The sequence below is a fragment of the Anomaloglossus baeobatrachus genome, chromosome 12 (assembly GCF_048569485.1).
Source record: "Anomaloglossus baeobatrachus isolate aAnoBae1 chromosome 12, aAnoBae1.hap1, whole genome shotgun sequence".
Lineage (NCBI taxonomy): Eukaryota > Metazoa > Chordata > Amphibia > Anura > Aromobatidae > Anomaloglossus > Anomaloglossus baeobatrachus.
In genome coordinates this window covers 133743834-133815922 of record NC_134364.1, presented here as the reverse complement: position 1 = coordinate 133815922, position 72089 = coordinate 133743834, and positions in this window count along the sequence as shown.

Below are 72089 nucleotides of genomic sequence, written 5' to 3'. Positions count from 1 at the left end.
ATTTATGGGCCATGTGATGCTCCTCTGGGAATTTAAGTATATATAGAGTCTAAGCAGGAGGTCTGATTATGAAATGTCTGTGACAAGAGGTTGCAGCAATTTTCCAAAGAGGGGGTGGGGTTATGCAGATTTTCCTTGAAGGGGTGGAGCTATGCAGATCATCCCTTCTAATTCTCATATGGAAATCGCAATTTACCCGCAATAATACCTAGAAATGGAAGAGTAAGCTGACAACAGAGGTCGCCCTAAGCTTAATGTTCTGATAGCAGAAGACTATATAAACCCAACAGGTGTAAAGCATTCAATGTAAGGAATGTCTGGATACTGCCCACGTGTGCTGTACGTGCCCTTCCATAGACATTTCCTTAAGGGATGTTTGGATATTGCCCTTCCATATACATTACCTTAGGAAATGTCTGGATACTGCCATGTGCCACCCGTGCGCCCTTCCATGTACATTACCTTACTTTTGCATTTCTCTCATAAAATATCCCCTTAAGGGCCCAGTTGGTAAACCCTAACTAATCTATGGTGTCAACAGACGTTCTACGTCTACAGTGTGGACTGCAAAAAAATAAAATAAAAAACAGCCAGACAACCCATTGCCACATGGAATTAACAGGTTTTTCAATACATTTGTGGAAAAAAACGGCTGTAAATTGTGAAGTAGACGCCCATCATTCTTCAATTAATTATTACTTTTATTATAAGAATGACAGGATAGAAGTTGGCTTAACATTAACTTCCACAAAGATAGAAAAACACCCTTACAAATTTCTCATTACATTTTCTAAACTGCTCAGGTGCCACCTGTTACGAACCGGTGCCGCCATAGCCGCAAGCAGCCTGTTGCGGTTCCTGTTGCGCCCAGGTGCCGGCTGCCGTTCATGGCCGTGCCTCGGGTCGTCCAGTTGGCTGCTCCTTCCACCACGTCTAAGTGTGGAGAGGCGGCTAGTGCGCATGCGTGCGCCGATTTACCCCCAGCCAGAGTTTAAGCCCCGGTGTTTTGCCTAGTGAGCATGCTCAGCCTGATTGTGTTATGTCTGAGACTAAATCCTCAGTTCAGGCTACTGAGCATGCTCCCACAATTAACCCTAACAGCCTCTTTGCACAGGTACTTGGACTTCGTGCTGTGTCTAAGTGCTGGGATGTGCCTACTGAGCATGCTCAAAACTGATAGTCTGCTTTCTGAGCCTGTTGCTCAGGCTACTGGGCATGCTCAGGCACTTGATGCACCAGAGGCTAGGTCCGGTAAGGACCTCACTGAGCATGTCCGTGAGGTGGCAGGCCCTGATAGGGCAGAGGGTGTCAGGTGTCCTGATGACGTGGAAACTCCGGACTGGCTCGCAGAGGCCCGCCCCTATGATCTGGCACCTCAGTATTGGTCATCAGACGATGACTGGTGAAGTGTTTGGGGCGTGGCTGCCATGAGGTCATCAATGACGTGGCGGTTCCGGATAGGTCGCATGTGACGTCACTGATGACATGGCACTCTGCTATTGGACCTTGGTGGTTCCACCCTGGGTTTGGGGCGGACCCAGGTTATAAAAGGGGCTGGAGACAACATGGAGGTGCGCAGTCTTCACTTTTGCTCAGTCAGAGCACACCTCCATGTTAGAGCCTCATTGCGGCATAAGCCTATGTTGGGAAGCGGTAGGTAGGGTTAGGCGAACGGTGCCTGTCACGCCAAGATTCGTGGCTCGGCACATCAGGGTCAGGCGCCGTGCTTCCCTCCTGCCGTTCCAGTCTTGCTATAGCAGCCCAGTGGCGTTAACTGGGCTGCGGCTGCTGTGCTTCCTTTCCGATTGTGCTCCCTACGCACACGGACAACGCACCTGCTGCGCCATCTGTCCGATTGTGCCCCCTACGCACACGGACAACGCACCTGCTGCGCCACCTGTCCAATTGTGCCCTCTACGCACACGGACAACGCACCTGCTGCGCCACCTGTCCGGTTGTGCCCCCTACGCGCACGGACAGCGTACCCCAGGACCCCTGTGGAGTTAACAGGGTGTTCCTTATCCTCCTCGGCTTCCCGGTCAACACTACTGGTGTACCCATCTGGCCTGACGTGTCCTACACACACGTGGCCAGGCGACAGGTGGCCAGAAACGCTAATCGGAGGACCGCTCGGCCTGACGTGTCCTACACACGTGGCCAACAGGGCGCTTTCGTGGCGGTCTTCCGGTCAACGCTACCTGGTTACCACCCGGCCTGACGTGTTTCCTGCACACGTGGTTGGTGTAGCGCTAGGTGCACCAAAACGCTAATCGGGTTGTCGTCCGGTCTGACATGTCCCAACACACGTGACCGGTTCCCAGAGTTCCTGGGTTATCTCAGAGCCATCCGGCTCTATATCTCCGCCTAACCCTCAGGTGCCAGCAGCTCTTTTGTCATCTGGAGCACGGTGGGCCCCGACTGGCGATTAGGATATATACCCCCTGGTCCTAATCTGCCGGTCCCCCCGTAACACCACCAGCACCACCTTCCACGAGCACATCACTTGTCGGCCTTTACGCTAAGACCAAGTGTAGTAGAATGATACATTATACACACCGGGATTGATGTGTTTGTTAGTACATTGGGAGGCTCATATAGTCATCCAGTGGAAACCATGGCCCACCAAGATCAAAGCCATTAGGCTGGTGAAGATTGAAGCCCAAAAAGCAAAAAGCCCCAGAATTGGTGACTCTGGGGGCCATAACTCACTAGGTGTTGGAAAATACTTTAGTTTTGGCACAAAGTACTTGACTTAATTTTCTGTTCTTTAAACACATGCCCTTTTCGGGTCCCTTAGAGATAAAATGGGCCCTTAGGTTCTCATCAACATCTTCCTTTCTGGAACCTTCTCGATATTTGCTTGGCTCCAAAGCTGAAATCTATCTCCAACTCACAACTGCAGCTCAACATCATCTAAGATTCTTAAGATGGCAAAAAACTTTCCATCTCTGGAAAGCCCCATCCTAATTATCTAGTTAAGATCTTTAACAATCAAATACAAACCAGTAACACACCACCACCACGACAAACAACAAGACCCAACAACAAACGCATGTGAATGGCTTCTGACATGGGGTCTCATAGCACATGTTCTAACTTATGGAGTGTATGAATCTAACCTAAGTAGATTTATGGGCCATGTGATGCTCCTCTGGGAATTTAAGTATATATAGAGTCTAAGCAGGAGGTCTGATTATGAAATGTCTGTGACAAGAGGTTGCAGCAATTTTCCAAAGAGGGGGTGGGGTTATGCAGATTTTCCTTGAAGGGGTGGAGCTATGCAGATCATCCCTTCTAATTCTCATATGGAAATCGCAATTTACCCGCAATAATACCTAGAAATGGAAGAGTAAGCTGACAACAGAGGTCGCCCTAAGCTTAATGTTCTGATAGCAGAAGACTATATAAACCCAACAGGTGTAAAGCATTCAATGTAAGGAATGTCTGGATACTGCCCACGTGTGCTGTACGTGCCCTTCCATAGACATTTCCTTAAGGGATGTTTGGATATTGCCCTTCCATATACATTACCTTAGGAAATGTCTGGATACTGCCATGTGCCACCCGTGCGCCCTTCCATGTACATTACCTTACTTTTGCATTTCTCTCATAAAATATCCCCTTTAAGGGCCCAGTTGGTAAACCCTAACTAATCTATGGTGTCAACAGACGTTCTACGTCTACAGTGTGGACTGCAAAAAAATAAAATAAAAAACAGCCAGACAACCCCATTGCCACATGGAATTAACAGGTTTTTCAATACATTTGTGGAAAAAAACGGCTGTAAATTGTGAAGTAGACGCCCATCATTCTTCAATTAATTATTACTTTTATTATAAGAATGACAGGATAGAAGTTGGCTTAACATTAACTTCCACAAAGATAGAAAAACACCCTTACAAATTTCTCATTACATTTTCTAAACTGCTCAGGTGCCACCTGTTACGAACCGGTGCCGCCATAGCCGCAAGCAGCCTGTTGCGGTTCCTGTTGCGCCCAGGTGCCGGCTGCCGTTCATGGCCGTGCCTCGGGTCGTCCAGTTGGCTGCTCCTTCCACCACGTCTAAGTGTGGAGAGGCGGCTAGTGCGCATGCGTGCGCCGATTTACCCCAGCCAGAGTTTAAGCCCGGTGTTTTGCCTAGTGAGCATGCTCAGCCTGATTGTGTTATGTCTGAGACTAAATCCTCAGTTCAGGCTACTGAGCATGCTCCCACAATTAACCCTAACAGCCTCTTTGCACAGGTACTTGGACTTCGTGCTGTGTCTAAGTGCTGGGATGTGCCTACTGAGCATGCTCAAACTGATAGTCTGCTTTCTGAGCCTGTTGCTCAGGCTACTGGGCATGCTCAGGCACTTGATGCACCAGAGGCTAGGTCCGGTAAGGACCTCACTGAGCATGTCCGTGAGGTGGCAGGCCCTGATAGGGCAGAGGGTGTCAGGTGTCCTGATGACGTGGAAACTCCGGACTGGCTCGCAGAGGCCCGCCCCTATGATCTGGCACCTCAGTATTGGTCATCAGACGATGACTGGTGAAGTGTTTGGGGCGTGGCTGCCATGAGGTCATCAATGACGTGGCGGTTCCGGATAGGTCGCATGTGACGTCACTGATGACATGGCACTCTGCTATTGGACCTTGGTGGTTCCACCCTGGGTTTGGGGCGGACCCAGGTTATAAAAGGGGCTGGAGACAACATGGAGGTGCGCAGTCTTCACTTTTGCTCAGTCAGAGCACACCTCCATGTTAGAGCCTCATTGCGGCATAAGCCTATGTTGGGAAGCGGTAGGTAGGGTTAGGCGAACGGTGCCTGTCACGCCAAGATTCGTGGCTCGGCACATCAGGGTCAGGCGCCGTGCTTCCCTCCTGCCGTTCCAGTCTTGCTATAGCAGCCCAGTGGCGTTAACTGGGCTGCGGCTGCTGTGCTTCCTTTCCGATTGTGCTCCCTACGCACACGGACAACGCACCTGCTGCGCCATCTGTCCGATTGTGCCCCCTACGCACACGGACAACGCACCTGCTGCGCCACCTGTCCAATTGTGCCCTCTACGCACACGGACAACGCACCTGCTGCGCCACCTGTCCGGTTGTGCCCCCTACGCGCACGGACAGCGTACCCCAGGACCCCTGTGGAGTTAACAGGGTGTTCCTTATCCTCCTCGGCTTCCCGGTCAACACTACTGGTGTACCCATCTGGCCTGACGTGTCCTACACACACGTGGCCAGGCGACAGGTGGCCAGAAACGCTAATCGGAGGACCGCTCGGCCTGACGTGTCCTACACACGTGGCCAACAGGGCGCTTTCGTGGCGGTCTTCCGGTCAACGCTACCTGGTTACCACCCGGCCTGACGTGTTTCCTGCACACGTGGTTGGTGTAGCGCTAGGTGCACCAAAACGCTAATCGGGTTGTCGTCCGGTCTGACATGTCCCAACACACGTGACCGGTTCCCAGAGTTCCTGGGTTATCTCAGAGCCATCCGGCTCTATATCTCCGCCTAACCCTCAGGTGCCAGCAGCTCTTTTGTCATCTGGAGCACGGTGGGCCCCGACTGGCGATTAGGATATATACCCCCTGGTCCTAATCTGCCGGTCCCCCCGTAACACCACCAGCACCACCTTCCACGAGCACATCACTTGTCGGCCTTTACGCTAAGACCAAGTGTAGTAGAATGATACATTATACACACCGGGATTGATGTGTTTGTTAGTACGTTGGGAGGCTCATATAGTCATCCAGTGGAAACCATGGCCCACCAAGATCAAAGCCATTAGGCTGGTGAAGATTGAAGCCCAAAAAGCAAAAAGCCCCAGAATTGGTGACTCTGGGGGCCATAACTCACTAGGTGTTGGAAAATACTTTAGTTTTGGCACAAAGTACTTGACTTAATTTTCTGTTCTTTAAACACATGCCCTTTTCGGGTCCCTTAGAGATAAAATGGGCCCTTAGGTTCTCATCAACATCTTCCTTTCTGGAACCTTCTCGATATTTGCTTGGCTCCAAAGCTGAAATCTATCTCCAACTCACAACTGCAGCTCAACATCATCTAAGATTCTTAAGATGGCAAAAAACTTTCCATCTCTGGAAAGCCCCATCCTAATTATCTAGTTAAGATCTTTAACAATCAAATACAAACCAGTAACACACCACCACCACGACAAACAACAAGACCCAACAACAAACGCATGTGAATGGCTTCTGACATGGGGTCTCATAGCACATGTTCTAACTTATGGAGTGTATGAATCTAACCTAAGTAGATTTATGGGCCATGTGATGCTCCTCTGGGAATTTAAGTATATATAGAGTCTAAGCAGGAGGTCTGATTATGAAATGTCTGTGACAAGAGGTTGCAGCAATTTTCCAAAGAGGGGGTGGGGTTATGCAGATTTTCCTTGAAGGGGTGGAGCTATGCAGATCATCCCTTCTAATTCTCATATGGAAATCGCAATTTACCCGCAATAATACCTAGAAATGGAAGAGTAAGCTGACAACAGAGGTCGCCCTAAGCTTAATGTTCTGATAGCAGAAGACTATATAAACCCAACAGGTGTAAAGCATTCAATGTAAGGAATGTCTGGATACTGCCCACGTGTGCTGTACGTGCCCTTCCATAGACATTTCCTTAAGGGATGTTTGGATATTGCCCTTCCATATACATTACCTTAGGAAATGTCTGGATACTGCCATGTGCCACCCGTGCGCCCTTCCATGTACATTACCTTACTTTTGCATTTCTCTCATAAAATATCCCCTTTAAGGGCCCAGTTGGTAAACCCTAACTAATCTATGGTGTCAACAGACGTTCTACGTCTACAGTGTGGACTGCAAAAAAATAAAATAAAAAACAGCCAGACAACCCCATTGCCACATGGAATTAACAGGTTTTTCAATACATTTGTGGAAAAAAACGGCTGTAAATTGTGAAGTAGACGCCCATCATTCTTCAATTAATTATTACTTTTATTATAAGAATGACAGGATAGAAGTTGGCTTAACATTAACTTCCACAAAGATAGAAAAACACCCTTACAAATTTCTCATTACATTTTCTAAACTGCTCAGGTGCCACCTGTTACGAACCGGTGCCGCCATAGCCGCAAGCAGCCTGTTGCGGTTCCTGTTGCGCCCAGGTGCCGGCTGCCGTTCATGGCCGTGCCTCGGGTCGTCCAGTTGGCTGCTCCTTCCACCACGTCTAAGTGTGGAGAGGCGGCTAGTGCGCATGCGTGCGCCGATTTACCCCAGCCAGAGTTTAAGCCCGGTGTTTTGCCTAGTGAGCATGCTCAGCCTGATTGTGTTATGTCTGAGACTAAATCCTCAGTTCAGGCTACTGAGCATGCTCCCACAATTAACCCTAACAGCCTCTTTGCACAGGTACTTGGACTTCGTGCTGTGTCTAAGTGCTGGGATGTGCCTACTGAGCATGCTCAAACTGATAGTCTGCTTTCTGAGCCTGTTGCTCAGGCTACTGGGCATGCTCAGGCACTTGATGCACCAGAGGCTAGGTCCGGTAAGGACCTCACTGAGCATGTCCGTGAGGTGGCAGGCCCTGATAGGGCAGAGGGTGTCAGGTGTCCTGATGACGTGGAAACTCCGGACTGGCTCGCAGAGGCCCGCCCCTATGATCTGGCACCTCAGTATTGGTCATCAGACGATGACTGGTGAAGTGTTTGGGGCGTGGCTGCCATGAGGTCATCAATGACGTGGCGGTTCCGGATAGGTCGCATGTGACGTCACTGATGACATGGCACTCTGCTATTGGACCTTGGTGGTTCCACCCTGGGTTTGGGGCGGACCCAGGTTATAAAAGGGGCTGGAGACAACATGGAGGTGCGCAGTCTTCACTTTTGCTCAGTCAGAGCACACCTCCATGTTAGAGCCTCATTGCGGCATAAGCCTATGTTGGGAAGCGGTAGGTAGGGTTAGGCGAACGGTGCCTGTCACGCCAAGATTCGTGGCTCGGCACATCAGGGTCAGGCGCCGTGCTTCCCTCCTGCCGTTCCAGTCTTGCTATAGCAGCCCAGTGGCGTTAACTGGGCTGCGGCTGCTGTGCTTCCTTTCCGATTGTGCTCCCTACGCACACGGACAACGCACCTGCTGCGCCATCTGTCCGATTGTGCCCCCTACGCACACGGACAACGCACCTGCTGCGCCACCTGTCCAATTGTGCCCTCTACGCACACGGACAACGCACCTGCTGCGCCACCTGTCCGGTTGTGCCCCCTACGCGCACGGACAGCGTACCCCAGGACCCCTGTGGAGTTAACAGGGTGTTCCTTATCCTCCTCGGCTTCCCGGTCAACACTACTGGTGTACCCATCTGGCCTGACGTGTCCTACACACACGTGGCCAGGCGACAGGTGGCCAGAAACGCTAATCGGAGGACCGCTCGGCCTGACGTGTCCTACACACGTGGCCAACAGGGCGCTTTCGTGGCGGTCTTCCGGTCAACGCTACCTGGTTACCACCCGGCCTGACGTGTTTCCTGCACACGTGGTTGGTGTAGCGCTAGGTGCACCAAAACGCTAATCGGGTTGTCGTCCGGTCTGACATGTCCCAACACACGTGACCGGTTCCCAGAGTTCCTGGGTTATCTCAGAGCCATCCGGCTCTATATCTCCGCCTAACCCTCAGGTGCCAGCAGCTCTTTTGTCATCTGGAGCACGGTGGGCCCCGACTGGCGATTAGGATATATACCCCCTGGTCCTAATCTGCCGGTCCCCCCGTAACACCACCAGCACCACCTTCCACGAGCACATCACTTGTCGGCCTTTACGCTAAGACCAAGTGTAGTAGAATGATACATTATACACACCGGGATTGATGTGTTTGTTAGTACATTGGGAGGCTCATATAGTCATCCAGTGGAAACCATGGCCCACCAAGATCAAAGCCATTAGGCTGGTGAAGATTGAAGCCCAAAAAGCAAAAAGCCCCAGAATTGGTGACTCTGGGGGCCATAACTCACTAGGTGTTGGAAAATACTTTAGTTTTGGCACAAAGTACTTGACTTAATTTTCTGTTCTTTAAACACATGCCCTTTTCGGGTCCCTTAGAGATAAAATGGGCCCTTAGGTTCTCATCAACATCTTCCTTTCTGGAACCTTCTCGATATTTGCTTGGCTCCAAAGCTGAAATCTATCTCCAACTCACAACTGCAGCTCAACATCATCTAAGATTCTTAAGATGGCAAAAAACTTTCCATCTCTGGAAAGCCCCATCCTAATTATCTAGTTAAGATCTTTAACAATCAAATACAAACCAGTAACACACCACCACCACGACAAACAACAAGACCCAACAACAAACGCATGTGAATGGCTTCTGACATGGGGTCTCATAGCACATGTTCTAACTTATGGAGTGTATGAATCTAACCTAAGTAGATTTATGGGCCATGTGATGCTCCTCTGGGAATTTAAGTATATATAGAGTCTAAGCAGGAGGTCTGATTATGAAATGTCTGTGACAAGAGGTTGCAGCAATTTTCCAAAGAGGGGGTGGGGTTATGCAGATTTTCCTTGAAGGGGTGGAGCTATGCAGATCATCCCTTCTAATTCTCATATGGAAATCGCAATTTACCCGCAATAATACCTAGAAATGGAAGAGTAAGCTGACAACAGAGGTCGCCCTAAGCTTAATGTTCTGATAGCAGAAGACTATATAAACCCAACAGGTGTAAAGCATTCAATGTAAGGAATGTCTGGATACTGCCCACGTGTGCTGTACGTGCCCTTCCATAGACATTTCCTTAAGGGATGTTTGGATATTGCCCTTCCATATACATTACCTTAGGAAATGTCTGGATACTGCCATGTGCCACCCGTGCGCCCTTCCATGTACATTACCTTACTTTTGCATTTCTCTCATAAAATATCCCCTTTAAGGGCCCAGTTGGTAAACCCTAACTAATCTATGGTGTCAACAGACGTTCTACGTCTACAGTGTGGACTGCAAAAAAATAAAATAAAAAACAGCCAGACAACCCCATTGCCACATGGAATTAACAGGTTTTTCAATACATTTGTGGAAAAAAACGGCTGTAAATTGTGAAGTAGACGCCCATCATTCTTCAATTAATTATTACTTTTATTATAAGAATGACAGGATAGAAGTTGGCTTAACATTAACTTCCACAAAGATAGAAAAACACCCTTACAAATTTCTCATTACATTTTCTAAACTGCTCAGGTGCCACCTGTTACGAACCGGTGCCGCCATAGCCGCAAGCAGCCTGTTGCGGTTCCTGTTGCGCCCAGGTGCCGGCTGCCGTTCATGGCCGTGCCTCGGGTCGTCCAGTTGGCTGCTCCTTCCACCACGTCTAAGTGTGGAGAGGCGGCTAGTGCGCATGCGTGCGCCGATTTACCCCAGCCAGAGTTTAAGCCCGGTGTTTTGCCTAGTGAGCATGCTCAGCCTGATTGTGTTATGTCTGAGACTAAATCCTCAGTTCAGGCTACTGAGCATGCTCCCACAATTAACCCTAACAGCCTCTTTGCACAGGTACTTGGACTTCGTGCTGTGTCTAAGTGCTGGGATGTGCCTACTGAGCATGCTCAAACTGATAGTCTGCTTTCTGAGCCTGTTGCTCAGGCTACTGGGCATGCTCAGGCACTTGATGCACCAGAGGCTAGGTCCGGTAAGGACCTCACTGAGCATGTCCGTGAGGTGGCAGGCCCTGATAGGGCAGAGGGTGTCAGGTGTCCTGATGACGTGGAAACTCCGGACTGGCTCGCAGAGGCCCGCCCCTATGATCTGGCACCTCAGTATTGGTCATCAGACGATGACTGGTGAAGTGTTTGGGGCGTGGCTGCCATGAGGTCATCAATGACGTGGCGGTTCCGGATAGGTCGCATGTGACGTCACTGATGACATGGCACTCTGCTATTGGACCTTGGTGGTTCCACCCTGGGTTTGGGGCGGACCCAGGTTATAAAAGGGGCTGGAGACAACATGGAGGTGCGCAGTCTTCACTTTTGCTCAGTCAGAGCACACCTCCATGTTAGAGCCTCATTGCGGCATAAGCCTATGTTGGGAAGCGGTAGGTAGGGTTAGGCGAACGGTGCCTGTCACGCCAAGATTCGTGGCTCGGCACATCAGGGTCAGGCGCCGTGCTTCCCTCCTGCCGTTCCAGTCTTGCTATAGCAGCCCAGTGGCGTTAACTGGGCTGCGGCTGCTGTGCTTCCTTTCCGATTGTGCTCCCTACGCACACGGACAACGCACCTGCTGCGCCATCTGTCCGATTGTGCCCCCTACGCACACGGACAACGCACCTGCTGCGCCACCTGTCCAATTGTGCCCTCTACGCACACGGACAACGCACCTGCTGCGCCACCTGTCCGGTTGTGCCCCCTACGCGCACGGACAGCGTACCCCAGGACCCCTGTGGAGTTAACAGGGTGTTCCTTATCCTCCTCGGCTTCCCGGTCAACACTACTGGTGTACCCATCTGGCCTGACGTGTCCTACACACACGTGGCCAGGCGACAGGTGGCCAGAAACGCTAATCGGAGGACCGCTCGGCCTGACGTGTCCTACACACGTGGCCAACAGGGCGCTTTCGTGGCGGTCTTCCGGTCAACGCTACCTGGTTACCACCCGGCCTGACGTGTTTCCTGCACACGTGGTTGGTGTAGCGCTAGGTGCACCAAAACGCTAATCGGGTTGTCGTCCGGTCTGACATGTCCCAACACACGTGACCGGTTCCCAGAGTTCCTGGGTTATCTCAGAGCCATCCGGCTCTATATCTCCGCCTAACCCTCAGGTGCCAGCAGCTCTTTTGTCATCTGGAGCACGGTGGGCCCCGACTGGCGATTAGGATATATACCCCCTGGTCCTAATCTGCCGGTCCCCCCGTAACACCACCAGCACCACCTTCCACGAGCACATCACTTGTCGGCCTTTACGCTAAGACCAAGTGTAGTAGAATGATACATTATACACACCGGGATTGATGTGTTTGTTAGTACGTTGGGAGGCTCATATAGTCATCCAGTGGAAACCATGGCCCACCAAGATCAAAGCCATTAGGCTGGTGAAGATTGAAGCCCAAAAAGCAAAAAGCCCCAGAATTGGTGACTCTGGGGGCCATAACTCACTAGGTGTTGGAAAATACTTTAGTTTTGGCACAAAGTACTTGACTTAATTTTCTGTTCTTTAAACACATGCCCTTTTCGGGTCCCTTAGAGATAAAATGGGCCCTTAGGTTCTCATCAACATCTTCCTTTCTGGAACCTTCTCGATATTTGCTTGGCTCCAAAGCTGAAATCTATCTCCAACTCACAACTGCAGCTCAACATCATCTAAGATTCTTAAGATGGCAAAAAACTTTCCATCTCTGGAAAGCCCCATCCTAATTATCTAGTTAAGATCTTTAACAATCAAATACAAACCAGTAACACACCACCACCACGACAAACAACAAGACCCAACAACAAACGCATGTGAATGGCTTCTGACATGGGGTCTCATAGCACATGTTCTAACTTATGGAGTGTATGAATCTAACCTAAGTAGATTTATGGGCCATGTGATGCTCCTCTGGGAATTTAAGTATATATAGAGTCTAAGCAGGAGGTCTGATTATGAAATGTCTGTGACAAGAGGTTGCAGCAATTTTCCAAAGAGGGGGTGGGGTTATGCAGATTTTCCTTGAAGGGGTGGAGCTATGCAGATCATCCCTTCTAATTCTCATATGGAAATCGCAATTTACCCGCAATAATACCTAGAAATGGAAGAGTAAGCTGACAACAGAGGTCGCCCTAAGCTTAATGTTCTGATAGCAGAAGACTATATAAACCCAACAGGTGTAAAGCATTCAATGTAAGGAATGTCTGGATACTGCCCACGTGTGCTGTACGTGCCCTTCCATAGACATTTCCTTAAGGGATGTTTGGATATTGCCCTTCCATATACATTACCTTAGGAAATGTCTGGATACTGCCATGTGCCACCCGTGCGCCCTTCCATGTACATTACCTTACTTTTGCATTTCTCTCATAAAATATCCCCTTTAAGGGCCCAGTTGGTAAACCCTAACTAATCTATGGTGTCAACAGACGTTCTACGTCTACAGTGTGGACTGCAAAAAAATAAAATAAAAAACAGCCAGACAACCCCATTGCCACATGGAATTAACAGGTTTTTCAATACATTTGTGGAAAAAAACGGCTGTAAATTGTGAAGTAGACGCCCATCATTCTTCAATTAATTATTACTTTTATTATAAGAATGACAGGATAGAAGTTGGCTTAACATTAACTTCCACAAAGATAGAAAAACACCCTTACAAATTTCTCATTACATTTTCTAAACTGCTCAGGTGCCACCTGTTACGAACCGGTGCCGCCATAGCCGCAAGCAGCCTGTTGCGGTTCCTGTTGCGCCCAGGTGCCGGCTGCCGTTCATGGCCGTGCCTCGGGTCGTCCAGTTGGCTGCTCCTTCCACCACGTCTAAGTGTGGAGAGGCGGCTAGTGCGCATGCGTGCGCCGATTTACCCCAGCCAGAGTTTAAGCCCGGTGTTTTGCCTAGTGAGCATGCTCAGCCTGATTGTGTTATGTCTGAGACTAAATCCTCAGTTCAGGCTACTGAGCATGCTCCCACAATTAACCCTAACAGCCTCTTTGCACAGGTACTTGGACTTCGTGCTGTGTCTAAGTGCTGGGATGTGCCTACTGAGCATGCTCAAACTGATAGTCTGCTTTCTGAGCCTGTTGCTCAGGCTACTGGGCATGCTCAGGCACTTGATGCACCAGAGGCTAGGTCCGGTAAGGACCTCACTGAGCATGTCCGTGAGGTGGCAGGCCCTGATAGGGCAGAGGGTGTCAGGTGTCCTGATGACGTGGAAACTCCGGACTGGCTCGCAGAGGCCCGCCCCTATGATCTGGCACCTCAGTATTGGTCATCAGACGATGACTGGTGAAGTGTTTGGGGCGTGGCTGCCATGAGGTCATCAATGACGTGGCGGTTCCGGATAGGTCGCATGTGACGTCACTGATGACATGGCACTCTGCTATTGGACCTTGGTGGTTCCACCCTGGGTTTGGGGCGGACCCAGGTTATAAAAGGGGCTGGAGACAACATGGAGGTGCGCAGTCTTCACTTTTGCTCAGTCAGAGCACACCTCCATGTTAGAGCCTCATTGCGGCATAAGCCTATGTTGGGAAGCGGTAGGTAGGGTTAGGCGAACGGTGCCTGTCACGCCAAGATTCGTGGCTCGGCACATCAGGGTCAGGCGCCGTGCTTCCCTCCTGCCGTTCCAGTCTTGCTATAGCAGCCCAGTGGCGTTAACTGGGCTGCGGCTGCTGTGCTTCCTTTCCGATTGTGCTCCCTACGCACACGGACAACGCACCTGCTGCGCCATCTGTCCGATTGTGCCCCCTACGCACACGGACAACGCACCTGCTGCGCCACCTGTCCAATTGTGCCCTCTACGCACACGGACAACGCACCTGCTGCGCCACCTGTCCGGTTGTGCCCCCTACGCGCACGGACAGCGTACCCCAGGACCCCTGTGGAGTTAACAGGGTGTTCCTTATCCTCCTCGGCTTCCCGGTCAACACTACTGGTGTACCCATCTGGCCTGACGTGTCCTACACACACGTGGCCAGGCGACAGGTGGCCAGAAACGCTAATCGGAGGACCGCTCGGCCTGACGTGTCCTACACACGTGGCCAACAGGGCGCTTTCGTGGCGGTCTTCCGGTCAACGCTACCTGGTTACCACCCGGCCTGACGTGTTTCCTGCACACGTGGTTGGTGTAGCGCTAGGTGCACCAAAACGCTAATCGGGTTGTCGTCCGGTCTGACATGTCCCAACACACGTGACCGGTTCCCAGAGTTCCTGGGTTATCTCAGAGCCATCCGGCTCTATATCTCCGCCTAACCCTCAGGTGCCAGCAGCTCTTTTGTCATCTGGAGCACGGTGGGCCCCGACTGGCGATTAGGATATATACCCCCTGGTCCTAATCTGCCGGTCCCCCCGTAACACCACCAGCACCACCTTCCACGAGCACATCACTTGTCGGCCTTTACGCTAAGACCAAGTGTAGTAGAATGATACATTATACACACCGGGATTGATGTGTTTGTTAGTACATTGGGAGGCTCATATAGTCATCCAGTGGAAACCATGGCCCACCAAGATCAAAGCCATTAGGCTGGTGAAGATTGAAGCCCAAAAAGCAAAAAGCCCCAGAATTGGTGACTCTGGGGGCCATAACTCACTAGGTGTTGGAAAATACTTTAGTTTTGGCACAAAGTACTTGACTTAATTTTCTGTTCTTTAAACACATGCCCTTTTCGGGTCCCTTAGAGATAAAATGGGCCCTTAGGTTCTCATCAACATCTTCCTTTCTGGAACCTTCTCGATATTTGCTTGGCTCCAAAGCTGAAATCTATCTCCAACTCACAACTGCAGCTCAACATCATCTAAGATTCTTAAGATGGCAAAAAACTTTCCATCTCTGGAAAGCCCCATCCTAATTATCTAGTTAAGATCTTTAACAATCAAATACAAACCAGTAACACACCACCACCACGACAAACAACAAGACCCAACAACAAACGCATGTGAATGGCTTCTGACATGGGGTCTCATAGCACATGTTCTAACTTATGGAGTGTATGAATCTAACCTAAGTAGATTTATGGGCCATGTGATGCTCCTCTGGGAATTTAAGTATATATAGAGTCTAAGCAGGAGGTCTGATTATGAAATGTCTGTGACAAGAGGTTGCAGCAATTTTCCAAAGAGGGGGTGGGGTTATGCAGATTTTCCTTGAAGGGGTGGAGCTATGCAGATCATCCCTTCTAATTCTCATATGGAAATCGCAATTTACCCGCAATAATACCTAGAAATGGAAGAGTAAGCTGACAACAGAGGTCGCCCTAAGCTTAATGTTCTGATAGCAGAAGACTATATAAACCCAACAGGTGTAAAGCATTCAATGTAAGGAATGTCTGGATACTGCCCACGTGTGCTGTACGTGCCCTTCCATAGACATTTCCTTAAGGGATGTTTGGATATTGCCCTTCCATATACATTACCTTAGGAAATGTCTGGATACTGCCATGTGCCACCCGTGCGCCCTTCCATGTACATTACCTTACTTTTGCATTTCTCTCATAAAATATCCCCTTTAAGGGCCCAGTTGGTAAACCCTAACTAATCTATGGTGTCAACAGACGTTCTACGTCTACAGTGTGGACTGCAAAAAAATAAAATAAAAAACAGCCAGACAACCCCATTGCCACATGGAATTAACAGGTTTTTCAATACATTTGTGGAAAAAAACGGCTGTAAATTGTGAAGTAGACGCCCATCATTCTTCAATTAATTATTACTTTTATTATAAGAATGACAGGATAGAAGTTGGCTTAACATTAACTTCCACAAAGATAGAAAAACACCCTTACAAATTTCTCATTACATTTTCTAAACTGCTCAGGTGCCACCTGTTACGAACCGGTGCCGCCATAGCCGCAAGCAGCCTGTTGCGGTTCCTGTTGCGCCCAGGTGCCGGCTGCCGTTCATGGCCGTGCCTCGGGTCGTCCAGTTGGCTGCTCCTTCCACCACGTCTAAGTGTGGAGAGGCGGCTAGTGCGCATGCGTGCGCCGATTTACCCCAGCCAGAGTTTAAGCCCGGTGTTTTGCCTAGTGAGCATGCTCAGCCTGATTGTGTTATGTCTGAGACTAAATCCTCAGTTCAGGCTACTGAGCATGCTCCCACAATTAACCCTAACAGCCTCTTTGCACAGGTACTTGGACTTCGTGCTGTGTCTAAGTGCTGGGATGTGCCTACTGAGCATGCTCAAACTGATAGTCTGCTTTCTGAGCCTGTTGCTCAGGCTACTGGGCATGCTCAGGCACTTGATGCACCAGAGGCTAGGTCCGGTAAGGACCTCACTGAGCATGTCCGTGAGGTGGCAGGCCCTGATAGGGCAGAGGGTGTCAGGTGTCCTGATGACGTGGAAACTCCGGACTGGCTCGCAGAGGCCCGCCCCTATGATCTGGCACCTCAGTATTGGTCATCAAACGATGACTGGTGAAGTGTTTGGGGCGTGGCTGCCATGAGGTCATCAATGACGTGGCGGTTCCGGATAGGTCGCATGTGACGTCACTGATGACATGGCACTCTGCTATTGGACCTTGGTGGTTCCACCCTGGGTTTGGGGCGGACCCAGGTTATAAAAGGGGCTGGAGACAACATGGAGGTGCGCAGTCTTCACTTTTGCTCAGTCAGAGCACACCTCCATGTTAGAGCCTCATTGCGGCATAAGCCTATGTTGGGAAGCGGTAGGTAGGGTTAGGCGAACGGTGCCTGTCACGCCAAGATTCGTGGCTCGGCACATCAGGGTCAGGCGCCGTGCTTCCCTCCTGCCGTTCCAGTCTTGCTATAGCAGCCCAGTGGCGTTAACTGGGCTGCGGCTGCTGTGCTTCCTTTCCGATTGTGCTCCCTACGCACACGGACAACGCACCTGCTGCGCCATCTGTCCGATTGTGCCCCCTACGCACACGGACAACGCACCTGCTGCGCCACCTGTCCAATTGTGCCCTCTACGCACACGGACAACGCACCTGCTGCGCCACCTGTCCGGTTGTGCCCCCTACGCGCACGGACAGCGTACCCCAGGACCCCTGTGGAGTTAACAGGGTGTTCCTTATCCTCCTCGGCTTCCCGGTCAACACTACTGGTGTACCCATCTGGCCTGACGTGTCCTACACACACGTGGCCAGGCGACAGGTGGCCAGAAACGCTAATCGGAGGACCGCTCGGCCTGACGTGTCCTACACACGTGGCCAACAGGGCGCTTTCGTGGCGGTCTTCCGGTCAACGCTACCTGGTTACCACCCGGCCTGACGTGTTTCCTGCACACGTGGTTGGTGTAGCGCTAGGTGCACCAAAACGCTAATCGGGTTGTCGTCCGGTCTGACATGTCCCAACACACGTGACCGGTTCCCAGAGTTCCTGGGTTATCTCAGAGCCATCCGGCTCTATATCTCCGCCTAACCCTCAGGTGCCAGCAGCTCTTTTGTCATCTGGAGCACGGTGGGCCCCGACTGGCGATTAGGATATATACCCCCTGGTCCTAATCTGCCGGTCCCCCCGTAACACCACCAGCACCACCTTCCACGAGCACATCACTTGTCGGCCTTTACGCTAAGACCAAGTGTAGTAGAATGATACATTATACACACCGGGATTGATGTGTTTGTTAGTACGTTGGGAGGCTCATATAGTCATCCAGTGGAAACCATGGCCCACCAAGATCAAAGCCATTAGGCTGGTGAAGATTGAAGCCCAAAAAGCAAAAAGCCCCAGAATTGGTGACTCTGGGGGCCATAACTCACTAGGTGTTGGAAAATACTTTAGTTTTGGCACAAAGTACTTGACTTAATTTTCTGTTCTTTAAACACATGCCCTTTTCGGGTCCCTTAGAGATAAAATGGGCCCTTAGGTTCTCATCAACATCTTCCTTTCTGGAACCTTCTCGATATTTGCTTGGCTCCAAAGCTGAAATCTATCTCCAACTCACAACTGCAGCTCAACATCATCTAAGATTCTTAAGATGGCAAAAAACTTTCCATCTCTGGAAAGCCCCATCCTAATTATCTAGATAAGATCTTTAACAATCAAATACAAACCAGTAACACACCACCACCACCACCACCACGACGACGACGACGACGACGACGACGACGACGACGACGACGACGACGACGACGACGACGACGACGACGACGACGACGACGACGACGACGACGACGACGACGACGACCAACCACAAACACAACAAACAACAAGACCCAACAACAAACGCATGTGAATGGCTTCTGACATGGGGTCTCATAGCACATGTTCTAGCTTATGGAGTGTATGAATCTAACCTAAGTAGATTTATGGGCCATGTGATGCTCCTCTGGGAATTTAAGTATATATAGAGTCTAAGCAGGAGGTCTGATTATGAAATGTCTGTAACAAGAGGTTGCAGCAATTTTCCAAAGAGGGGGTGGGGTTATGCAGATTTTCCTTGAAGGGGTGGAGCTATGCAGATCATCCCTTCTAATGCTCATATGGAAATCGCAATTTACCCGCAATAATACCTAGAAATGGAAGAGTAAGCTGACAACAGAGGTCGCCCTAAGCTTAATGTTCTGATAGCAGAAGACTATATAAACCCAACAGGTGTAAAGCATTCAATGTAAGGAATGTCTGGATACTGCCCACGTGTGCTGTACGTGCCCTTCCATAGACATTTCCTTAAGGGATGTTTGGATATTGCCCTTCCATATACATTACCTTAGGAAATGTCTGGATACTGCCATGTGCCACCCGTGCGCCCTTCCATGTACATTACCTTACTTTTGCATTTCTCTCATAAAATATTCCCTTTAAGGGCCCAGTTGGTAAACCCTAACTAATCTATGGTGTCAACAGACGTTCTACGTCTACAGTGTGGACTGCAAAAAAATAAAATAAAAAACAGCTAGACAACCCCATTGCCACATGGAATTAACAGGTTTTTCAATACATTTGTGGAAAAAAACGGCTGTAAATTGTGAAGTAGACGCCCATCATTCTTCAATTAATTATTACTTTTATTATAAGAATGACAGGATAGAAGTTGGCTTAACATTAACTTCCACAAAGATAGAAAAACACCCTTACAAATTTCTCATTACATTTTCTAAACTGCTCAGGTGCCACCTGTTACGAACCGGTGCCGCCATAGCCGCAAGCAGCCTGTTGCGGTTCCTGTTGCGCCCAGGTGCCGGCTGCCGTTCATGGCCGTGCCTCGGGTCGTCCAGTTGGCTGCTCCTTCCACCACGTCTAAGTGTGGAGAGGCGGCTAGTGCGCATGCGTGCGCCGATTTACCCCAGCCAGAGTTTAAGCCCGGTGTTTTGCCTAGTGAGCATGCTCAGCCTGATTGTGTTATGTCTGAGACTAAATCCTCAGTTCAGGCTACTGAGCATGCTCCCACAATTAACCCTAACAGCCTCTTTGCACAGGTACTTGGACTTCGTGCTGTGTCTAAGTGCTGGGATGTGCCTACTGAGCATGCTCAAACTGATAGTCTGCTTTCTGAGCCTGTTGCTCAGGCTACTGGGCATGCTCAGGCACTTGATGCACCAGAGGCTAGGTCCGGTAAGGACCTCACTGAGCATGTCCGTGAGGTGGCAGGCCCTGATAGGGCAGAGGGTGTCAGGTGTCCTGATGACGTGGAAACTCCGGACTGGCTCGCAGAGGCCCACCCCTATGATCTGGCACCTCAGTATTGGTCATCAGACGATGACTGGTGAAGTGTTTGGGGCGTGGCTGCCATGAGGTCATCAATGACGTGGCGGTTCCGGATAGGTCGCATGTGACGTCACTGATGACATGGCACTCTGCTATTGGACCTTGGTGGTTCCACCCTGGGTTTGGGGCGGACCCAGGTTATAAAAGGGGCTGGAGACAACATGGAGGTGCGCAGTCTTCACTTTTGCTCAGTCAGAGCACACCTCCATGTTAGAGCCTCATTGCGGCATAAGCCTATGTTGGGAAGCGGTAGGTAGGGTTAGGCGAACGGTGCCTGTCACGCCAAGATTCGTGGCTCGGCACATCAGGGTCAGGCGCCGTGCTTCCCTCCTGCCGTTCCAGTCTTGCTATAGCAGCCCAGTGGCGTTAACTGGGCTGCGGCTGCTGTGCTTCCTTTCCGATTGTGCTCCCTACGCACACGGACAACGCACCTGCTGCGCCATCTGTCCGATTGTGCCCCCTACGCACACGGACAACGCACCTGCTGCGCCACCTGTCCAATTGTGCCCTCTACGCACACGGACAACGCACCTGCTGCGCCACCTGTCCGGTTGTGCCCCCTACGCGCACGGACAGCGTACCCCAGGACCCCTGTGGAGTTAACAGGGTGTTCCTTATCCTCCTCGGCTTCCCGGTCAACACTACTGGTGTACCCATCTGGCCTGACGTGTCCTACACACACGTGGCCAGGCGAGAGGTGGCCAGAAACGCTAATCGGAGGACCGCTCGGCCTGACGTGTCCTACACACGTGGCCAACAGGGCGCTTTCGTGGCGGTCTTCCGGTCAACGCTACCTGGTTACCACCCGGCCTGACGTGTTTCCTGCACACGTGGTTGGTGTAGCGCTAGGTGCACCAAAACGCTAATCGGGTTGTCGTCCGGTCTGACATGTCCCAACACACGTGACCGGTTCCCAGAGTTCCTGGGTTATCTCAGAGCCATCCGGCTCTATATCTCCGCCTAACCCTCAGGTGCCAGCAGCTCTTTTGTCATCTGGAGCACGGTGGGCCCCGACTGGCGATTAGGATATATACCCCCTGGTCCTAATCTGCCGGTCCCCCCGTAACACCACCAGCACCACCTTCCACGAGCACATCACTTGTCGGCCTTTACGCTAAGACCAAGTGTAGTAGAATGATACATTATACACACCGGGATTGATGTGTTTGTTAGTACGTTGGGAGGCTCATATAGTCATCCAGTGGAAACCATGGCCCACCAAGATCAAAGCCATTAGGCTGGTGAAGATTGAAGCCCAAAAAGCAAAAAGCCCCAGAATTGGTGACTCTGGGGGCCATAACTCACTAGGTGTTGGAAAATACTTTAGTTTTGGCACAAAGTACTTGACTTAATTTTCTGTTCTTTAAACACATGCCCTTTTCGGGTCCCTTAGAGATAAAATGGGCCCTTAGGTTCTCATCAACATCTTCCTTTCTGGAACCTTCTCGATATTTGCTTGGCTCCAAAGCTGAAATCTATCTCCAACTCACAACTGCAGCTCAACATCATCTAAGATTCTTAAGAAGGCAAAAAACTTTCCATCTCTGGAAAGCCCCATCCTAATTATCTAGTTAAGATCTTTAACAATCAAATACAAACCAGTAACACACCACCACCACCACCACCACCACCACCACCACCACCACCACCACGACAAACAACCACAAACACAACAAACAACAAGACCCAACAACAAACGCATGTGAATGGCTTCTGACATGGGGTCTCATAGCACATGTTCTAACTTATGGAGTGTATGAATCTAACCTAAGTAGATTTATGGGCCATGTGATGCTCCTCTGGGAATTTAAGTATATATAGAGTCTAAGCAGGAGGTCTGATTATGAAATGTCTGTGACAAGAGGTTGCAGCAATTTTCCAAAGAGGGGGTGGGGTTATGCAGATTTTCCTTGAAGGGGTGGGGCTATGCAGATCATCCCTTCTAATGCTCATATGGAAATCGCAATTTACCCGCAATAATACCTAGAAATGGAAGAGTAAGCTGACAACAGAGGTCGCCCTAAGCTTAATGTTCTGATAGCAGAAGACTATATAAACCCAACAGGTGTAAAGCATTCAATGTAAGGAATGTCTGGATACTGCCCACGTGTGCTGTACGTGCCCTTCCATAGACATTTCCTTAAGGGATGTTTGGATATTGCCCTTCCATATACATTACCTTAGGAAATGTCTGGATACTGCCATGTGCCACCCGTGCGCCCTTCCATGTACATTACCTTACTTTTGCATTTCTCTCATAAAATATCCCCTTTAAGGGCCCAGTTGGTAAACCCTAACTAATCTATGGTGTCAACAGACGTTCTACGTCTACAGTGTGGACTACAAAAAAATAAAATAAAAAACAGCCAGACAACCCCATTGCCACATGGAATTAACAGGTTTTTCAATACATTTGTGGAAAAAAACGGCTGTAAATTGTGAAGTAGACGCCCATCATTCTTCAATTAATTATTACTTTTATTATAAGAATGACAGGATAGAAGTTGGCTTAACATTAACTTCCACAAAGATAGAAAAACACCCTTACAAATTTCTCATTACATTTTCTAAACTGCTCAGGTGCCACCTGTTACGAACCGGTGCCGCCATAGCCGCAAGCAGCCTGTTGCGGTTCCTGTTGCGCCCAGGTGCCGGCTGCCGTTCATGGCCGTGCCTCGGGTCGTCCAGTTGGCTGCTCCTTCCACCACGTCTAAGTGTGGAGAGGCGGCTAGTGCGCATGCGTGCGCCGATTTACCCCAGCCAGAGTTTAAGCCCGGTGTTTTGCCTAGTGAGCATGCTCAGCCTGATTGTGTTATGTCTGAGACTAAATCCTCAGTTCAGGCTACTGAGCATGCTCCCACAATTAACCCTAACAGCCTCTTTGCACAGGTACTTGGACTTCGTGCTGTGTCTAAGTGCTGGGATGTGCCTACTGAGCATGCTCAAACTGATAGTCTGCTTTCTGAGCCTGTTGCTCAGGCTACTGGGCATGCTCAGGCACTTGATGCACCAGAGGCTAGGTCCGGTAAGGACCTCACTGAGCATGTCCGTGAGGTGGCAGGCCCTGATAGGGCAGAGGGTGTCAGGTGTCCTGATGACGTGGAAACTCCGGACTGGCTCGCAGAGGCCCGCCCCTATGATCTGGCACCTCAGTATTGGTCATCAGACGATGACTGGTGAAGTGTTTGGGGCGTGGCTGCCATGAGGTCATCAATGACGTGGCGGTTCCGGATAGGTCGCATGTGACGTCACTGATGACATGGCACTCTGCTATTGGACCTTGGTGGTTCCACCCTGGGTTTGGGGCGGACCCAGGTTATAAAAGGGGCTGGAGACAACATGGAGGTGCGCAGTCTTCACTTTTGCTCAGTCAGAGCACACCTCCATGTTAGAGCCTCATTGCGGCATAAGCCTATGTTGGGAAGCGGTAGGTAGGGTTAGGCGAACGGTGCCTGTCACGCCAAGATTCGTGGCTCGGCACATCAGGGTCAGGCGCCGTGCTTCCCTCCTGCCGTTCCAGTCTTGCTATAGCAGCCCAGTGGCGTTAACTGGGCTGCGGCTGCTGTGCTTCCTTTCCGATTGTGCTCCCTACGCACACGGACAACGCACCTGCTGCGCCATCTGTCCGATTGTGCCCCCTACGCACACGGACAACGCACCTGCTGCGCCACCTGTCCAATTGTGCCCTCTACGCACACGGACAACGCACCTGCTGCGCCACCTGTCCGGTTGTGCCCCCTACGCGCACGGACAGCGTACCCCAGGACCCCTGTGGAGTTAACAGGGTGTTCCTTATCCTCCTCGGCTTCCCGGTCAACACTACTGGTGTACCCATCTGGCCTGACGTGTCCTACACACACGTGGCCAGGCGAGAGGTGGCCAGAAACGCTAATCGGAGGACCGCTCGGCCTGACGTGTCCTACACACGTGGCCAACAGGGCGCTTTCGTGGCGGTCTTCCGGTCAACGCTACCTGGTTACCACCCGGCCTGACGTGTTTCCTGCACACGTGGTTGGTGTAGCGCTAGGTGCACCAAAACGCTAATCGGGTTGTCGTCCGGTCTGACATGTCCCAACACACGTGACCGGTTCCCAGAGTTCCTGGGTTATCTCAGAGCCATCCGGCTCTATATCTCCGCCTAACCCTCAGGTGCCAGCAGCTCTTTTGTCATCTGGAGCACGGTGGGCCCCGACTGGCGATTAGGATATATACCCCCTGGTCCTAATCTGCCGGTCCCCCCGTAACACCACCAGCACCACCTTCCACGAGCACATCACTTGTCGGCCTTTACGCTAAGACCAAGTGTAGTAGAATGATACATTATACACACCGGGATTGATGTGTTTGTTAGTACGTTGGGAGGCTCATATAGTCATCCAGTGGAAACCATGGCCCACCAAGATCAAAGCCATTAGGCTGGTGAAGATTGAAGCCCAAAAAGCAAAAAGCCCCAGAATTGGTGACTCTGGGGGCCATAACTCACTAGGTGTTGGAAAATACTTTAGTTTTGGCACAAAGTACTTGACTTAATTTTCTGTTCTTTAAACACATGCCCTTTTCGGGTCCCTTAGAGATAAAATGGGCCCTTAGGTTCTCATCAACATCTTCCTTTCTGGAACCTTCTCGATATTTGCTTGGCTCCAAAGCTGAAATCTATCTCCAACTCACAACTGCAGCTCAACATCATCTAAGATTCTTAAGAAGGCAAAAAACTTTCCATCTCTGGAAAGCCCCATCCTAATTATCTAGTTAAGATCTTTAACAATCAAATACAAACCAGTAACACACCACCACCACCACCACCACCACCACCACGACCACCACGACGAACAACCACAAACACAACAAACAACAAGACCCAACAACAAACGCATGTGAATGGCTTCTGACATGGGGTCTCATAGCACATGTTCTAACTTATGGAGTGTATGAATCTAACCTAAGTAGATTTATGGGCCATGTGATGCTCCTCTGGGAATTTAAGTATATATAGAGTCTAAGCAGGAGGTCTGATTATGAAATGTCTGTGACAAGAGGTTGCAGCAATTTTCCAAAGAGGGGGTGGGGTTATGCAGATTTTCCTTGAAGGGGTGGAGCTATGCAGATCATCCCTTCTAATTCTCATATGGAAATCGCAATTTACCCGCAATAATACCTAGAAATGGAAGAGTAAGCTGACAACAGAGGTCGCCCTAAGCTTAATGTTCTGATAGCAGAAGACTATATAAACCCAACAGGTGTAAAGCATTCAATGTAAGGAATGTCTGGATACTGCCCACGTGTGCTGTACGTGCCCTTCCATAGACATTTCCTTAAGGGATGTTTGGATATTGCCCTTCCATATACATTACCTTAGGAAATGTCTGGATACTGCCATGTGCCACCCGTGCGCCCTTCCATGTACATTACCTTACTTTTGCATTTCTCTCATAAAATATCCCCTTTAAGGGCCCAGTTGGTAAACCCTAACTAATCTATGGTGTCAACAGACGTTCTACGTCTACAGTGTGGACTGCAAAAAAATAAAATAAAAAACAGCCAGACAACCCCATTGCCACATGGAATTAACAGGTTTTTCAATACATTTGTGGAAAAAAACGGCTGTAAATTGTGAAGTAGACGCCCATCATTCTTCAATTAATTATTACTTTTATTATAAGAATGACAGGATAGAAGTTGGCTTAACATTAACTTCCACAAAGATAGAAAAACACCCTTACAAATTTCTCATTACATTTTCTAAACTGCTCAGGTGCCACCTGTTACGAACCGGTGCCGCCATAGCCGCAAGCAGCCTGTTGCGGTTCCTGTTGCGCCCAGGTGCCGGCTGCTGTTCATGGCCGTGCCTCGGGTCGTCCAGTTGGCTGCTCCTTCCACCACGTCTAAGTGTGGAGAGGCGGCTAGTGCGCATGCGTGCGCCGATTTACCCCAGCCAGAGTTTAAGCCCGGTGTTTTGCCTAGTGAGCATGCTCAGCCTGATTGTGTTATGTCTGAGACTAAATCCTCAGTTCAGGCTACTGAGCATGCTCCCACAATTAACCCTAACAGCCTCTTTGCACAGGTACTTGGACTTCGTGCTGTGTCTAAGTGCTGGGATGTGCCTACTGAGCATGCTCAAACTGATAGTCTGCTTTCTGAGCCTGTTGCTCAGGCTACTGGGCATGCTCAGGCACTTGATGCACCAGAGGCTAGGTCCGGTAAGGACCTCACTGAGCATGTCCGTGAGGTGGCAGGCCCTGATAGGGCAGAGGGTGTCAGGTGTCCTGATGACGTGGAAACTCCGGACTGGCTCGCAGAGGCCCGCCCCTATGATCTGGCACCTCAGTATTGGTCATCAGACGATGACTGGTGAAGTGTTTGGGGCGTGGCTGCCATGAGGTCATCAATGACGTGGCGGTTCCGGATAGGTCGCATGTGACGTCACTGATGACATGGCACTCTGCTATTGGACCTTGGTGGTTCCACCCTGGGTTTGGGGCGGACCCAGGTTATAAAAGGGGCTGGAGACAACATGGAGGTGCGCAGTCTTCACTTTTGCTCAGTCAGAGCACACCTCCATGTTAGAGCCTCATTGCGGCATAAGCCTATGTTGGGAAGCGGTAGGTAGGGTTAGGCGAACGGTGCCTGTCACGCCAAGATTCGTGGCTCGGCACATCAGGGTCAGGCGCCGTGCTTCCCTCCTGCCGTTCCAGTCTTGCTATAGCAGCCCAGTGGCGTTAACTGGGCTGCGGCTGCTGTGCTTCCTTTCCGATTGTGCTCCCTACGCACACGGACAACGCACCTGCTGCGCCATCTGTCCGATTGTGCCCCCTACGCACACGGACAACGCACCTGCTGCGCCACCTGTCCAATTGTGCCCTCTACGCACACGGACAACGCACCTGCTGCGCCACCTGTCCGGTTGTGCCCCCTACGCGCACGGACAGCGTACCCCAGGACCCCTGTGGAGTTAACAGGGTGTTCCTTATCCTCCTCGGCTTCCCGGTCAACACTACTGGTGTACCCATCTGGCCTGACGTGTCCTACACACACGTGGCCAGGCGAGAGGTGGCCAGAAACGCTAATCGGAGGACCGCTCGGCCTGACGTGTCCTACACACGTGGCCAACAGGGCGCTTTCGTGGCGGTCTTCCGGTCAACGCTACCTGGTTACCACCCGGCCTGACGTGTTTCCTGCACACGTGGTTGGTGTAGCGCTAGGTGCACCAAAACGCTAATCGGGTTGTCGTCCGGTCTGACATGTCCCAACACACGTGACCGGTTCCCAGAGTTCCTGGGTTATCTCAGAGCCATCCGGCTCTATATCTCCGCCTAACCCTCAGGTGCCAGCAGCTCTTTTGTCATCTGGAGCACGGTGGGCCCCGACTGGCGATTAGGATATATACCCCCTGGTCCTAATCTGCCGGTCCCCCCGTAACACCACCAGCACCACCTTCCACGAGCACATCACTTGTCGGCCTTTACGCTAAGACCAAGTGTAGTAGAATGATACATTATACACACCGGGATTGATGTGTTTGTTAGTACGTTGGGAGGCTCATATAGTCATCCAGTGGAAACCATGGCCCACCAAGATCAAAGCCATTAGGCTGGTGAAGATTGAAGCCCAAAAAGCAAAAAGCCCCAGAATTGGTGACTCTGGGGGCCATAACTCACTAGGTGTTGGAAAATACTTTAGTTTTGGCACAAAGTACTTGACTTAATTTTCTGTTCTTTAAACACATGCCCTTTTCGGGTCCCTTAGAGATAAAATGGGCCCTTAGGTTCTCATCAACATCTTCCTTTCTGGAACCTTCTCGATATTTGCTTGGCTCCAAAGCTGAAATCTATCTCCAACTCACAACTGCAGCTCAACATCATCTAAGATTCTTAAGATGGCAAAAAACTTTCCATCTCTGGAAAGCCCCATCCTAATTATCTAGATAAGATCTTTAACAATCAAATACAAACCAGTAACACACCACCACCACCACCACCACCACCACCACGACGAACAACCACAAACACAACAAACAACAAGACCCAACAACAAACGCATGTGAATGGCTTCTGACATGGGGTCTCATAGCACATGTTCTAACTTATGGAGTGTATGAATCTAACCTAAGTAGATTTATGGGCCATGTGATGCTCCTCTGGGAATTTAAGTATATATAGAGTCTAAGCAGGAGGTCTGATTATGAAATGTCTGTGACAAGAGGTTGCAGCAATTTTCCAAAGAGGGGGTGGGGTTATGCAGATTTTCCTTGAAGGGGTGGAGCTATGCAGATCATCCCTTCTAATTCTCATATGGAAATCGCAATTTACCCGCAATAATACCTAGAAATGGAAGAGTAAGCTGACAACAGAGGTCGCCCTAAGCTTAATGTTCTGATAGCAGAAGACTATATAAACCCAACAGGTGTAAAGCATTCAATGTAAGGAATGTCTGGATACTGCCCACGTGTGCTGTACGTGCCCTTCCATAGACATTTCCTTAAGGGATGTTTGGATATTGCCCTTCCATATACATTACCTTAGGAAATGTCTGGATACTGCCATGTGCCACCCGTGCGCCCTTCCATGTACATTACCTTACTTTTGCATTTCTCTCATAAAATATCCCCTTTAAGGGCCCAGTTGGTAAACCCTAACTAATCTATGGTGTCAACAGACGTTCTACGTCTACAGTGTGGACTGCAAAAAAATAAAATAAAAAACAGCCAGACAACCCCATTGCCACATGGAATTAACAGGTTTTTCAATACATTTGTGGAAAAAAACGGCTGTAAATTGTGAAGTAGACGCCCATCATTCTTCAATTAATTATTACTTTTATTATAAGAATGACAGGATAGAAGTTGGCTTAACATTAACTTCCACAAAGATAGAAAAACACCCTTACAAATTTCTCATTACATTTTCTAAACTGCTCAGGTGCCACCTGTTACGAACCGGTGCCGCCATAGCCGCAAGCAGCCTGTTGCGGTTCCTGTTGCGCCCAGGTGCCGGCTGCCGTTCTTGGCCGTGCCTCGGGTCGTCCAGTTGGCTGCTCCTTCCACCACGTCTAAGTGTGGAGAGGCGGCTAGTGCGCATGCGTGCGCCGATTTACCCCAGCCAGAGTTTAAGCCCGGTGTTTTGCCTAGTGAGCATGCTCAGCCTGATTGTGTTATGTCTGAGACTAAATCCTCAGTTCAGGCTACTGAGCATGCTCCCACAATTAACCCTAACAGCCTCTTTGCACAGGTACTTGGACTTCGTGCTGTGTCTAAGTGCTGGGATGTGCCTACTGAGCATGCTCAAACTGATAGTCTGCTTTCTGAGCCTGTTGCTCAGGCTACTGGGCATGCTCAGGCACTTGATGCACCAGAGGCTAGGTCCAGTAAGGACCTCACTGAGCATGTCCGTGAGGTGGCAGGCCCTGATAGGGCAGAGGGTGTCAGGTGTCCTGATGACGTGGAAACTCCAGACTGGCTCGCAGAGGCCCGCCCCTATGATCTGGCACCTCAGTATTGGTCATCAGACGATGACTGGTGAAGTGTTTGGGGCGTGGCTGCCATGAGGTCATCAATGACGCGGCGGTTCCGGATAGGTCGCATGTGACGTCACTGATGACATGGCACTCTGCTATTGGACCTTGGTGGTTCCACCCTGGGTTTGGGGCGGACCCAGGTTATAAAAGGGGCTGGAGACAACATGGAGGTGCGCAGTCTTCACTTTTGCTCAGTCAGAGCACACCTCCATGTTAGAGCCTCATTGCGGCATAAGCCTATGTTGGGAAGCGGTAGGTAGGGTTAGGCGAACGGTGCCTGTCACGCCAAGATTCGTGGCTCGGCACATCAGGGTCAGGCGCCGTGCTTCCCTCCTGCCGTTCCAGTCTTGCTATAGCAGCCCAGTGGCGTTAACTGGGCTGCGGCTGCTGTGCTTCCTTTCCGATTGTGCTCCCTACGCACACGGACAACGCACCTGCTGCGCCACCTGTCCGATTGTGCCCCCTACGCACACGGACAACGCACCTGCTGCGCCACCTGTCCAATTGTGCCCTCTACGCACACGGACAACGCACCTGCTGCGCCACCTGTCCGGTTGTGCCCCCTACGCGCACGGACAGCGTACCCCAGGACCCCTGTGGAGTTAACAGGGTGTTCCTTATCCTCCTCGGCTTCCCGGTCAACACTACTGGTGTACCCATCTGGCCTGACGTGTCCTACACACACGTGGCCAGGCGAGAGGTGGCCAGAAACGCTAATCGGAGGACCGCTCGGCCTGACGTGTCCTACACACGTGGCCAACAGGGCGCTTTCGTGGCGGTCTTCCGGTCAACGCTACCTGGTTACCACCCGGCCTGACGTGTTTCCTGCACACGTGGTTGGTGAAGCGCTAGGTGCACCAAAACGCTAATCGGGTTGTCGTCCGGTCTGACATGTCCCAACACACGTGACCGGTTCCCAGAGTTCCTGGGTTATCTCAGAGCCATCCGGCTCTATATCTCCGCCTAACCCTCAGGTGCCAGCAGCTCTTTTGTCATCTGGAGCACGGTGGGCCCCGACTGGCGATTAGGATATATACCCCCTGCTCCTAATCTGCCGGTCCCCCCGTAACACCACCAGCACCACCTTCCACGAGCACATCACTTGTCGGCCTTTACGCTAAGACCAAGTGTAGTAGAATGATACATTATACACACCGGGATTGATGTGTTTGTTAGTACGTTGGGAGGCTCATATAGTCATCCAGTGGAAACCATGGCCCACCAAGATCAAAGCCATTAGGCTGGTGAAGATTGAAGCCCAAAAAGCAAAAAGCCCCAGAATTGGTGACTCTGGGGGCCATAACTCACTAGGTGTTGGAAAATACTTTAGTTTTGGCACAAAGTACTTGACTTAATTTTCTGTTCTTTAAACACATGCCCTTTTCGGGTCCCTTAGAGATAAAATGGGCCCTTAGGTTCTCATCAACATCTTCCTTTCTGGAACCTTCTCGATATTTGCTTGGCTCCAAAGCTGAAATCTATCTCCAACTCACAACTGCAGCTCAACATCATCTAAGATTCTTAAGATGGCAAAAAACTTTCCATCTCTGGAAAGCCCCATCCTAATTATCTAGATAAGATCTTTAACAATCAAATACAAACCAGGAACACACCACCACCACCACCACAACCACAACGACAAACCACCACAAACACCACAAACACGACAAACAACAAGACCCAACAACAAACCCAAGTGAATGGCTTCTGACATGGGGTCTCATAGCAAATGTTGTAACTTATGGAGAGTATCAATCTAACCTAAGTAGATTTATGGGCCATGTGATGCTCCTCTTGAAATTTAAGTATATATAGAGTCTAAGCAGGAGGTCTGATTATGAAATGTCTGTGACAAGAGGTTGCAGCAATTTTCCAAGGAGGGGGTGGGGTTATGCAGATTTTCTTTGAAGGGGTGGAGCTATGCAGATCATCCCTTCTAATTCTCATATGGAAATCGCAATTTACCCGCAATAATACCTAGAAATGGAAGAGTAAGCTGGCAACAGAGGTCGCCCTAAGCTTATTGTTCTGATAGCATAAAACTATATAAACCCAACAGGTGAAGAGCATACAATGTAAGGAATGTCTGGATGCTGCCCACGTGTGCTGTACATGCCCTTCTATAGACATTTCCTTAAGGGATGTTTGGATATTGCCCACATGCCATCAGCATGCCCTTCCATATACATTACCTTAGGAAATGTCTGGATACCGCCATGTGCCACCCGTGCGCCCTTCCATGTACATTACCTTACTTTTGCATTTCTCTCATAAAATATCCCCTTTAAGGGCCCAGTTGGTAAACCCTATGTAATCTATGGTGTCAACAGACGTTCTAAGTCTACAGTGTGGACTGCAAAAAAATAAAATAAAAAACAGCCAGACAACCCCATTGCCACATGGAATTAACAGGTTTTTCAATACATTTGTGGAAAAAAACCGCTGCAAATTGTGAAGTAGACGCCCATCATTCTTCAATTAATTATTACTTTTATTATAAGAATGACAGGATAGAAGTTGGCTTAACATTAACTTCCACAAAGATAGAAAAACACCCTTACAAATTTCTCATTACATTTTCTAAACTGGTCAAGTGCCACCAGCACCACCTTCCACGAGCATATCACTTGTCGGCCTTTACGCTAAGACCAAGTGTAGTAGAATGATACATTATACACACCGGGATTGATGTGTTTGTTTGTACGTTGGGTGGCTCATATAGTCATCCAGTGGAAACCATGGCCCACCAAGATCAAAGCCATTAGGCTGGTGAAGATTGAAAGCCCAAAAACCAAAGAGCCCCAGAATTGGTGACTCTGGGGTCCATAACTCACTAGGTGTTGGAGAATACTTTAGTTTTGGCACAAAGTACTTGACTTAATTTTTTGTTCTTTAAACATATGCCCTTTTCCGGTCCCTTAGAGATAAAATGGGCTCTTAGGTTCTCATCAACATCTTCCTTTCTGGAACCTTCTCGATATTTGCTTGGCTCCAAAGCTGAAATCTATCTCTAACTCACAACTGCAGCTCAACATCATCTAAGATTCTTAAGATGGCAAAAAACTTTCCATCTCTGGAAAGCCCCATCCTAATTATCTAGATAAGATTTTTAACAATCAAATACAAACCAGGAACACACCACGTCCACGTCCACGACGACGACGACGACGACCCACCACAAACACAACAAACAACAAGACCCAACAACAAACCCAAGTGAATGGCTTCTGACATGGGGTCTCATAGCAAATGTTCTAACTTATGGAGAGTATCAATCTACCCTAAGTAGATTTATGGGCCATGTGATGCTCCTCTGGGAATTTAAGTATATATAGAGTCTAAGCAGGAGGTCTGATTATGAAATGTCTGTGACAAGAGGTTGCAGCAATTTTCCAAAGAGGGGGTGGGGTTATGCAGATTTTCTTTGAAGGGGTGGAGCTATGCAGATCATCCCTTCTAATTCTCATATGGAAATCGCAATTTACCCGCAATAATACCTAGAAATGGAAGAGTAAGCTGACAACAGAGGTCGCCCTAAGCTTAATGTTCTGATAGCAGAAGACTACATATTCAAAAACAATTAATTTGAGTTGAGTTTTTAGAACCAAAACCGAAAGACCTCACTCATCAATAAAATTATTAAACTTTATTATTTCATCAATATTTGGAAAAAACACACCCAGTGATTGTGGACACACACAGGGGCATAAAGGAGGATTTTGGGAGCAACCTAGGACTTAACCCTTATATTCTCCTTTAAGAGGTACAGCTCCTATATAACCTATGGGGTAATATGCACAAAAGTGTACACACAAGCGCCACACCTTTCTCTGGGCACCCCCGTTCAGTTTCTATAGTCCTAAATGCACCCTCAATAAAAAGTATTTACCACTAGCAGGGCCAGGAATTGGAGGAGGGGGGAGAAAACATTCTCTATGGGATCCCTATCTCACCCTATAGATCTCACTCCTACCTACCAACGGAGGGTGTGACGCCGTAACTGTTTTGGGCGCCCCCGTTCCACGTCGGCTGACCCTTGATGCGCCCTGACTCCAAGTGGATAATACTAAAAATGGCACAACATTCGTACGTGATTCCAGGTGATAAAGTAATGAACCCACAACCTGTGATTTGATAGCATAAATATCCTTTCTCACCAAATTTGAAATTGAAAGTCAATATGCTGTGGCGCCCCTGACCTGGTCAGGCACCACTGAGTACTGCACCCATGCTGGGGACAGTACAATACAGGTAATCCAGAAGGCTGACAGGGGTGTGGAACACAGGCGCATAGTAATCAGCTCTCACACATGTACCCATGAGAGGACCCCTGGGGATCCCAGGAGGGGGAAAAGCCTTGACCTTCACTGGAATAGTGGAGGGGGCCAAAAGCCTCCATCTCCTCTCAAGGGGTGTGGTAAGAGAATCTGGTTGCTAGGTGGCGTAGGCAAGAACAGGAGAGGAGGGGCAGTGAGTCAGTTAGAGCAGAACTCCATAGGGCTCAGTGAGGAGCAGACCTGTGGGGCTGTTGCTGTCTAACAGCGCCCGCGCAGTGGCTACTGACGGGGGAGAACGGTCAACTAGGAGTGCTACCCGAAATCCATCTTCAGCTAAAGAGAGAGCACGGAGTGGGAAGTAAGGAGACTGCTAGAGAGTACCAGGCCCAAACGGGCGGCAGATCCCGAAGCGGAGATAGATCCAGCTTTCTTTTGCTAAACCTGCCGGTGTGGGGCTCTCAAAGCCCACGCCACAACACCACAAAAAGCCGCAGCCACGTAGCCACAGTTAGGGCCCATAGCTCACAGGAGGCAAGAAGCTGGAGTGATCTGGCCCAGGCAACAAGCACACGGCAAACGAAGGGGAGTGAGGCTTCAGCAACTTCCCTGGGTGACCCCCATAGGGACTCAAAGTCGGGGTCACCCCAAACCACCAAGGGCTAAGGAAGGCGAGTTAGTAGTCACCCTCACAAGTCAGCCTGAAGGACACCTGGTTCCCGCCTGGTTCATCCCAGCTACGCCCGGGTTACTCACCCTGCCACCTGAAGTGAGTAAAAACCCTGAAAGACATTCTGCCTGTGTGGAGTTATTCTGCGCCTTGTGGTACTATGCACCTACACCGGGCCCTGGGGCTTGCCTCACTCTCAGGAGGCTATTCCAACTAACTGCACACACCATCAGCCCCAGGCGACCCTCAACCTGCAGTGGCGGTCCCTACTGGCCGCAATACTGAGAGTGGCGTCACGACAAGAAGAAGATCTCCTACCTGTGACCAGATCCAGCTGAGTGGAGTCCCTGAAGGTAATGCACCGACACTACACCTGTGGGGCTTCACATCTGGCGTCACGAACAGGATAAGGACTAGACCTGTTCAGACAGGTGACCATGTGCCTGGGCGGTCCGCTTGAAAAATTGGAAGCGCCGCCATATTGCCACCATGAAAAGCGCGCTGAAAAACAACAGCAGCCCGCGCTGGGAGAAGTTACCGCCCACGAAGAGGTGTGGCTACCCAGAGATCCCCTGCAGAGTTCTGACCTTGCCAGCTATGAGAGTGGAAGCGTCCAGAGACGTCGGGACAGAAAGGGAGCCAGAAGCCTGCTGCTGGGAGAGGAGCTGCTGAAAGAGGCAGAGCAGAAACTGAACAGCTTGCTACTAGAGGCAACGGCGAGTCCACAGCTGGAGAGTCGTGCAGAAGAGGGCGCAGAAGAAATGGCGTCTGACCGCAGAAATCCAGAACCGGGCTCCGCTGCCTGGTGGTATCGGGAGCTGGCCCAGTTCTGCGACCGACTGGAGACCCGGGTCGTGGAGCAGATCCGAGAAGAACGTATGGAACTTCTGGAGATGGCTGCCGCGGTTCAGGCCTATGAGAGGGGAACCGCACGACGAGTGCCAGACCGGACGGCGACGACTGAGACCCCGATGCTGCCACCGATGGGTGAGTCCAGTATTACCCCTGCCGGCCCGGATGCCCCGACCCCTGCTGCCACGCCCGCGGTCCCTGAAGAGGCGCCCGGCGCGGCGACGCTGAGCCAGGCCGCAGCCACGCCAGGTGCGGCCCGCCAAGCCCAGGCCGCCGCAGCGATGCCCTGCTCGGCCCGCCAAGACCCGGCCGCCGCAGCGATGCCCTGCTCGGCCCGCCAAGCCCCGGCCGCCGCAGCGATGCCCTGCTCGGCCCGCCAAGCCTCGGCCGCCGCAGCGATGCCCTGCTCGGCCCACCAAGACCCGGTCCCTGCAGCGACGCCCAGCCCAGCCTGCACAGATCCCATCACAGCTGCGACGCCGATCCAGGCCGCCGCCATACAGGGCGCGGCCCGCCAAGACCAGGCCGCCGCCATGCCGGGCGCGGCCCGCCAAGACCAGGCCGCCGCCATACAGGGTGCGGCCCGCAAAGAGATTGCATCACCATTTACCCCGGCCTGCAAGGCCAGAGCAGACACCGCTCCCCAGTCCAAAGAGGTCCCTGCTAGGAAGTCCCTGATAGGTGAAGACTCCGCATACTGGCAGCTGAAGGCTGACCTGGAGGCCAAGTCCCCACAGGAGATGGTGGACCGATACATGCTCCCTCCGCACACCCCCAAGAGGATTCCGGCAACCCCTGCAGCAAAGGAAACAGATGAAGATCAAGAAAGAAAAGACAAGGAACCTACAGATGAGACTACCTCAGACGACAAAGAGCAAGAAAGCAGCAGGTGCCGCAGCCCAACAGGCCAAAGCCCTGGTATGGAGGAGTAAAGGAAAGTAAGAAGTTCAGCAGTTATCAGTTAAAGTTTTGAAAAAGTTTGTTTTGCAACGTTCTCAAGTTCAAGTAATGTGCCCACAAAAACTATTGTGAGAAAACCATAAACCTTAAGGCTATGAACTGGCTATAGCCACAAACTCTCGCAGTGTAAATAGTTACACCAGAGGGCACCACCACCACCAGAGTCAGCCTGTTTAGGGGCTTGGCTCGTCTGCAACCAGGAGGAGCCCGTCCGTATATAGGGCCTTGGCTCACCTGCGACCAGAGAGCATGCCTGTTTATGGGGCCTGGCTCTCCACCACAAAGAGGGTACCTGGTCAGCACCAACTGTGGAGGCCGTCTCTGCATCCTGCCAGAAGAGGCTGAAGGCGCGGATCCACCAAGCCAGGTATACCCTGAAACCACCAGCCCATGTAAGCCGCCTCTACATCCTGCCAGAAGTGGCTGAAGCCGCGGCCAACGTGAAAGGGTTTTGGGTGGGTTAACGGACTTGTGGGTGGAGGGTGGTGATGTATGGTACCTGGTGCTTTTAAAATGTTTTACATGTTTTAATGTTTTATGCATGCATTTTAAAATGTTGTCTTGCAGCCCGAGGACGTGCTGGTGATAACTAAGGGGGAATGTGGCGCCCCTGACCTGGTCAGGCACCACTGAGTACTGCACCCATGCTGGGGACAGTACAATACAGGTAATCCAGAAGGCTGACAGGGGTGTGGAACACAGGCGCATAGTAATCAGCTCTCACACATGTACCCATGAGAGGACCCCTGGGGATCCCAGGAGGGGGAAAAGCCTTGACCTTCACTGGAATAGTGGAGGGGGCCAAAAGCCTCCATCTCCTCTCAAGGGGTGTGGTAAGAGAATCTGGTTGCTAGGTGGCGTAGGCAAGAACAGGAGAGGAGGGGCAGTGAGTCAGTTAGAGCAGAACTCCATAGGGCTCAGTGAGGAGCAGACCTGTGGGGCTGTTGCTGTCTAACAGCGCCCGCGCAGTGGCTACTGACGGGGGAGAACGGTCAACTAGGAGTGCTACCCGAAATCCATCTTCAGCTAAAGAGAGAGCACGGAGTGGGAAGTAAGGAGACTGCTAGAGAGTACCAGGCCCAAACGGGCGGCAGATCCCGAAGCGGAGATAGATCCAGCTTTCTTTTGCTAAACCTGCCGGTGTGGGGCTCTCAAAGCCCACGCCACAACACCACAAAAAGCCGCAGCCACGTAGCCACAGTTAGGGCCCATAGCTCACAGGAGGCAAGAAGCTGGAGTGATCTGGCGCAGGCAACAAGCACACGGCAAACGAAGAGGAGTGAGACTTCAGCAACTTCCCTGGGTGACCCCCATAGGGACTCAAAGTCGGGGTCACCCCAAACCACCAAGGGCTAAGGAAGGCGAGTTAGTAGTCACCCTCACAAGTCAGCCTGAAGGACACCTGGTTCCCGCCTGGTTCATCCCAGCTACGCCCGGGTTACTCACCCTGCCACCTGAAGTGAGTAAAAACCCTGAAAGACATTCTGCCTGTGTGGAGTTATTCTGCGCCTTGTGGTACTATGCACCTACACCGGGCCCTGGGGCTTGCCTCACTCTCAGGAGGCTATTCCAACTAACTGCACACACCATCAGCCCCAGGCGACCCTCAACCTGCAGTGGCGGTCCCTACTGGCCGCAATACTGAGAGTGGCGTCACGACAAGAAGAAGATCTCCTACCTGTGACCAGATCCAGCTGAGTGGAGTCCCTGAAGGTAATGCACCGACACTACACCTGTGGGGCTTCACAATGCCATCACTTAAATCCGTACTTTCTTGTAACCATTAAAACATAGATACACACAGAACTTCCAACTATGCAGGTATGTCAAACAAGCACTTAGATAATAGATTCCTCAATTGTGCATTTATATTTAAGCAAATTCCTGCATATTATGAAGCCAACAACAAATCAAAAAAATTTTTTTGAAATTCCAAGGGGGAATTATTAAATTCCAATTACTTCCCTTTTAGATGTATCTTTTCAAACCGCCTCGACGCGTTTCCCCTTCATTTTAAATTCAAGGATCATCAGGAGGCAAAGAATCCTAGTTGTCAGATGTAGTGATCCATGGCTGTATGCCCTGATCACAGAGTATGCAGGGTTTAAAAGCCGGTGCCATAAGATCACATGGACAAAACCGACCAATCAAAATCACTGGCTAATTAGTTTCTGCTGATTTTTGCTTCACATACCCACTTTGATGCACGCAGGTGCTATGTAGTTGTATGCAAATTCAGACAGGTGCAGCAACCAAACGAGTGCCGCCCCTTTTCTTTAAATTGATGGCCCCCCCTTTTCCAATTTCCCCCCCCCCCCTCCCCCCCCCCTCCCCCGCCCCTCCATCTTATTCATGCTGTTATTGATAAGGATATCACATCTCCCTAAATAATAAATTATTGATAAGGATATCACATCTCCCTAAATAATAAAATACATCCCCTTAAATTGCGCCGTCACTTTAGAGCTCGTGACACTCTATTGAAATTTTCCCTAACCCTGTAGGGGTTAATGGATGTGTCCTGTGCTCCTTAGAAGCTCACTTTTCTCCGCGCGTGCGCAACAACGCCTAATGCATCTGTTGCTTTGATGTAATGGGACGCTTCGGTGAGGCCGGGGGTCTCTACCGCGCATGCGCGATAAAATCCTCTTAAGTATTAGTGAATTTGGCGTTCTGGCGCGCGTGCGCGGTGACGTCAATCTGGAAGGATATTCCGATTGGTTGGCGTCCTATTTTTGTGACGTGCATGCGGCTGATTGGGCTAGATGTGGCGGCCTCTTATGATTGGAGGCTTTCCTGAAATACAGCATCTGATTGGGTGATGTTCGTGGAGGCTTTTTTACATGTATTCAGCTGGAAGTTTAGTGTGCAGGCACGATTCTGTGGTAGCATCCAAGACTTTAGGTATAATGCAATATATCATAGCATACAGCATCTGGATAAAGCTGAACATTTGTGATGAACAAATATCGCTATTTTTGTGGGAGAATATGATGGTGATAATATGGGGGAGTTTACATCCAATGATTTTAAAGAAAAGGGGCGGCACTCGTTTGGTTGCTGCACCTGTCTGAATTTGCATACAACTACATAGCACCTGCGTGCATCAAAGTGGGTATGTGAAGCAAAAATCAGCAGAAACTAATTAGCCAGTGATTTTGATTGGTCGGTTTTGTCCATGTGATCTTATGGCACCGGCTTTTAAACCCTGCATACTCTGTGATCAGGGCATACAGCCATGGATCACTACATCTGACAACTAGGATTCTTTGCCTCCTGATGATCCTTGAATTTAAAATGAAGGGGAAACGCGTCGAGGCGGTTTGAAAAGATACATCTAAAAGGGAAGTAATTGGAATTTAATAATTCCCCCTTGGAATTTCAAAAAAATTTTTTTGATTTGTTGTTGGCTTCATAATATGCAGGAATTTGCTTAAATATAAATGCACAATTGAGGAATCTATTATCTAAGTGCTTGTTTGACATACCTGCATAGTTGGAAGTTCTGTGTGTATCTATGTTTTAATGGTTACAAGAAAGTACGGATTTAAGTGATGGCATATTGACTTTCAATTTCAAATTTGGTGAGAAAGGATATTTATGCTATCAAATCACAGGTTGTGGGTTCATTACTTTATCACCTGGAATCACGTACGAATGTTGTGCCATTTTTAGTATTATCCACTTGGAGTCAGGGCGCATCAAGGGTCAGCCGACGTGGAACGGGGGCGCCCAAAACAGTTACGGCGTCACACCCTCCGTTGGTAGGTAGGAGTGAGATCTATAGGGTGAGATAGGGATCCCATAGAGAATGTTTTCTCCCCCCTCCTCCAATTCCTGGCCCTGCTAGTGGTAAATACTTTTTATTGAGGGTGCATTTAGGACTATTGAAACTGAACGGGGGTGCCCAGAGAAAGGTGTGGCGCTTGTGTGTACACTTTTGTGCATATTACCCCATAGGTTATATAGGAGCTGTACCTCTTAAAGGAGAATATAAGGGTTAAGTCCTAGGTTGCTCCCAAAATCCTCCTTTATGCCCCTGTGTGTGTCCACAATCAGAAGACTACATAAACCCAACAGGTGAAGGGCATACAATGTAAGGAATGTCTGGATACTGAAGGCGATTCAAGCTTCACCAGGGTCAGACACAGTAACATCCAGACAGTTCAGCAGTATTCCCAGAGAGGGTAAGTAGAGGAAAAGGACTCAAGTTGCCTGTTGAATTAGGACCCGGGAGGGACATCCTGGGCCAGCAGCCAGCTCACAAACAGCAGCAGGGCCACACACAGATAGCACAAAGAAGGAGGCCAAAGACCTTGCAGGGCATAGTAACTTAGTCCTCCTTATACAGACACCGGTGACGGGACTTGTTGTTATGCAGTTTATTGTTGAAGTAAACCGGTTAATCATCGCCTCTGCCTCAGTCTCTCATTTGGGCAGTAGCCACCTATCCAGGATTGGGACCATCGAAGCTGAAAAAACCTATTGCAGATCAAGTAAGTGTCTGCGCCCCTAAAGTCTCCTCACAATACCATTATCTATAACCACCATTGACTTTTACCTCTCCTGCCTGGGACCCACAGCCCTACCCAGAAAGGTCTTTCCACCTCAGCTGCCCCACATCATCATCCCCGGCCAGCTACTGGCAGCGGTGGCCATAAATAGCCACATTTATTCCGGGTGGCGTCACTAAAAACTCATAAACTTTTATTTATCCCCTGTAAATACCCCCCATGGCACTGTGCATCACCTGAGACCACAGCCCGGGTCGAGCCACCTGTGACATCCCCTCAAGAAATAGACCCCCGATCCGGTGCTGGGTACCCCGGTCTCCTGGGCGTCATAAATTGGCGTCACAAACAGGATCTACCGTGCCCAGCTAAACTGGGTATTGTGTGCCGTGATTTCCAGTAAAATTGGTCAAAAACTGTGTGAAAAACATCAAAAATTGACTTTATTAAAGAAAATTTTTTTTCCCTATTGAAAACCATTGAAATTGACTTTTTCCCATTGAAAGACATGGGGACAAAATGGCCGCCATCCTCTGAGGTAATCACCTTATAACTGCCTGTGTTATTTGAACTGCGCCACAGCCTGAGCTCTGTCTAAAAAAAAAAAAAAACAAATCCTGCTGCACCACAGAACTATTGTGCGCCATCCCGACGGGAGCAGAGGACCGGAAGGGTCCAGATTAACTAAGAGGGCGCAACATGTCACACCACGGAGATGCTGATGCACCAGGTGATGCGACCGCAGCAGAAGGACAAAATATGAATAGAGCGTCTGGTGGCAGCCCAGCGGCGCAAGGAGCAGCGCCCATTATGCCATTTCTGATGCCCTATACTCCAGGTGCCCCGTGGCTACCACACTATGAAGGTAAGCCAAATACTCTTGATAACTTTAATGAGAAGCTGCAAGCCTACTTCAACATGTACCCTGCCCTGACAGAGATTCAGCGTGTTGGTCATCTTATGGGACAATTAGCTGGCAGTGCCCTGCGGGAAGTCACAGCCTGGCCAGTAGATGCAAAAGACACTGTTGAATATGTAACAGCCGGATTGAAAGCAGCTTTTGAAATCACTGCCGGCAGTAAGGCTAAAACAAGATTCTTTAATTGTAAACAGAAATCCAATGAGAGCGTGAGAGACTTTGCATTAAATCTACAGGAGGCGCTCAAAGCACTTACATTAGCAAAACCTGTTTTTACCACCGGAGCAGATAAGTTATCGAAAGATCAATTTATTGAGGGACTCTTAATCCCTTCTCACCGGGGGCATTTAAGCATGCTGGCCTTTAAGGATCCCGAACTGACATTTGCTCAATTAAAGGAAAGTGCCATTCGTCTCCAGCAGGCAGAGGCGCCCCGGGATCTGGATTTGTCTCAAACTATTGCAGAGGCACCTCAGCAGCAGGGAGTGACAGTGACCTCAGCCATGTCAGGGGCTATTGCTAAATCTCTGGAGCCTAACACCAATGAGGCTCTCCATCAAAAGCTTGCTGCCCTGACAGACACCGTTGCTTCAATGGCTAAAATCATTCAGGAGTTGCGTGGATCCCAGACTGCACCCAAGATCGAGTTGGCGACCAGCAAAGCGGAAGTTCCATGGATGAGGCCCAGGAGATACTCAGCGTGGAGAGGACGACCCAGCGACCGATACCAGCCGGATGGACAGCCCATTTGCCGTCGTTGCAAGGAGCCAGGCCACTTTGCCCGGGAATGTGCTTTAAACAAGGATCCTCTGGGAAGGCGGGCCGCTTTGCAGGAATGAACTTTCAAGGTCCAACACCCTGGCATGACAAGTACGTAGGAGGGCGTCCCGTTATCCCTATCGTGCTGGACGGTATTCCCCTCAACGTCCTGCTGGACACCGGTTCCCAGATATCATCGATTCCGCATATCCTTTATAAGAGGTACTGGGCTGATACAGACATTGATAAAGGACCATCTAACGTTGCATTGAGTATATGGGCTAGTAATGGTGAGATAGTACCGCAAGTAGGTTTTAGGGAAATGACTGTCAAGATTGGTAGGGTAGAATTACAGAAGCAAGGTATTATTGTTGTTGATGTTGATCGGCGAGATGGTGAACCAACTGTATTGATAGGTATGAATGTAATAGAAAATTGTTTTTCCGAGGTCCTTACTGTCTTACAGCAACTCGCCAAGACTGCCAGATGTGACCAGCAAAGAATTCTACAGAGAGAGATAAAAGCTTTGGTGTTAAAGCAACAGGTAGAAGTTGCAGGTGGAGAAATTGGCAGTGTGAGGGGAAGTGATCCAACCCCTATTGTAATTCCGCCTAAAACCGAAATGTTGGTATGGTGCAGAGCCGCAATAGGCATAAAAGGGCGAGATTATCAGACTTTGGTAGAACCCGTATACCCTGATAGTAGGCCCACTATACTGACAGCCAGGGGAGTAGTCGAGGTACACCGGGGAAGGGTGCCAATACGTCTTTTAAATTGTGGAGAAGAAGAGGTCACTTTACCGAGGTATGCTACTATGGCAAAACTATATACCGTTGACAACAATGCCATCACAGCCATTGAGCCCTTGGATCCGTCATGCCAGGCGGACGACAATGGTTCACATGGAGAATTGGAGGATTGGTTTCAACAGTTGTACGTAGGAACAGATTTAACACCTACCCATCAAAAACAAGGGGTGTACAGGCTAGTGAGAGAATATGAACAAGTCTTCAGTAAACACCCGCTAGATTTTGGGCAGATCAAAGGGGTAGAACACACAATACCCACCGGTAACCACCCACCAATAAAAGAGAGATATAGACCCGTACCGCCCGCTCACTACCAATGTGCAAAAGATATGCTAAGGGATATGAAACAAGCCGGGGTAATAAGAGACAGCTGTAGCCCCTGGGCGACCCCTCTAGTGATGGTTAAAAAGAAAGACGGAACCATGAGAATGTGCGTGGACTACCGGCAGATTAATCACATTACCCATAAAGACGCGTACCCCCTACCTAGAATAGAGGAATCATTAGCAGCATTAAGATCTGCTAACTATTTTTCCACCTTAGACTTAACAAGTGGGTATTGGCAGGTCCCTGTGGCGGAGAGAGACAAGGAAAAAACAGCATTCACCACACCGATGGGTCTCTGTGAATTTAATTGTATGCCATTCGGACTCTGCAATGCACCCGGTACCTTCCAGCGACTGATGGAGTGCTTTCTAGGACACAAGAATTTTGAAACCGTCCTCCTGTACCTAGATGACGTAATAGTCTACTCCAAGACTTATGAGCAACACCTACAAGACTTGGCAGAATTATTTCAAGCCTTGTCCAAATATGGCATGAAGATCAAGCCATCCAAATGTCACCTTCTTAAGCCAAAGGTACAGTACCTGGGACACATTGTAAGTTCAGAAGGAGTAGCACCGGATCCCGAGAAAGTAACCGTGATAAGGGATTGGCCAAGACCCACCAGCGTGAAAGAGGTGAGGCAATTCCTGGGACTGGTGGGCTACTATCGCAGATTCATAAAAGGGTTCACAAAGTTAGCAGCACCCATACTAGACATCCTGGTAGGGCAGTCAAGGAAGCCCTCAGCCCGGAATCCTCCTTTCCAGTGGAGTGACGAGAGGGAAGAGTCATTTGAGAAGCTAAAGAAGGCACTGACAGGAGAAGAGGTTCTAGCATACCCAGATTACCATCAACCCTTCATCCTCTACACAGATGCCAGTAATGTGGGACTAGGAGCAGTACTGTCACAAAAGCAGGGAGGCAAGGAGAAAGTCATCGCCTTTGCAAGTAGAAAGCTCCGGCCTACTGAAAGAAATTTGGAAAATTACAGTTCCTTCAAGTTAGAACTATTGGCAGTAGTCTGGGCTGTAACCGAGCGTTTCAAACACTATCTGGAAGCTGCAGAATTCACCATCTATACTGATAACAACCCGTTGACCCACCTGGATACAGCAAAATTAGGTACGCTGGAACAACGATGGATAGCCCGGCTGTCTAATTACAACTTTGTGATCAAGTATAGAGCAGGCCGCAAGAATGGAAATGCAGATGCCTTATCCCGGATGCCACACTTGGAAAATGTGGAAGAGGAACCGGAGGAGCTTGAAGAAATTGAACTACCGGCCTTCCATAGTCCCAAGATAGGACAGTATCAGTCAGGTGCCTATCAGAAACAACAACAAGCGAACCTCAACCCATTAGCACACCACAGATGGGCTGACACGCAAGACAGCAATCCGGCTGTGAAGTTGGTAAAAGAACTGCTGACAGAACAAGGTGCATTTCCCAACCAGAATGCCCCGGAAGAGACGCATCAACTCTGGAAAGAGAGAGGCAAAATGTTCTTGTATCAAAGGAAGCTCTGCAGAAGGTACACTAATCCAAAGACACATGAATTAGTCTGGCAAATAATAGTGCCTAAACAAGATGTAAAGATGGTCCTGGAAGCTTACCACAATGGTGCCGGTCATTTTGGGTGGAAGAAACTAGAAATACTCTTGAGAGAAAGATTCTACTGGGTTGGTATGAGAAGATCAATTGAAGAATGGTGCAGAAACTGTGGCCCGTGCAACCTCAGAAGGAAAGATCAACAAAACTAAAGAGCACCACTCCAGCCCATAGTCACCAAGCAACCACTTGAGCTTGTCGCCATAGACCATGTGAAGTTGATACCAAGCCGGTCTGGCTATGTCTATGCCTTAACCATCGTGGACCATTACTCACGCTTCTTAGTGGTGGTACCAGTGAAAGATCTCACAGCAAAAACAGCAGCTAAGGCGTTCCAAACATACTTTTGCAGACCCCATGGTTACCCTGAGCAAGTACTTGCAGACCAAGGTACAGCCTTTGAATCAGAGATCTTCAGAGAGTTCTGCAATATGTATGGTTGCAAGAAGATCCGGACAACAGCATATCATCCTCAAACAAATGGCTTATGCGAAAAGATGAACCATATTGTAATTGACTTATTGAAGACCTTGCCGGAGTCAGAAAGAAATCAATGGCCAGAGAAATTGCCCTACTTGGTAGACCTATATAACAATGTCCCAGTAAGTTCTACAAATTGCACCCCAGCTTCCCTTATGCGTGCAAGACCCGGTAAGCTACCAATTGATCTAGAAATGGGAATTCTGAAACCGGATACAGAAGTGCAAGATTCCAACTGGGATACCCTACGTCAACAGCAGTATCGCCAAGTACAAGAGTGTGTGGAAAGAAGTCTCCAGCAAGCTAGAGAAAGACAAGAACGAACTTATAATCAGCATGCTCTAGCAACCCCGTTAAAACCTGGTGACCAAGTACTAAAGAGAAATCGTCGCACCAATAAAATGGATAATCAGTGGGAAACCATCCCGTACACAGTTTTACCAGCAACAGTGAACAATCCTAAAATGTGCCTTATCAGCAAAAACGGAGGGCTAACATCAGTACTAGTGTCAAGAGACAATCTGAAACTATGTCCTGAAACCTTGAAAGAGCCAGAAGTTATCCAATCGGAACCTGAAGTAATCCAACCCGTACAGGTTCAACCAGTTAAGGAAGAGGAAGAAAAAATTCATACAGTCTTAGGAGACTTTCCTAAAACCTGGCCCACGTACCATGGTGCAGTGGTAGTACCAATGATGGCCTTTTACCAAGTACCAGAACTAACACCAGAGTCCATACAACCAGAAGCCCCAAGACAAACAGAATCAAAAGTTGACCCTGTACCACAAGAAGTCCCAAGACAGGAAGAACAGATTCCTAGTTATAGTGATCCCAGTCACGGTGGACTTGCCAACCCCACAAACGTGGAATCACCCTTAGCAGAACCAGAAGCACCCGGTAGGTACACATCCACTCATACCATCACGCTAAGTACGCCTAGTACACTAGCCTTACGTAGGTCCCAGCGTAGTACTCAAGATCAACTACCGGTAAAATATGCAGATTATCAAATGTGAATAAGTTAAAATGTGAGTTGTGTATATGTTATGTAGTACATTTAACAGAATTTAGAAAAATTTAGTTTAGTCATTAGTAATTAGTTTGCAACGTTTAAGCCCAGTACCTACAGAGACTTTCCTGTATGAAGTACTTACATATTCTTGAACTTTTCTTCATTATTAACTATGGACCATGCCACAGGACTGGTTGTGGTAAAACTACTTGTAAATAGTTATCAGCCGGAGGCGATAGACTAAAACTCCGGAAAGACTGCTTTTTGATCTTTTTCGACTTTCTTTTCGACTTTCTTTTAGACTCTGTTGGAAAAATGGAACCGAGTTCCAAGACGCTAATTGCAGTGCCTTTTCTAGCGGATAGTTAGTTATTTTAATATCTTCAAGAATAGAACTGTATTAATAGATGCTGTTTGAAGTGACTTTTTACAGAACTCTATTTTTGCACTTTGAGTGGTTTTTGTAATTTTTTATTTTTACGACTCTGTACATATTAATTGTTATATCATTTGTTTATTGTATCACAGTCCCGGAGTACTGTTTTTCACTAAGAGGGAATGTGGCACCCCTAGGGGTATTATCCACAGTAAAACCATCATTAGTTACTCAACACAAGCGCTAGAGCAGACACCGCACTACCACCTCTGGCCAGAAGGGGGAGCTCAAGAGACTCCCCTAGATATATTCTGATCTGAGGTAAAATTGACAGTTTAGTTTTTTCAGTTGGAGCCAGGGCGCTCAGAGGAGAAGTTTCAGAGAAATTGCTCTGAGGTCCTTAGGAGAGACTGACAGTTTCCAGGCCCAAGCCATCGATCTGAGGAGGAGGAGACAGAGAAGAGGAACATTTTAGGAACCGGGTAGCCATTAATATCTACCCCTGGAGAGTCGCAGATACGGACACCGGATCCGTGGCTGCATTAGTTTCACACAATACAGCAACCAGGAAAAGTGAAGGCGATTCAAGCTTCACCAGGGTCAGACACAGCAACATCCAGACAGTTCAGCGGTACTCCCGGAGAGGGTAAGCAGAGGAAAAGGACTCAAGTTGCCTGTTGAATTAGGACCCGGGAGGGACAGCCTGGGCCAGCAGCCAGTTCACAAACAGCAGCAGGGCCACACACAGACAGCGCAAAGAAGGAGGCCAAAGACCTTGCAGGGCATAGTAACTTAGTCCTCCTTATACAGACACCGGTGACGGGACTTGTTGTTATGCAGTTTTTTGTTGAAGTAAACCGGTTAATCATCGCCTCTGCCTCAGTCTCTCATTTGGGCAGTAGCCACCTATCCAGGATTGGGACCATCGAAGCTGAAAAAACCTATTACTGATCAAGTAAGTGTCTGCGCCCCTAAAGTCTCCTCACAATACCATTATCTATAACCACCATTGACTTTTACCTCACCTGCCTGGGACCCACAGCCCTACCCGGAAAGGGCTTTCCCCCTCAGCTGCCCCACATCATCATCCCCGGCCAGCTACTGGCAGCGGTGGCCATAAATAGCCACATTTATTCCGAGTGGCGTCACGAAAAACTCATAAACTTTTATTTATCCCCTGTAAATACCCCCCATTGCACTGTGCATCGCCTGAGACCACAGCCCGGGTCGAGCCACCCGTGACATCCCCTCAAGAAATAGACCCCCGATCCGGTGCTGGGTACCCCGGTCTCCTGGGCGTCACACTTTCTTGCCCCGTCCCTGCCTGGGGGAAGGCGGAAGGGAAATCAGATCAGAACTAGTGGAGCCGGGCCAGGAGGTAAATTCAGGTATCCCCACCAGGGGTATCTTTGAAAAAAGGGTTAGCATGTAGCCCCCCATCTTGAGGGACAGGTTGGGGGTCCCAGTTCCCCACTATCTAATAGTCATAATGAGAGCTCCATGGTACAATGGAGCTGCTGAAAGGACACAAAACATTGGAGGGTGATAGGAGAGCTGCTGACAAAAATGATGAGTATAAGACAAGGGGGTGAGGGCATTTTCATTTAAAGCACCACTTTGGTGGTGAGATATTAAAAGAATCGCTGGATGGGTGCTTTATCTCATGCATCAGCTCAGCTTCTATCCTGCACGTCTCATCTTTTTGTGCTTTCTCCCTTGTTGAGAGCCATTTTCTGTACAATCCATAACAGCACATTCAGATTAGTTTTTCTTGTACAAGTGCTATCCTTTTTTTCACGGATAGCGCTCCTACCTATGAAAGTCTATGAGTGGCTCACACAGACTAGGAAAGACAGTTCCGATATTGATCTGAGTGCCTGATCAAAATCGCAAGTGCACGTTTTTGGATTTTTGAAAAATGGATGCCATCTATTTTCATTCATGTTTTTATGTGTATTTGTAAGGCTAAGTTCACACACTACATCTTTTCTTGCATTTTTGAGGTCACAAAGATGCACCCAAATGCAGCATTTCCTTCCCCCAGCAAAGTCTATGAGATTTCCATTTTGCAGTCCACACTGGGCATCTATTGTTGGCTGCATCTATGCTGTGGTTTTGAAGATGCAGCATGCCAATTCTTTTTGCATTTTTCCAGCAAAATGCGGTTAAAAACGTGGCAAAAAACACATAAAAAACGCATGCAGTTTTGATGCGTTTTTGCCGCAGGTGCATTTTTTTGAGCCAAAAACGCTGCATCTTTGTGGTTAAGAGAAGATGCAGTGTGTGAACATAGCCTAACAATAAAAAAGAGTAAGCTTGAATTTGGCGTGTGCCACAAGTTTCCTCAGTTCACAAATATCCTTCAAGATACAAATTTCTATATCTGTAATAAAATATGTTTTCTCTGTCTCTTCAAGTCTAATCTAACTCATAGAATAAATGTTAATTATCTTTAGTACAGATAAATCTTAAATTGTATACAATTTATCACATGTCAAGGAAAAAACATTCTACATATTTTAGGACATCTAGTCAGGTTAAGCATGGAAGTGCAGGGTTGCAATAATAGAAACAGTCACTAGAGGGCAATCCACCTCATGCAATGAAGAATCACAATGCAGCTATGATCCAGCTTACCCATATTATCCCGTCACTGAGGTAGGCGTGATCCACTAGGCCCCAATGCGCGTTTCACGTTGGGCTTCCATGACTCCATTTCTCCTTTTCGATAGATTATGCATAGGAGTTTTCCTAAAAATGTGTTCTTGATTCATGATGTATTCTCAGATGTTATTGATTTCATATTTTAGGACATTCTGTAGATTTTCACATTTGTAAATGCAAGTGTCAAATGGAAGCAAAAGTTATAGCAAAAAAATAATGTAATTTCAAATATATGTTAATATTTTGTTTAGTATTTATAAACCGAAACCAGGAGTGGACCTTAAAAAAAAAAGAAAGTAAATGAGAGTGAATTATAGAAACGTTGTTTTTCTACTATAGTAGAAGAAGAGAGACTGGAATACTACACATCCGAAGAAAGAAATGATGAGATAATTGACCAAGGTAATACCATAGGGAAAAGGTATCAACTTTACAACATTCTCTACGACATTTAAAATTTTGACCGTTTTTATTGGGAACTGTTTAGTAGAGAATTATCGTAATTTATAAAATTCTCTTCTAAAGAGATCATCACCTTAAAAATTAGAATTTTTTTTCTTTATCATCAAATGTTCCGATGAGAATTGACCGCTTTTTACCTATTTTTTTTTTAAAGAGAATTACAGAGTTTGCCAAATTTGGGGATTATGTCTTTTTAAAACATCTTTACTAATAGATTGATAGAGCTAAGAATATAATTCATAAAGGGAGAAGGAATAATATAACTCACTCACAGCACAATTATCCAGTCGCTGAAACCCCCCATCATGTCCCCTTCGCAGCTAACGCCTGCCTATACTTTCCATCTACACTGTGCAAGACCAGACATCCTAATCCGGAATCATCTTTCTGGCACCAAGAAGGATTTTGATGTCCTGATCCTGCATTACAAATATTGTCACAGGAACGTGCAAACATGTCACACGGCAAATAGGAGACAGCACCACAGAACCACGCCACATTCCCAAGCTAAGTCCTCCTATGAACTAGAGACTACATGTAAAGAGACGTTATAAAAACTGAAAAAACAAAGAAGCAAATGGTGTGTTATCTGGCGGTACAAGAAGGAATTTTTAATATGTTCATTAACCTGGTGCAGTTGTGTACAGACACAACCACTATGACCACGTAATGAAGACGGCTGCTGCAGAACCCATGAAGATAGCGATAAAGTGGATGGAAGTAAAGGGTTAATCCGCGCTGCAAGAACAAAATCGCTGGAGATTTAAGCATCTAATTTTATTATTCTACACGTTTCACACAACTCCTTCAGGAACAAAGTTAAAGTAAAAAAGGGGGGCATACAAACTGTTTTTGGATATGGGCCTTTGTCAGACTTTAAGCCTGGAATCCAGAGCTGCAAATTCTTTTTAAAATTGAAAATTTCCCAAAATTAATTTTGAGTCCAATTCAGTTTGAATTGAAAGAGCTCCAAAGTCTCTCATTGCTTTGAATTGATGTGGTCTCCTTAAACTGCATATAAAAAAAGCCTTAGTAACTAGGGATAAGTGTGGCGCCCTGGCCTAGCCAGGTTGTCACAGATAACACACAAAAACCCCCACCCCCATTAGACAGGGACACCAGCCAAACAAAAACCCTTGTTGCCTCGCTCCAGTGTTTGATGTCCACACCAGGTGGGGCGGAGCCAAGCGGTTGGCCCCACCCACCGAGGAGTTCACAGGCCTGGAGGCGGGAAAAGTGACAGTGAGAAGTTGGAGTTTGAAGTGAGAGGAGCAAGTGTCGCGGGCAGGGAGGGCGCGCTGCGCTCACTAACGCTCGGGTCCGGCGCTGCTGCTGCTGCTCGGTGGCTCGAGCGGTGGGCTGGATCTGGGGACTCGAGCGGCGCTCCTCGCCCGTGAGTGAAAAGGGGAATGGTTTTGGGATTGGTTGTCCCGGGCCCGGTGAGGGAGGGATGGCAGGCGGGTTACGGGGCCTGATGAGGTGCAGGGTCGCGGGGGCAGCGCGGTGCCGCATGGCACAATGGTACTCACTCAGCCAATGATGAATACAAAGTCTCCGGTAAAACAAACGGCTGGATGGACGGGTCCCACAGACGGCTGCGGTGTTTTTCACCTGAACCCAGGTTGGTAGTGTAAGTCCTTTCCTTCACCTTCGTGTACGCTCCTCTTGCACTCCAGTTTCCAGCTGGCTCCCCGGTTTGGTACCGGTGGGCCACTGCCCAGCCCTGGCTACCTACGGTTCCACCAATATTGTCTTTCCGGCTCCCGCAGACGGCCACTACCGTCTGCCTGACTCTCTACACGAGGGCCCTAGGCTCCAACCTAGGCCCCAGCCTGCGTCTGCCTCTCTGCAGACCTCCTCTCTCTTCCTCTGCCTGGACTTCACTGCGTTGTTTCCTGCCTCAGACCAGCTAGACTCCTGGGTGGGCGTCTCTATCTGCCTGACTCCACCCACCTGGTGTGTCTGTCTGAACCCGAGCGAGGAAATCAGGTCTCACTGGGGATGTCTGCTGTGAACTGCTGGGGGTGGGGGGGTGTTGTTGCAGTACCTGTGACGACCTGGCTTTGTCCAGGGCGCCACACAAGCACTTGGGTGTCTGGGTTTGTGGCCCAGGCACTGACAGTAAGGTTGGCAGACAGTGGTGGCCGTCTGCAGGAGTGGTGGAGCAACGCGGAATCATAGGACCGGGGTCGGGCGATGGCCCGACGGTACCGACCGGGGAGCGAAGTGAAGCCAGCACACACAGGCAGGGCCATCGGACCCCGACCAGGCTTGGAGCCGCCCACAATAGTCAGATCCGAATGTGACTGGAACCCCAGGGGTTTCACAACAGCAAAAGTCCCGATTGAAGGCAACAGCCCACACCGTGAGGGTATACAGCTACCGCCTAAGGCTAGAGACCCAAGGGCCAGTACCTTTCTTGCTGAGTGAGTACACCCGTGCCATCCGGCACCACGCCGCGCTGTCCCTGCAGCCCTGCACCTCACCGACCCTGCCTCCCTGTTGCATCATCGGGCCCCGGGACCACCGACCCCTACCCACGGAGGGGGAAAACAACATCCCAGCTGCTGCCTACCATCGCTCCCGGGATCCCCGTCACCAGCAGCGGTGGTGCCCATCTTCACCACGACCCGTGGGTGGCGTCACGGACTAAATCCCCCAAACCAACCACCCCTTTCACTCACGGGCGAGGAGCGCCGCTCGAGTCCCCGGATCCGGCCCACCGCTCTAGCCACCGAGCAGCCATCGCAGCAGCGCCGGACCCGAGCGTCAGCAAGCGCAGCGCAGTGGCGTCCTCCCCGCCCGCGACAACTTGGCGTCGCGAACAGGATTGAACCCCTCTACTTACCAGTAGAAGTGCGCCTTGTGATCTCCGCCGGCGGCGTCCGGACGAAAATTTCGAAGCTCCGCCATCTTGGAGCGAAAATCTCCCGCTCGAGCGTCTTCTCCGAGCAGGGAAGGCGCGAAATTGAAGCCCCGCCCCCAACAAACGGAAGTGCTGAAGAGTACCAAGGGGGCGCGAAAGTGTGTCTGCCTGATGTAGCTGAGGCTATAGAAAGTGGGGACGCCAGGACTCTGCAAGATATCCCGTTGCTGGAGGCCGAGCAAGTAGGATGTCCGTCCCGTCCAGCAGGACCACGCCCGGAACAGCGGCATGGGTGGAGGCTCGGGTGGCCCAATTAAGCCACAGGCTGCAGACCCGGCTCCACTCCTGATGCAAGAATGGGAGGCTGGAATGGTGGAAGTGGTGATGACCGTGCAGGCCCGTGAGGCGAAAACAGAATCGGGGGAGCGGGTGAGTGACCCACGCCCCTGTGTCCTAGAGGGACCGGTCGCTGCGGCCGAGGGGCCCGGTCTGCCGTCGCTCAGCCAGCTGCGTTCCCCGCTGCCCGTATTGGTCGGTGCCACCCCATCGACTGGCCAGCTGCTCCTGAACCCGACAACAGCTGAAATCACCCCCGCCTGCGAAAATCCACCTGCAGGTGCTGCCTGCGAAAATCCACCTGCAGGTGCTGCCCGCGAACGACAACTTGCCCGGCCAATCCCGACCCCGCTTCCCTGGGAGACACCTGCTTCCAAAAGGGAGTCATCCCGCCTGGAGGCGGCCGCACCCGAAGAGGCCCCGGCAGTCCGCCTGGCTAGTACAGAGGTGGAGGGTAGCCCGCCTCAAGCCCGGAAGGTGACGCTCACCGCTCCCAAGCTCCAGGCCTCGGCTGAGGCTGCGGAGGGTTGCTGCTGCAAGGCAGCAAAGCAGGCCGCGACACAGCGGTGCCCCCCTAACCAGAAGGTGCAGGTTGTAGCCCGCATCGGGGGGTACCAGCTGGGCCCAACCCCCGCGCTGGAGGAGCCGCCATGTTGGGAGCGGCGGCCAGACCTGATGGGACGACAGGCAGAGGCCCGGGAGAAGGCTGCAGTGCTGGCCCGTACTGTAGAAGCAAAGGACGCTCTCCGGAGGGCCTCCCCTGAAGCTCGGGGCCCGGTCTTTGAAGGTCAAGTCCAGCAGTTCCACCCCTGGCGAGGATGGGGGTTTATTCACGAGCCCTGCCTGGGAGTCAAAGCATTCTTCTCCCGTCGGGACGGGCACAGCCAACTGCCTCTGGGCCATCCGGAGCGTGACCTTTGTGCGGGAGAGTTTGTCACCTATACCTGCCATCTGGGAGAGAGGGGCTGGGTCGCCTTGGATGTCCGGAGAAGGGTGAGTCATAACGATCACGAGCAGCCCCGGTCACCTCCCCCGCCATACAGTCCTAGGGCGGATCCGGAGGAAGTGAGTGGTGATGGTGACATTAAGTAGTGGCAGCGGTTCGCCGTTGCAAGCAGTTGTCCCCCGTTGGGACCCTCAGCAGTGTGATTGAATGACTTTAATGAACCGTGAATCTTCATCTGATTGTCCATGTGATTATTTCGGCCGTTGCCGGCAAGTTGTCCCGGGAGGGATCCTGTGTGCTTTTACCCCCCCCCCTGCATGAGAGACTACTCATGGACATGGCCGAGAACTGGCAGGCCACCCACGAACTTGTGGGCTTGTAAATAAGTTGAGGGCTGATTTTCCGTCGGAGCCGCCTCCGGAGAGGCAGATTGGAGGAAGGGCCCGCAACAGTGCAGGCTGGGGCCCGGCCACCACCAGGACCGGTGGCCATCCTCCGGGGGTCAGGGGTGCCCCTGGACGTGGGGTCCCCTGAAGTGACAGCCGGGTCCGAGAAACCGTACCCGTTCCCGCTCGGGCAGCCTGAACCTGGACTGGGGTCAAGGGGTGCTGCCCACTTCTTAGGGGCAGCATCAGGGCTAGGTTGCTTGGGTGGGAGAGCGGAAGACATCCGTCTGTCCGTCTGTTATTATTAAAAATGTTTTTGTTTATATGTGCAACGTTTGAAGTGTCCTAACAAAAATACTTATGTTTGAAAATGTTTACATGTTATTTATATATTTTTTTTTACAGCTTTTGAAAAAAATAAAACCGGTGATGGACGGGCAGCCCGCGGACGGTCTGCATTTCAGCAAGGGGGAATGTGGCGCCCTGGCCTAGCCAGGTCGTCACAGATAACACACAAACACCCCCACCCCCATTTGACAGGGACACCAGCCAAATAAAAACCCTTGTTGCCTCCCTCCAGTGTCTGATGTCCACACCAGGTGGAGCGGAGCCAAGCAGTTGGCCCCAGCCACCGACGAGTTCACAGGCCTGGAGGCGGGAAAAGTGACAGTGAGAAGTTGGAGTTTGAAGTGACAGGAGCAAGCACTTGGGTGTCTGGGTTTGTGGCCCAGGCACTGAAAGCAAGGTTGGCAGACTGTGGTGGCCGGTGGGTGGCATCACGGACTAAATCCCCCAAACCAACCACCCCTTTCACTCACGGGCGAGGAGCGCCGCTCGAGTCCCCAGATCCGGCCCACCGCTCGAGCCACCGAGCAGCCATCGCAGCAGCGCCGGACCCGAGCGTTAGCGAGCGCAGCGCAGTGGCGTCCTCCCCGCCCGCGACAACTAGCACCCTGTAGAAGCTTGGTTGGGTTTGGAACCCAGACTTGACCTGATCCCCAATGGCAGTCAGTAATGGTGCAGTTCATGTCTCTGCCCACATCCAGCCAGCCATAAACAGATCAATTCCAGGGGCGAGTTTTTCTATTTTTATTTTATTTACTTTTTGGTATACACGATATCTGATCACGCTGTTGTTACCCCCAGTCTGAGTGCCATGCGCTGTCTGGTTCCACAAATGCGGATTGCTACTATGGCGTCAGACTCTGTTCACATTGCAGAGCCTGACATGCAGCCTGGTCTCTCTTAAGTGCTCAGCTCATCTGGGCATCGGCTGAGTTGTTTCACTGCTACCAGCCATTCAGGAGTTAATCCCTTTTGGAGCAGTGATTTACTCTTCTGAGAGCCAGTCTGCTAATTACCATCTCCAGCTGGTCTCTCCCTATTTAAGGCTGCGGCATATAGTAGGAGGCCGCCAAAAATACCATCAGCTATCCCGGTCTCTGTGGAGTTCTGTTTATGGTGAACAGCAGTAGCTTTGTTGCGTGGTGTGAACGTTCCCTTGTTGTGAGTTTTTCTAAGCCCTTTCCTTTATTCCCAAACACTCATATTGTCTCTCCTTTTTGTGTGAGTGCAGTGTGTACGAGGTTTCATTCTCCCTTGTCCGTGTCTTTTCTGTGGGGTTGTGTTTCTAAGTTTTTGGCCCACTCCCAGGGTTGGGGGGAGTAAGATCAAGGCCAAGCAGGAGACAGGGCCAGGTCTGGGACCCGGGCCTCCCTACCATCAAGGGTACCCCCGGGGAGAGGGCAAGCATAGGGGCCCAGTCTTAGGGCCAGTTCAGGAACCCCTAGTCTGTCAGTAACTCCCCCATGACACCGAGCTGTTCAAACACTACAAGTGGCTTACAGTAGGCTGAGCATTGAGCGCACCCGAGCACATACTCTCGTGAGTGGTGTTCATACGTAATGCACCCGATCTCCTAACCCGAATTCTTTTTTATCAAGTTTGTGTTTGGTACGAACACCGAACATCGAACCTTGGGTTTGCTCATCTCTATTAGTAAGGAATAATGTCATTCCTCCGGGGTCTCCGGTTTCCTCCCACACTCCAAAAATATACAGATAGGGAACTTACATTGTGAGCCCCAATGGGGACAGTGTTTCCATTGTATGTAAAGCGCTGTGGAATTAATAGCATGAATAAATATTATTATTATTCATAATAATGTACAGGCTATTGGCTATTATTTAGTATTTTTAGGTCGGTTCAACTGGAGATAAGATGGTAAATGCAGTGCGCTGTCCTCTTTATAATGGACTCACAGCAAATAGTAATGCTAGTAGCTGTATTTTATTTGTAGCAGTAATTAAAATACAGCAAACTTGGTTTTAGCTCCAAAGCAGAGTCTATGATATCCAAGCAATTTAGTCCGACAATTACAATTCTGAAAATTGGTGGAAGAGACGGTCACCTAAAGTTAGTGAAGGGTAAAATAATCACTCTGTGTAGAATTAAAAAAATAATAAATACATACTAAAAAAAAATTTAAACAAAAGTTATAAAATATAAATAATAACATAATTAAAATATAAATATATAAGAAAAGACAGAAGTCTTTAAATTTGCCTAAATATATCCATACTTCCCATGATCACAAAGATAAACAGGAAAAAGCTCTATAATGAACATAGAAATTTATTTGAACATAGAGTGCATGGGATATAAAAGTACAGAGAAATATATCATGACCAGGAAAATGACACAAAAAGGTGAAAAACACCCCATGTGGGGCCACATGTTAAGACAATGGATATACTTGCTCCCTGATAAAGTGCTGAGTGAGAAAATCACATATACAGGTAAGAAAGCCGTTTGCAGCAAAGCACCTTACTACATACACTGAACAGAGTCAGAGGGATGCATGCTGCAAGACAGTAAAGCATGAGTATCACCACAGCACTATAAAGTGAGGGAGCTTACCAGGATAAAACACCTTGCTTGTGGACACACATGGGGACAAGTCCCAACACGTGTTTCGTGTGACTTCCTCAGGGGACTGATGATTAAAATATAAGTAACATATGACAATGTTAAGGTAATTTATATAACATTTGTTGGTAGGAATAAAATATTCTATAATCGTATTATTGTGTTTAGAAAAGTAAAAAAAAATTATAGACATCCAATTTTCATTTTTATGTTTAAACTGATTCTCGGATATATAATTTGTATTCGGAATTCTGCAAAAAAATTGGAACCAACAATTTTCTGTGAAAAGTATACATAGATACAAGGGGAGCTAGCTATGGGAGAGGAAAGCAACATCAAGCATTGGAGCCGTTATACGAGAGTAACAGTTTCTTGGGTTTAACATATAACAAACCTGTTGTTATTCCCCAATAATGGATAATTTTTGGACCACCAGTTGTGCTTCTTCCACATGTATGTATAAACATACCCATGACAGGTGTACCGCCCCGCGGGCTCGGCTGCGACCGCCGAGCCGCTCGGATCCGTGCTTGTACTGCAGGTGGTGGCTCGAGCCTCTCACGGACCCGGGGGTCACGTCACTCTGCAAGGGAGTTGGTGCTACACGCGGAGATTTGGGTGAGGAGTCCCACGGCCGGGGCCGTGGTGGTTTGGTTTGGGATGATAGTTCGTGACGCCACCCACGGGTTGTGGTGATTGTAGACACCACTGCTGCGATGAAGGTATGGGGGGCTCCCGGGAGCGATGTAATGGCGCAGCTAGGTGTTGACCCCTCCGTGGGTAGGGGGTGTTGGTACCGGGGCCTGATAGGCGAGGGCCGGGGTGCAGGGTGAAGTGTTTTGCGGTGCAGTACGGTGCGGTGCCTGATGGCACTGGTGTACTCACTCTGACACAAGACACTGCAGTCTCTGGTAAACCAAACGGAGTGATGAACGGGGCCCGCAGCCGGCTGCAGCTTCTCCCAGAATAGGTTGGTGGTTTGCGCATTTTTCCTTTTTCACTACTCTGTTTCCCGCCTCCAGGCCTGTGAACTCCTCGGTGGGTGGAGCCCACCGCCTGGCTCCGCCCCCCTGGTGTGGACATCAAACCTGGAGGGTGGTGATAAGGTTTTTAGTATGACTCGTGTTACCTAATCGGGAGGGGGTGTGGTGTTGTGTGTGACTACCTGGGATGACCTGACTAGTCCAGGGCGTCACTCAGGCATGTACCTTTATAAATTGTTTCTTTTTGTCACATAAGTTGAAAAAAGACCTAGGTCCATCTAGTGCCACAGCATGGGAGAGAGGCTGTACCAGCCATATAAGACAAGACATTGGAAGGGGAAAGAAATGCCTTACAGCTAGGGAAAGGGAGAAGTGGTGACTCCTGACAATAACCTGCAGCTCATCGACCCTATACAAGTTCCGCACCTATCACTGATCTGGATACCTGAGGTCCTTTTTTACCCTGGCAAATGGGCCCTATGTATGGATGGCGAGTGTAAGCGCTAATCAACACTACTAACACCATAGGAGACACAAGGGAACACTAAAGGAGAAATACAACTGCAATCACCAGAGCCCTGGTAGATAGCAAAAGACAAACACTTATCTGAGGTATAGGCAGCCACCACAGTAGTCTCTGGAGCAATAGGAGACAACCTCTGCAGATCTCAGCAAGGAACAAACTATAAACCGCACCCAACCCACCCCAGGGTGAGGTTAATAAAGGAAGTGAGAGGATAGCAACTGATAGGAGGAACTGACAGTTATCCAGGGTCTTAGAGTCCGCCTGCTGCAGAACTGTCAGATAACAACACATGCTGCCAATGTCTATGATCTTCTAGCATTTACTGTCATTAGATTGTCAGCCAGCCGTGATACCTCCGTGACATCCAGTTGAACCCTCAGCCACCAATTATACATTTTGTCACTAATTTTAGCATTTCGGCACTTTGTAACATTTTTTTTAATTTTAAAAAGCATAACAATTCCAACAGTGCAGTGTGTGAATATCAGGCTGTTCATTACTAATGTTTATCATCCATTTACTCATAGCCATATGTGTTGATGTAATTTAGACATAACAAAGGCTGTGATTGACTTAAAAGCTTAACAGAGGCTGGATGCAGACCTAAGAGACCTCAGAGTGTTATAGATTTTTCAGGGCATTGGAAGCTTTTCAGTACTTTTGATTTTCCACAAATTTATTTTTTAATTTTTACATTCCTCAAAGCTGGTAATTTTTATAGTAAAAAAAGTTTGTCTTCTCTAATAATGGAATATGGTAAAATTAGAGGGCAGTTGAACAGAAAACACAAATTCACCTAGGACTTACTGTAAAATGTAATATAAAATTGCTGCCACATAACATGTTAACAAAAATGGATGAACATAAGAGACCTTTTCTGCTGATTATATCTTTCCCATGTAAAATATAAAATGCTGCCTTTCCTCTATGGCACAATCGGTAAAATGTGGCGTCACTTCCTCCAGTGGAGGGATGGAAGTAAGAGAGGGAGAAAACACGGATAGGCAAAATTCATCTGCTAGGTGAAGTGTCTGCTTAACGTATACATACAGATTTAATGATATTAGGAACATGGCGATCATAACTAGTAATATTTCATGTCTGTATTATTTTAGGTTTTCCTTTGGCGGAAAGTTCAGAATATGGCTATGATGACACAGGACTATCTTATGAGAACATTGATGAACCAGTCACTGAGAAAAATGGTGAAGATTTACTGAAAAGTATCTTTTCGCTAGCAGCTTTTTGTCCAACAATTTGTGACTTTTTTTTGACATTTTTTGTCCTGTTCTTCCCTTCTTTAAAATGTGGGTTTGGTTTAAAATGTGGGTTTGGTTAGCTATGCAAATAAGAGCAGATTTACATGTGAAGCCCTGGCCAGGCCAGGTAGTCACAAATAGGCCCCTGCACTACACCGTTCCCTCACAGGTGACATCAGACAACCTTTAAAACCCTAGTCACCCCCCTCAGGGCTGGGTAGACACACCAGGGGGCGGAACCAGGTGGTTGGAAGACGCCCACCAAGGAGTCTAGACAGCCTGGGACGGGAAAGTAAACAGACAAGTGTCAGAGTTCAAGTTGGAGAGGAGAGTGGGCTGGAGCTGTGTGCAGCTCCAACAGAGGCGAATACCCCAAGTTGAACAATGCCAGGGTAGGAGCCCTGGTGCCATTGGCTAGGAGGCAGATGGCGCTCTCCGTCTGCAGGAGCCGGGAAGATGGCTCGGTGGAACCAAGGTGGACCGGGACAGGGTAGTTGCCTGCCGTTACCGACCCGGGCAACCGACTCGGAAAGTTGGCCAGGACTAGAGGTCCTCTCCCACCCAAAGTCCCTATTAGAAGACAACAGCCCACCGAGGAGGATAAAAGGCCACTGCCAGGGCTCAGAGATCCCATGGGCCAGCGTCTGCGGGCAAGGGCTCCTTAGGCCACATCTAGCCGCGAGCGGACTCCTGAAGTTGCAAGCATAGGCAGTTCACCATTTTACAAAGGTGCAGGAGAAAAACAGAGACCACCAGCCGGGTGGGGGACCAGAACACAGCCGGCTGCGGGCACCGACCACCATCACCTTGGTTTACCAGAGACTTGTGTGTTTCCTTCAATAGTGAGTAAACCAGCACCCTGCGGTTGCCCATCTCCCTGCACCAAAAGCCCAATGGGTCCCGGGGCCACCATCCCTGCCCACGGAGGGGTTAACAACTTGCTGCAACAACATCTCCCCCGGGTTCCCCCGTAACTGCAGCGGTGGTGTCCAACCTCACCACACACCGTGGGTGGCGTCACGAACTTAATACGGCTCAGCCCGCACATATACGTCCTACATCCACCACCATAACCCCCTTTTTGATTGAAGTGACCGCGAGACCCCCGGGTCCGGAGACCCTCGAGCCACCCACAGAAGGTCCGGATCCGAGCAGCTCGGCTGCTGAGAGCGGGGCGGTATACCTCGATTTCTGCCTTCACGAACAGGATAGATACCTGTCGCGGGCGGGGAGGACGCCGTCGCTGCTGCGCTCTCACTAACGCTCGGGTCCGGCGCTGCTGCGGCTGCTGCTGCTCGGTGACTCGAGCGGTGGGCCGGATCCGGGGACTCGAGCGGCGCTCCTCGCCCGTGAGTGAAAAGGGTGGTTGGTTTGGGGGATTTAGCCCGTGACGCCACCCATGGGTCGTGGTGAAGATGGGCATCCCCGCCGTGCCTCAGCCGAGGCCCGGGGTTGACGGGACTTGCGGTGCTGGCCTCTGGTCGAGGATCGCCTCTGCTGAGGCCGGGCGGACTGCCGGGGCCATCGTGATCTCCGTCGCAGTCGGGATGGAAGTCGGGACGGGTGCCAGGGCGGTGACAAAGGTAAGGCTCAGGGGTCGCAGGTCTGGGCCCTCTCCCTCAGATGCTGCGGGCTCCGCTACCGGTGACAGGGGTAATGGGTCGGTCGGGGCGTTGGCCGAGGGCATGGGCAGTGAAGGAGGTAGCGTGGTGGACGGCAGCAGGCCGGGCCCCTCAGCCGTATCGACCGATCCCTCAGGGACATAGGGGTGTGGGTCGCTTACCCGCTCCTCTGAGACCACCTCCACTTCGGATGCCCAAACGGTTGCGGTCAGGCCCTTCATCTCCGACGTCCACTTCGCCAGCATGAAGTGGACGTGGGCCTGGAGCTCCTGGCACATTTTTCGCCTGGATCCAGGAACGTGTTTCAGCAAAGTCCTGGTGTCCCTGCACGCTGCAGCGCTAGTTACATGCCGCCACGGCTGCGACCGCCACTCCTCCGACAGCTCCGTCGGGCGCAGACATCTCTTTCCTGTCCCCCCTTGGTTCTCTTCAGCAGTTCCGTTTGTTGGGGGCGGGGCTTTGCTTTCGCGCCTTCCCTGCTCGGAGAAGACGCTCGAGCGGGAGATTTTCGCGCCAAGATGGCGGCGCTTCAAAATTTTTCGACCGGACACCGCCGGCGGAGATCACAAGGCGCACTTCTACTGGTAAGTAGATGGGTTCAATCCTGTTTGTGACGCCTGTTAAAAAATACGGTTGACGTGACATATGCTAAGCCAGTATATTAATGATTGGAGCAAAATAGGTGCAAAAACATATGTGGATTTATTCAGTAAAAGTTAAGATCATTACAGAAAAGTAACTGTCTTGGCTTTAGTTAATGAAAAGAAATAGATAAGTAGAGAAAAAGAGTTCATTTATCTTACATAGCTGTGATGTTGTGATAAGCCGTCCCTCTCTGGATCGTCTGGTTAGAATGGTCCCATTCTACCTCTGAGTGCTCTTCTTCTGACCCTTTGAAGTGTGGTCTGCTTATATAATTCAAACCCCACCCCCTGATTCTCCTCATCTCTTTACATGGTCTTACAAGAACTAACTATCATTTTTAGTTAAGCATTATGTCATATCACGTGATTCATAATTTGCTGAATAAGTGTCCTGCACAGTGGAGACTTGTAAAACTAAACCACTTTGACATAGAATGTAAAATATATAGAACTCTTTGAAGCTCGCTGACCCTTGACCTTAGTGTAACAGTAAGAAGATTCTCAATGCTAATTTCAGATCTTTGCACAAATTCCAGATAGAATATAGCATTACGTTGTCAGCTACTTGATGAACAATGGCAGATGGCTTTGGTTCTACAATGTCAAACCTTGGCTAGTAATTTCAACTCACAGGCTCTCTTAAAGGCATGGGCGAAATACACACATTATATGAATGTATGTATTCAAGTTTATGAATCAAATCTTCATAAACTCACTATTTTACAGTCCCCCCTTTTTGAAGATTTGATGAATCCCCGGGAAACCCTAACTCATTCGCCATCATTCGTATCACATACATTCTAGTTGAAAATTCTAGACCAATATCTGACTTGATAAACCAATCTGAAACTTTCTGTCAAAAAGTCATCTTGCAATTTAACATTCCTCTAAGAATGTTATCTTCCTTTTTCATTTCTATTTTTATATTCTTATATATCTTCTGAATTCTACACATCACAAAAACTTGATAAATAATACACATCAAAACTAATAAAAATATGATTATGATGGGATTAAATAAAACATTTCCAACCGCTGACTGAAAAGATGACTGAGACCAGGAATGTACAGATTTCCCAAAACTTCTCCACCAAGTTCTACCTGACATTCCATTCCATTCGTGTTCAATATCATTTACTTCACCTTGTTCATGCCTGTATATAATTTCTGCTTCCTTTAACTGTTTCGTTAATAAATCTAACAAACCCTTATCTTTCTTTATTTCACTTGTCCACATATCCCAAGGAAAATCATTTATTTGTGATAAATTGAATTGTATGGGAAATGCCGTTAAGTTTCTCTTTCCTATAGAAGTGATATTAAAACTTCCTTTCTTCTTTGAAAGAGATCTCACATTTCCTTCTATACAATACAAACCCATAGGTAAATTTTCCTTATGTACACAAGTAGAATAGAAAACAGAAACCTTCTCTGTCTCAGACATGACCTGGAAACAAATCTTATTTGGACTTACTGGAATCACCAGATCATGTAGTGTCTGTACAGTCTCTATTCTCGCATGACAAGAAGAATGATTATGAAAACATGAATGATAAATCACCTTATCCTGTCCAGGTAAACACATCACCTTAGAAACAAAATGTAAACATGAAGAAATGTCTACTTGTTCAGTGTTCACTCCATCAAATGCAAAATCTGTGTACTGCAGTTGATAGAACACTTGTTGTGTGTTACTCACAGGTATACCCAAAACTGTTACAGGAACAATAGTCCCCTCTCTTCCGATCACTGGGATTAGCGATGTGCCAACACAAATGTTTCGTTCACATCCTAACCACTTATTTACCCACAAATCCGTATGATTCAATGCAAAATCATACTCTACAGGTAAATTTCGCAGTATTCCCAGTGGAGTAATTCCACTCTGTAAAGCCTGTGCAATCAATTTCAGATTAGAAGAATACTCTACCTGTATCTCCAGGCACGCTTTAGCTACTTGTGTTTCGTGTGTGCTTTCCACGAGAGCTAATGTAGCATCCTGTAGATGTGACACGGAAGACCCTAGTACAGCAGCTGTATTCAAAACCATCTTTTCAAGAAGTTGATTCAAACTCTTCTGAATCTTTACACCTTTTCCTCCAATAAAACCAATATTATCCAAATCTGACTTAAATGTCTGTATATTCATGGCATAAGTCAGATTTCCCACTTTCCCAATTCCTCCCAGAATTCCTTCTAACACTCCTCTCTTACTCCTAGTCTGAGTTGTTCTTCTCCCAAACCATTGTTCTATCCCCATCTCCATGTTTATGAGATGTGATTGACACTGAGGAAACCTGGTAGAGATCTTCCAATGAGACATATTGACAGTCCATACCATTGTCATAAATTCTCCATCCCTTAGTAAGGACTTAGACTGAAATTGATTAATTTGGAAAGGAGTAGATGGCATGAATCTTGTGTCTGTGCATGCTGCTGACCAAATATTCACACTAACGTCTTTACAATGTCTGTAATGTGTCTTTGTTTCAACGCAACACTGGTAAATTCCAGAGTCCCTGGAAGATGGATTTTCTATGGAAAAAATGAAATTATCATCCATCCATCTGATATTACCAATCTGACCTCTGTGGATGACATTAGTTGGACTGTTTAAAAAACTTCCCAAAAATGATGAATTCTTGGTCCATGTCATCAGAGACTCAGAAGGCAATTTCAATCTTGTGTTACATTTTAACATCATGGGAAATGTATTTTCTTTGTTATGTACTGTCTGTGGTGAAACCCTTATTTCCGGAACTATAGTGTTAGTAACAGTAAACACTACAGATACCTGAACTTGCACAGGTTCCCGTGTTATCTGGAAATTCCATGTTTTGACCCAATCTTTATCTCCTTCTGTAATGGAGAGTAAAGAAGGATCCAGAATTTTCCCAACAAGATATCGTCCACATATTGCAATAAACATTCTGGACGAGAAAATTTCGACAAAACGTTTGCTAGCGCCTGATGAAAAATGCTTGGCGACATACTAGCGCCTTGAGGAAGACGACAACATACGAATTGTTGATCCAGGTGGTTAAATGCAAACCTATATTGACAACTTTTCTCAATCGGTATACTGAAAAAACCATTACTGATATCCAATACTGAGAAATACTTTGCCTTAGCATTCAATCTCGACATCATGTCATGTGTATCAGCTACAATCGGTGCAACATTGGGAGTAAACTTATTGAACATCCTCAAGTCCAATAACATCCGATAGCTACCATCGCTTTTCAGAACACACCACAATGGATTGTTACAAACAGAATTTGCCTTACGTATCACACCTTGAGCCAACAATTCCTGAATAATTTTAGACATCGGAGCAACTGACTCTGGAGGCAACTTATACTGACGCTGTGGAGGCAGGTCTCGGCCTTCAATTTTAACAACAACATCCTTCATCGTTCCAACCTCATTTCTGTACTGAGCCTATAAAGAAGGAAACCGCTGTACTATCTCAGTCAATACTTCATCACCACCAGTTTCAGGCCACAAATGATCTGATGACACTACATCGGTCAAACAAATGGTCCCGAAATGACTATATTCATTTGGATCAATAACTACCGCCTTACAACCGTTAGAGTCTTTCCAAACTGTTCTGTTACCCAAATCAATAATCCAGCCATGCTTTTCCATAAAATCAGTGCCAATTATATTCTCAGTATCCTGACAACACCAAATATCCATTTTCGTTTTCAAAAAACCAGGTATTTCCAAAGAAACATCCTGCGCTAATGTCACCTTTGTTCCATTTTTACCACTGAAACCAACAATTGTAGATACAGGGGAATCTGGCTTTAAATGTAAATCAACATTTGTGACACTCAATTGCGCACCTGTATCAAGGAGAAATGTGACTTCCTGACCTTCAAGATTTACCTTTAAAAATGGTCGACCACAGCCATCCATTGAAACTCGAGTAACAAATTCCAGTGGATGAAGCCTGGGCACCGGCTTTGCTAGTCAGGATGATGGAGAAGGGAGAAGAGCAGCAGGTGTCTTGCTCCTTCCATCCAATCCCTGTATAGTCATTTCCCTTATCTGTCTGGTCAGAGGTGCATATGGTGATTGGTTATTTCTGTTGTCAGTATGAGTGGGCGTGTATGAAGGTGGAGGTGCTGAAGATGGGGGAGGTGAACTGGATGTGTTTGGCATCAGTCCATTTTCTTTACCCAGCCTATCCTCAGCTCCCGCCCTTAGGAATTTCTTGCATTCCCACTTCAGATGTCCGGGTAGGCCACAGAAAAAGCAGTGTATATTGCTCTTTCTATTACCCCCCCTGAATTCTTGTTTTTAGAATTCAACACCGGTCTTTTGTTTTTGATCTGTTTTTCCTGGGATACTAATGTGTCAGTGGTCCCCTCTATCATGGCTATTTTTGACTTTACCTGATTTTGCTTCATTCGTCTACGTATTCTATCAATAAATGACGTGGCCTCTTGTAGATTTTCCATCCTAGAAGCAATTTCGAATGAAGCAGGGTCCAAATATTTAAACTTTTTAACAAAGGCCTTGACCATGGAAGTCGGTTCTTGATCAGGTCCGATTTCCATTATCAAACGATATCCTTGTTCGAATTTCACTAAGAATATATTTGGATCCTCCTGTATGTGTGTCTTAAGGTTTTCTAACAGTTCGACTGTTGGGGTAGACTCTCCTGTGGTAAAAAGAATTAACTGTCTCAGCCTATCTTCCTTTGTGTCATGGATCAGGTCATCGTGTTCGTTTGGCCTAGGTGTTGCTTGTAACCTTTTTGCCATGTGGGAGGGAAGCCATACCCTAAATATCTTGTTTCTCTGATCATTCGTCAGATTATATTTATCCGAATGTGACTCAAAAATGTCCGCATTATGGAAGGCGTCCATTTTATCATCATATTTGGGTATGTCTTTAATGATTTTCATTAATTGGTCATGGATTTTAATGTTAAGACGGGCTGCCTTATCATGTAACTTCTTTTTTCGCAGTCCCTCCTAATTTAGACTCTCGTCCTCAGCTGTATCCAGCCGGTCCGGGATGTCGGAACCTGAGGCAGGTGATGCGGAAGCATCTGTCTTGTTCTGTCTCGTAATAACAGATACATATTTAATATCTTTCCGTAATTTTGATATTAAATCTGCTCTTGTTTCCAACTGATCTCCCAGATGTTCAATATGTTCTGCTAATATCGAACAATTTGGACAATCTGTTGTTTCTGCATCTGTGATGTGTGTATCTGTTGTATTGGGTGTATCTGTTGTATTGGGTGTATCTGTCACCATGCAGATGGTGTGCGCATATGGCTGTGCCCCACCCACCATGGAGTTGTAAGTGTATACCATACCCAATACATTCTGTATCTTTTTCTGTAACCGTTTCACAGTAAAACACTTCTTATCTAACTTAGCATTCTCAATTTCACATTGCCGGTACAGATTTGACCATAACTGTGCGCCACTATGTGTATGGTCAAATAAATACTCCACATGACTTTGTCTAGAATAATCATGAATGAAATCCATATCTCACCAATATGTGATGCGTTGTCCTGGAATGGCTCCAATCGTCTATGGGTTGATCGTCCTGGAATGGCTCCAATCGTCTATGGGTCGATGGTCCTCTGTGTCCTAGAAGGATTACCCTGGGGATCGTCCTGGATTGGAAGTCCTCAGATGTCCGTCAAGGCTTGACACATACGACCTCCATGCAGCTTGTCACGTTAAACCTCTCCAAGGTTCCGTGATGTAGACACAGTGTACGTCTTTGCCTGCAGTCTTGGACAGAGATTACTCACTGACCCCCCTTCTCGGACAAAAGGCAGGGAATGACGTAAGAAAAAGGATCTCGCAGCAAAAGGCAGTGTGAAAAAAAAATCACCACGCACAGAAAACAGCTGTGCCTCTCAATCATTCAGGCTGATGCTCGCCAAATATGTTAAAAAATACGGTTGACGTGACATATGCTAAGCCAGTATATTAATGATTGGAGCAAAATAGGTGCAAAAACATATGTGGATTTATTCAGTAAAAGTTAAGATCATTACAGAAAAGTAACTGTCTTGGCTTGAGTTAATGAAAAGAAATAGATAAGTAGAGAAAAAGAGTTCATTTATCTTACATAGCTGTGATGTTGTGATAAGCCGTCCCTCTCTGGATCGTCTGGTTAGAATGGTCCCATTCTACCTCTGAGTGCTCTTCTTCTGACCCTTTGAAGTGTGGTCTGCTTATATAATTCAAACCCCACCCCCTGATTCTCCTCATCTCTTTACATGGTCTTACAAGAACTAACTATCATTTTTAGTTAAGCATTATGTCATATCACGTGATTCATAATTTGCAGAATAAGTGTCCTGCGCAGTGGAGACTTGTAAAACTAAACCACTTTGACATAGAATGTAAAATATATAGAACTCTTTGAAGCTCGCTGACCTTTGACCTTAGTGTAACAGTAAGAAGATTCTCAATGCTAATTTCAGATCTTTGCACAAATTCCAGTTAGAATATAGCACTACGTTGTCAGCTACTTGATGAACAATGGCAGATGGCTTTGGTTCTACAATGTCAAACCTTGGCTAGTAATTTCAACTCACAGGCTCTCTTAAAGGCATGGGCGAAATACACACATTATATGAATGTATGTATTCAAGTTTATGAATCAAATCTCCATAAACTCACTATTTTACAACGCCAAGTTGTCGCGGGCGGGGAGGACGCCGTCGCTCCTGCGCTCTTGCTAACGCTCGGGTCCTGTGCTGCTGCGGCTGCTGCGGCTCGGTGGCTCGAGCGGTGGGCACTCCTCGCCCGTGAGTGAAAGGGGTGGTTGGTTTGGGGGATTTAGTCCGTGACGCCACTCACGGGTCGTGGTGAAGATGGGCACCACCGCTGCTGGTGACGGGGATCCCGGGAGCAATAGTAGGGAGCAGCTGGGATGTTGTTTTCCCCCTCCGTGGGTAGGGGTCGGTGGTCCCGGGGCCCGGTGATGTGACGGGGAGGCTGGGTTGGTGAGGTGCAGGATTGCAGGGACGGCACGGTGCCGGATGGCACGGGTGTACGCACTCAGTAAGAAATGTACAAAGTGCTCAGTTAACCAAACGGCTGTATGGACGGGTCCCGCAGCCGGCTGCTGTGTCTCTCCCCGGTCAGGTGATGGCGGCTGTCTTTCCCTGCACCTTGATGTTCTCGTTTGACTACTATGGATCCCCAACGGTAGTCCGCTCCCCGGTGTATGGGTACTGGAGGAGCCCATTCGCCCGCAGGCGCTGGCCCTTGGGTCTCTAGCCTTAGGCGGTAGCTGTATACCCTCACGGTGTGGGCGGTTGCCTTCAATCGGGACTTTTGCTGTTAGGAAACCCCTGGGGTTCCGGTCACATTCGGATTTGACTATTGTCGGCGGCTCCAAGCCTGGTCGGGGTCCGATGGCCCTGCCTGTGTGTGCTGGCTTCACTTCGCTCCCCGGTCGGTACCGGCGGGCCAACGCCCGACCCCGGTCCTACGGTTCTGCGTTGCTTCACCACTCCTGCAGACGGCCACCACTGTCTGCCAACCTTGCTGTCAGTGCCTGGGCCACAAACCCAGACACCCAAGTGCTCACTCCTCTCACTTCAAACTCCAAACTCTATCTGTCACTTTTCCCGCCTCCAGGCCTGTGAACTCCTCGGTGGGTGGGGCCAACCGCTTGGCTCCGCCCCACCTGGTGTGGACATCAGACACTGGAGGGAGGCAACAAGGGTTTTTGTTTGGCTGGTGTCCCTGTCTAATGAGGGTGGGGTGTTTTTGTGTTATCTGTGACGACCTGGCTAGTCCAGAGCGCCACATACCCATCCACTTACCTTGTGGAAGTGCACCTTGTGTTGAAGTCGGCGGTGATCCGTTGCAAGATTTCCGGAATCCGCCATCTTGCCGCCATTTTTGGGCGCGAAGATTCCCGCCCAGAGTCTTCTTCCCCGAGAAAAGGGCGCGAAAGCCAAAGCCCCACCCCCTGGGAACACGGCCGGAAAGCAAGGCCGGAAGTCGCAAAACAAAACTTACAGGCCAAAAAGAGGAGTGCCAGCAAAAGACCAAGGGAGAGAAGCGGGTGAGATCAGCGGCATGTAACTGACGCTGTGGAGTACAGGGACGCCAGGACCCTGCAGAAACCCGTTCCTGGACACCAAAGCGGCAGGATGTGTCGGAAGATCCAGGCCGAAGCCCACTTCATGCTGGTGAAGTGGACGTCGGAGATGAAGGGCCTGGCTGCAGCTGTCCGGGCGCGCAAAGTGGAGATGATCACGGAGGAGCGGGTAAGCAGTAACCCACGCCCCTATGTTCCCCAGGAACTGGCCGTCTCGGCTGAGGGACCCGGCCTGCTCCCATCCACCACGCCATCTCCCTCGTTGCCTATGTCCGCAGCCACCGCCCCGACCGACCCGCTGCCCCGGTCCGTGACAGCGGAGGCCGTACCATCTACGGGGGAGGACCGATCTACTGGGCCCTCAGGCCTTACCGTCACCATCGCTTTAGCACCGCTGATGACATCCCATCCGGCCCCGAGTCTGGCCACACCAGTGATGACGTCGACCCCGGCAGTCCGCCCGTCCGCAATGGAGGCAGCACCCGACCGGAAGTCTACCCCGGCCACGGTGCTGGCCGCTCCCAAGTACCCCATCCCGGCTGTGGAGCAGCCGGTGTGCACCTGCAGAGGGGCGGAGCAGGCCACTGATTGGTGGGGCCCACGGCAGTATAAGAGGCCGGTCGTAGCCGGGGCCGGGGGCACCCAAGTGGGCCTGGCTCCTGAGCAGGAGAGTGGATGTGCATGCCCACGTTTATAAGAAAGTTAGGTAGTGGTTCCCCCACAGTTCAGTTCCCCGTTGGGACCCTTTGATGTTCCCGTTTGTTTGCTCAGACAAAAAAAAAGATACGGCTGAGAACTTGCAGGCCAACCCATAAACTATTGGGTCTTGTAAATAGCCCCAGACCACCCTTTTCATCGTGCCGCAGTCTCCGGAGAGGCTGGTTGGAGGAAGGGCATGCGGTAGAGTAGGCCGAGGTCTCGTCACCATGGAAACCGGTGACTACACTCCGGGTCAGGGGTTCCCTGGACGTGGGGCCTCTGAGAGAGACTGCCAGGTAAGAAACTTATTA